General features: G+C 39.6%; 2 protein-coding genes and 3 long non-coding RNA genes across 7 annotated transcripts; 1 reads left to right on the forward strand and 4 right to left on the reverse strand.

Moving 5' to 3' along the window:
• Positions 1-5,106: 5,106 nt before the first annotated feature.
• On the reverse strand, positions 5,107-6,769 carry LOC306984857. Its single transcript, XR_013794667.1, has 3 exons — positions 6,452-6,769; positions 5,403-5,468; positions 5,107-5,325 (listed from the first exon to the last, which is right to left on the reverse strand). It is a non-coding gene; the product is annotated as an uncharacterized lncRNA (long non-coding RNA).
• Positions 6,770-25,997: 19,228 nt separating this feature from the next.
• On the reverse strand, positions 25,998-27,323 carry LOC306984651. Its single transcript, XR_013794590.1, has 4 exons — positions 26,935-27,323; positions 26,393-26,482; positions 26,282-26,313; positions 25,998-26,132 (listed from the first exon to the last, which is right to left on the reverse strand). It is a non-coding gene; the product is annotated as an uncharacterized lncRNA (long non-coding RNA).
• A 9,314-nt stretch (positions 27,324-36,637) lies between these two features.
• Positions 36,638-41,784, reverse strand: LOC306985062. The gene is made up of 5 exons (XR_013794740.1): positions 41,116-41,784; positions 40,170-40,217; positions 37,115-37,204; positions 37,003-37,034; positions 36,638-36,757 (listed from the first exon to the last, which is right to left on the reverse strand). It is a non-coding gene; the product is annotated as an uncharacterized lncRNA (long non-coding RNA).
• Positions 41,785-44,704: 2,920 nt separating this feature from the next.
• Positions 44,705-52,297, reverse strand: ddx52 (DEAD (Asp-Glu-Ala-Asp) box polypeptide 52). Of its 3 annotated transcripts, none has more exons than XM_079586946.1 (15): positions 52,118-52,297; positions 51,528-51,756; positions 51,312-51,442; positions 50,608-50,793; positions 50,371-50,514; positions 50,164-50,275; positions 49,818-49,890; positions 49,487-49,690; positions 47,320-47,410; positions 47,030-47,152; positions 45,651-45,801; positions 45,498-45,573; positions 45,304-45,375; positions 44,985-45,083; positions 44,705-44,848 (listed from the first exon to the last, which is right to left on the reverse strand). In XM_079586946.1, the coding sequence occupies exons 1-15, from the start codon at positions 52,202-52,204 to the stop codon at positions 44,776-44,778; spliced, it is 1,851 nt and encodes a 616-aa protein (XP_079443072.1). In that variant the 5' UTR covers positions 52,205-52,297; the 3' UTR covers positions 44,705-44,775. The 3 variants fall into 3 exon arrangements, with proteins under 3 accessions (XP_079443072.1, XP_079443073.1, XP_079443071.1); XM_079586947.1 differs by having other exon boundaries at positions 51,838-52,297; XM_079586945.1 differs by having other exon boundaries at positions 51,528-51,752; positions 52,114-52,225.
• An 889-nt stretch (positions 52,298-53,186) lies between these two features.
• Positions 53,187-59,843, forward strand: tlr22 (toll-like receptor 22). The gene is made up of 2 exons (XM_079586940.1): positions 53,187-53,321; positions 55,482-59,843. The coding sequence occupies exon 2, from the start codon at positions 55,560-55,562 to the stop codon at positions 58,437-58,439; it is 2,880 nt and encodes a 959-aa protein (XP_079443066.1). The 5' UTR covers positions 53,187-53,321; positions 55,482-55,559; the 3' UTR covers positions 58,440-59,843.
• The last annotated feature ends 1,105 nt before the right edge of the window (positions 59,844-60,948 follow it).

Genomic DNA, 60,948 nt, shown 5'->3' on the forward strand with positions numbered 1-60,948 from the left:
TCTAATCATTTCTTCAGCAGCCTGGCGCTTGGCGAGAGGCAGTCTATGGGGGCGCAAGCGAATGGGGGCAGCGGGGCCAGTGTCAATCTGATGCTGCACCAGAGCTGTTCTGGTACAGTCCTCCTCACGGGCTGCAAAAATGTCCACAAAGTCCCCCAATAGATTCTGTAGCTGCTCCTGCTGCGTCGTGCTCAGATGCTCACTGCTTCGCCGCCCCAACTCCTCAACAGCAACAACAGTTTCCGGTGACGGGGGGGCGGATGGAGCGTGTTTTGGTAGTGGCTGAGATGCAGTGGTCTGAGCTTCAATACTCCCATAGGGCTCCCCCTGAGTCTCTGCCGCTCTCGTGTGGCGGTTGGGGGTCGGAGCTTTTCCATGACGGCTCCGGCCCAATCGGAGCGGCACGGTCTCGTTACCTAAGCATAGGGCGGCCCCAGGCACATCGACACGTGCTCCCCAGTGGGCTAACAAGTCCAAGCCAACAATGCACTCATCTCTGATATCGGCGAGCCAGAACTCGTCGCTTGTCTGGCTCATCCCCACCACCACAGACAACAGTTTCTTTCCCGGCATTACTGTCCTTTCACCCGTGACAGTGAGCAGTTCGGTAATGGTGGGGGTCCAGTCTTCCGGCAGAGGACCGGACGTTCCTGACAACAGTCCTTTTCGCAGCAAGCAAATGGTGGACCCCGTATCTACCAGGGCGCTGCAGGGCTGCCCGTCAACAACACAGTCCAAGTACAGTCCTCCGGCAAACCCGCAGCGCCCCACAGTAGGGCAGCCGTAGTGGAGGGGTGCTGAGTAATGGGGTGAGGGTCCCCTCAATGCCTCACTCCGAGGTCGTTTCCCGGGGGTGACGTTGCCCGGGGCCGGGGGCTCGGGGCAGGGCAGTCCCTGGCGAAATGCCCCGGTTCTCCGCAGCGGTAGCAGCGGTCTAGCCTCGTCCTCCGTCGGGGGGTCTCCACTGGTTGAACCCGGCTGACCTCTTCCTCAGATCGGACCCCATCCACCTCCCGTTCTACGGCTCTTGTCAGATGACGCTGGAGTGGAGATTGACCTGTTGCCGGCCCAGCCTGTAGCACCTCCTCAGCTCTCTCAGCGCCTCACTTAGATCTCGGGGTGACAATAGGCGGACATGTTGGCGGAGCCTCTCAGGTGTAAGACCCCGCAGGAAAGCATGGAGGCTCAGCTCTTCCCTTGCTGCGACCTGGAAGGTAGGGTAGCCCTTCCGGGCGTAGACCCGGATGTCAGCGGCGAAAGCGCCCACACTCTCTCCTTCACGTCGACGTCGGTTAGTTAGCTCCTCCCTGTTCTGTTCTGCGGAGGTTCTCTGCCCGAAGCGGCGGTTGAGAGCAGCAGTGAGGGCCTGGAGATCACGCCGCTCCTCAGGAGACAGATCGATGAGGACCTGGAGTGCGGGGCCCTCCAAGGCGAGGGCCAAGTGAATCGCTGTCTCCTCACAGCTCCACCCATCGTGGAGGGCGGCCAGGTCGACTTGTGCCAGGTAGGGCTCCAGGGTACAACCCGATACAACCCGCTATATCGTGGCAGCTTAGCGGGCGATCGTGTGAGGGAGCCCAGTCGGCCATTAATTTGGAGTGTCGGTGAGACGACCGGAAGTTCGTTCTGCCTGCAACTAGGAGAGCGGTACACAGTCCGGTGAACGCTGGCGCCGTCAGGCTGGTGCGGAGCCCTGCTCCTCCGCGGCGTCTCACTCGTCAGACGCTCTAGCATGATGCTGTTCTCGTGAATGGCACGCTCTAATTCGCCTATACTTCGCTCCATAATGGCGTCTTCTAAACAGCTTTTAGAATCCCACTTCTGACACCACTGTAATAACTTGTAGTTCTTCACTAAAACGTGGGACTAACCGGAGCTAAGCTATGCTATTGCACTTTTACTAGGCTAATTACTAGCACGAGATATGAACACTCGTGTCCCATACACCGCACGACCATGAGTGTTTCAGCAGGTTGAGTATTGTTAAAATAAACCAGCAGGAGGCAGTACTGTTGTCTTTCTCCTCCATTTATTTTAATCAAAGAACGAACACACAGGCAAGGCCCTATCGCCAAGTCGCTCCCTTACACACCTCTCTCCATGACGGTAAGAGACACATTTTACATAAGGCAGTAATGAACCAAGAACACCTGACCTTACTTGAACATAACACACATAACTTTACTATCACAAAAACTCAACGATCTTGCTGTAATAACACATAAATCAACTCCCAACACACAATTACCCATAATGCACCCAGCTGCTAGTGCTGACGGCCGGGTCATTACAATATATTCAAGCCCCTGCATGCCCCTTTTGTCTAAAAATGTATTGTGCCCCTTTCTGATAATTGTAAATAATAATTGTTATTATTATAAATATTATAATAAATAACAATACATTTACACACCATTGCCACTAAAAATAATAATACAAACAAATATTATATTAAAAAAGTTTTTAGCGGAAGCATTTGACGGAGAAGTGGAATAGGCGGAGTTTCCTTTGCAGCGCCTCGTACGCATTTAACGATTCTGGTACGCACTACGCAGCAGTTCGCGGCTTTCGCGCGAGTCTTCAAACTACACGAGCACAGGTAACGTACAAGCTAATACGGAAAATGTACATTTATCCTATGCTACTCTATAAGTTGCGGCAGCATGCGAGTTATACTTAACTATAATAAAAGTATAACTCGATTTCAGACGCATTCAGTCTGACAATGTCATTCGTTTTTATCCAAGGCCATAGCAAGTGTTATTTGCTTGGGGAAATACATCTAGTTAAATTAAATCTTAAGTCCATGTCCAACTCTAAATTGTAAGGAATTTATACCTTTGATTTCATAGTAACACTTTACAATAAGGTTCATTTGTTCATTATTCATGTATGAACTAACCATGAGCAACACATTTGTTACTGTATTTGTTCATCTTATTTGATAATACAACTGTTAGTTTATTCATGGTATGTCACAGTCAGTGCATTAACTAATGATAACAAATACAACTTTTTGATTTTAATGTTTTAGTAAATGCTGAAATTAACAAACTAAGATTAATGCTGTAGAAGTGCAGTTCATTATTAGTTAATGTTAACTAATTTAACTAATGAAACCTTATTGTAAAGTGTTACTGATTCATGATACCAAACACTTTCATACATATAATACATACATTTAAACATCAACAAAACTAAAAATTAATTTTCCATAATTACCTTCTTGATTCTCACTGTTTTGTTTGGTAAAGTAAATCATATAACATAATTTCCCTATTTTCATTTGATGTGTTATGCATTCTAATTGTATCAACATATTTTGGAAAGAAAATAATAAAAACAAAACAAAAATCAAGGAACTCTCTGATGGTAATTTATTTAATACATAATTGCATTTAAATTCTGTAAAAAATTCATTTGATTGTTATTTTTAAGTAAAAAAAATGTTAGTGCCCTTTTTGGTCCCTCCGCCCCTGCCCCTGAGGAGGTCTGTGTACGCCACTGCATTGCAATGTATACATGACTATTATAATATATCAGCATATGAATATACCAGCACATTTCTGCCAAAAAAGTTTGTTTTACTACAGTAGCCTAAATTCATAAGTTGTGGAGTGAAATGTCTTTTAACTGGTTTGTTCTTGGAACAATGTTTCTCATGTTTTTTTGCCTCAATATGTTGAGAATATCAGCGCTGTTTCATCTGGCTTTAAAGGTGCTCTAAGCGATGTCACGCATTTTTTAGGACAAATTTTTTTTTTGTCACATACAGCAAATATCTCCTCACTATCCGCTAGCTGTCTGTCTCCTGAACACACTCTAAAAAAAGTGTGTCTCAGTAGACAGCCCAGGCTCCACAAACAGCAACAAAAACAAACTGGGCTAACCCGCACCAACGCAACATAACAAACAGTGTTCCAGCCAATAACCGACAAGAAGGATTTGGGGCTGGGGTTTGGGGGGTTAGTGCACGGATGAGGAGGAGGGAGGGTCTAGCTAGCCTCCGTTTTGTTTGACAATAGTTCGAACGTCAACAAGAAGTGACGTCACCCAGGATCGCTTAGAGAACCTTTAAACTAGTTTAATTCAGAGTCATATGCGGGTTTATAATAGAGAGAGAATTCTGCACTGAATTCAAATGTTTCTCAGTGGATTGTACAGCTCTAATGTTCGCGTGATCGAGACCAGCACGCACTTAAACGCATCTGCTTTAGGCGCGACCGCTGTTGTCAACCACGTTGGAGATCCCTGCCATAGACAGTGTGGTTCTACCATGGCAACACTGTTGTAAATCAAATGGCAGCGCTGTGGGTGGAAACGTGCAGATTAAGGGGCGGTAATATTATAATAAGATCCCTTCCTTTCCTAGTCAGAAGTGGAGCGAAATCTGATTCTTTTTTTACATGCTTGCAGAGAAAGGCTTACCAAAACAAAGTGACTGAGTGTGTGTGTGTGTGTGTGTGAGTAAGAGGAGGAAGAGTGTGTGTGTGTGTGTGAGTAAGAGAAAGGAAGAATGTGTGTGTGTAAGAAGAGCAAGTGTGTGTGTGTGTGTGTGTGTGTGTGTGTGTGTGTGTAAGAGGATGAAGAGTGTGTAAGAGGATGAGTAAGAGGCGGAAGAGTGTGTGTGTGTGTGTGTGTGTGTGTGTGTGTGTGTGTGTGTGTGTGTGTGTAAGAGGTGGTCTATAAGAAGGATGAGGATGAGGAAGAGCAGGTGTGGAGAATGTTGTCAAGGCTGGATCTGGATCTTTAGGGATTTTCCCTTTGCCTGCAGAGATGTGAATAAAGTCCTCAGTCTGAACTCAACATGAAGACATGATGCTGAAGCAGAATCAATCTCACTGACCTTGATTCTGCAGTTGCACAACTCGTGACTGTAACATGCTTTTACTCACGGATAAAATGGTTTTGAGACGATTGTTTGTTTGAGATCGGTTCTCTGAATGTGGCTTGGGAATTTGGGAAAGTTTTGAGAAAGTGAGTGATGGTTTCAAGAAATGTGTTTTAGCAATTCAGAAAAACTGTAACTGAAAGTATAGCAATGCTGCTGTCTGGGGTCTTATGTCAGTTCTATAGTCTTGAGAACAGAATAAAACGGTTAAAATACAAAAAATAACCACATTTTATTTTTGTTGTTTTTAATTATTCAAAATGTCACGACATTTCCGTGATAAAAAGATTTCTAATTCAGATTAGCAGAGAGCTACTGCTGTTTTTAACTTTAGGAAGATCTACACGGAGGATGTTGACCATGGGAAAGTCTTCCATGTCAAATACCACCATCCCACCTTGACCCTCAGGGTTCTCCTTACATTGGGCCGGAATCTGAAAGATACATGCAGGCATTTTGTAGAGGTTATCTAAAATCCTAAAATAATTCTGTCTCTATATTAATTATATACCTGAGATTGACTCAATAATTCATCAGTCACATCCTCTCCCGTCAAGAAAGTGCAGCAAGTTGTACCCTTATGTAATGAGAAACATTATTACTATTTTAAAAGAAAAGCAGATATATAAAACATGTAATGTTTAACTCAAATCTTTGAATTTTCTTTGGAAAGCACTTGTTAGCACAGTTAGCACTCAATGCTAGTTTTGCCTTACCATTATGTTGACAATCTGAGCCAAGCTGTCTTATAAAAGATGTTGTATAAAAACAATGAATTACTGAAATATTATAATGATGATCTGTTTTTTGTGGATTGTATTTCAACAGTCGTAATCACTGACCAACTGCATATATTTCACTTCCTGGTAACTACCGGTACATGTGAGTAAATCGCGACATTTGCGGATTCGCACACATGTGAAATATACTTGTCAAAAGAATTTGATGATTTAATGTTTCATCAGCTACTCTACCGAACATATAAAAGCATCAACAGCAAAACTAGGATTTATGTAATACCGTTTAATTTCAAATAATATCGAAAGTGCTTTACCCGGGGGAGGGGGTGGGATCATACCAGTCAGTAACAAGTAAATCCTTGTGATACGGAAAAATTATAGTCCTGTTATTGTTAAACTTTAAAAAAGGAGAAATCCACGGTGATATTTCTTTTTAAATCGCAATAATATAAAAATGAACAGAGCTTAGTTTGGGAAGTTTGAGAATTTTACCTTTAGTATCATGAATATCATGTCTGTCCCTGGCTTACTGTACACCTATCTACAACAATAATTTATGTAAACAAATAAATAAACTAAGGCCTGTCTTAAGAATTTCAAACATTTATTTTATTTTCAGTCTTGTTGCTGTTTTCTAAAAAGCTTTTTTCACAGGATTAAATTGCTGTGAAATCATCTTATTAATACACAATTTAAAACACTGATACTGCTCCATATCACTGATACTTCTCCATATCACTGATTAATCAAATCTGCTATTTAATATACAATCATTTGTATGTTCATTTATTTGAAGTGGCAAGAAGAAAAAATAACTTACCTCCAAAAATCACAGCGTATGTTGTACATTAATGGTGTCTTCTCTGAATTTAAAATAGTAGTCCATTTGAGTTCATTTTATATCAAATCCACATGTTCCAGTAGTGAAATTTAGATTTAATTTTTTTTTAAAATATATATACAATCTACAAAACAATCAAAATGAAGTCTACAGGACATTCTTCTACGATGACTGTCTCAAAATAAAAGCATGTAACGGCATACTTATCTTCTGTATAGCATCACGTTCATCATGACTTCTCAGAATCAAGAATCCTCAGAAGTTACATAAGTGATGATTAATTACAGAAGAAGATCTGACCTCCGAAACATGACAAAGGCAGACACAGCAATGATAACAGGAATCAAAAACCACCAATCAAATAACAGGAAAACCTCAACAATAAATGTTGCCAGTTTCACATCACCCAGAAACTAGGTCAACTATCAAAAACCTGAACATACATGACCCGAATCTAGTACTAATCACTACAAATCTTCAAATAATTAGTTTCTCGACAACACAATTGATATAATCATGGTAAAATGTAAAAAATTATATAATCCATATTCCATACGTTATGACAACATATGTTTTTACAATGCTTTAACTCATCAAAATGAGTTAAGCAATTAAACATTTTGTTGTGCTATACAAGATTCAACTAATATTTTTAAGTCAATTTATTGTCATTTGAGTTAAATTTACTTAAATCCAAGTTGATTGTACTTAAAAATTTAAATCAGCAACTTCTTTTACAGGGTAAAAAAAATAATAATGATATGATCAATAAGTTATGACAACATATGTTTTTACATATAATTATAGGCTTACTTTTTAAGTAAGTTTAATGTAACTTAAAGTTGAAATTACTTAAACATCCATTTGGCTTCAGAAGACTTGGAATATGACGCATTAGTCTACTATTTTATGGTAGGCTTATGATGCTTTTTGAAGTTTGAAAGCTTCACTATGAAAAAAAAAACCCCAAAAAAACAGCCATAGTCTTCACTTTTGTTTTTGTGTTCCACTTTATTCAACTTACAGGAAGTGGTCAAGTTTAATATAAACATAACCAAACCATTTAAATGCTCCAATGCAACATAAAAAATAAATTAAAAAAACACAGAGATACAGACAACAGAAGATGTAACACTAGAGCAGTAGAACTTTGATTGGTTCATTTCTGCCTATAGAAGAAGCGTCTCCTCATCACATGTGCACATTTATCCTGTCTGTTGCCACAAGGAGGAGTAATGACTTCATGCAAGCATTGTTTTTTACCATTTATACTGGTACTTATGCATTTGAAGTAATGCATGCTTGCACTATATGCTTTTTTCCATTTTACACTGTCCAGTTTATTTGCAAAGATGCAATCAGGTGCTGATTTTTTGACAGTGCAGCTGTTTTGCACTGGTGTCTCTTTTTTCAGAATGTACAAAGTTCCTGTAATGGCTTTTCAGGTTTTTCCCCTGTGCTGACGTATTGAAACGGTAAATTGAGGCTGAACATATGGAAGGGCTTGTCCCTTTTTAACTAGGCAAGGCAAGGCAAGTTTATTTATATAGCACATTTCATACACAATGGTAATTCAAAGTGCTTTACATAGAATACATTAAAATAATCAAAAGAAATAAGAATAATTAAAACAGTTTAGAATAAAAAAATAAAATAAAATACAGTACAAACAGTCGGACGAACAGTGGCATAGTGCTCATTCATTAAATGCAAAGCTAAACAGATGTGTTTTGAGTCTGGATTTGAATGTGACTACTTAGCACACCTGATCTCTTCTGGAAGCTGGTTCCAGCTGCGGCGGGCATAATAGCTAAAATTATTAGAGTGAACCCTTGGTATTTCTAGTTGATGTGATCCTAATGATCTGAGTGATCTGTTGGGTTTATATTCAGTGAGCATATCTGCAATGTATTGAGGTCCTAATGATTTATATACCAGTAATAATACTTTAAAATCAATCCTAAATGTGACTGGGAGCCAGTGTAAAGACCTGAGGACTGGTGTGATGTGTTCAAATTTTCTGGTTCTGCTCAGAATCCTGGCGGCAGCGTTCTGTACGAGCTGCAACTGTCTTATGGTCTTTTTGGGAAGGCCAGTGAGGAGTCCATTACAATAATCCACCCCGCTGGTGATGAAAGCATGCACAAGTTTCTCTAAGTCTTGACTGGAAACAAAGCATCTAATTCTTGCAATATTTTTCAGATGATAGTATGCTGATTTAGTTATTGCTTTGACATGACTACTGAAGCTAAGGTCTGACTCTAGAGACACACCAAGATTCCTGACTTGATTTTTTGTTGTTTGACCTCTAGAGTGAAGGTATGCATTCACCTTTACCCCTTTTCCACCAAGGCAGAGCTGGTGCTGGTTCGGAGCCTAGTTTCAAATCGGTTCTTTGTTTTTCGACCACCAAAGCACCAGCTCCGAACCAGTAAAAGTGGTTCTTAAGTAGCACCAAAACATTGCTGGGCTAGAGTAAGAACCGCTTGCGTCAGGGGCTGGGGGCGGGGTTACCGTGACCAACAAGACGAAAAAAAACTTGTGACCGCCATTCTTTAAATAGCTGCTAATCGAGCTAATAGCTGCTCGATTGTAATCTCCGTCTATGCAAGTTACGGCGAGCTGCACGAACGCGTTGGATTCACCGTGTTTGGATGCCGATGTAGTTTCGCAAAGCCATGAGCATCAATAGTAACGCAACGAACGCCATTGTTGATGTAAGACTTGTTCGAGATGCATCGGAGCGGCGCGGACCGATCAGAGCTCCGGGAGTATTTGGAGAGCATACGACTCCTTGTGCTTTTGGATCGCTTTCGCAGTGCTTTGATGTCACACGGCGACGGCGATCGGTCTGCGTGAAGCCGAACCATCTCGAACAAGCCTGGTGTGTTTTTGTTTGGCGCTGCCGCGCTAGCGTTGCTGGGCAACATGAGATGTATACACAGTGACGTAAGATCTGGCTCTGTTTTGGCTCTCTAGCCTGTGGAAAGGCAAACCGGTTCTTAGAAGAACCGTCAGTAGAACCAACTCCGAACCGGCTCTAGCTCTAGCTCTAGCTCTAGCTCTGAACCAGCACCTGGTTCTTGTTGGTGGAAAAGGGGTACTTGAGAACTTCATCTTTGTTTAAAAACGCAATGACTTCAGTTTTGTCTTTGTTTAACTGAAGAAAGTTTTGGCACATCCAACTGTTTACTTCATCAGTGCATTGGCAATCGTTAGGCGATAGGGCTAAGTAGATCTGTGTGTCGTCTGCATAGCTGTGGTAAGAGATTTGGTTCTTTCTCATTATTTGGCTCATTGGGAGCATGTACAGGTTGAATAGGAGTGGTGCAAGTATTGAGTCTTGAGGAACTCCACATGTCATGGATGTCCACTCAGACTTATGGTCTCCTATACTCACATAATAACCTCTCGCTTCTAAGTATGACCTGAACCATTTTAGGAATATCCCAGAAAGCCCCACCCAGTTTTCAGCCTGTTAAGAAGTATGTTGTGATCGTCAGTGTCAAATGCAGCACTGAGGTCGAGTAGTACCAGCACTGATAATTTGCCCGTATCAGTATTTAAGCGAATATCGTTTATTATCTTTATCTCTGTGCTGTGATGCGATCGAAACCAGACTGAAAATTGTCAAAGTATCCATTTGAGCTTAAGAATTTGTTCAGGTGATTGAAGACAACTTTTTCATTGATCTTGCCTATGAAAGGAAGATTTGAGATCGGTCTATAGTTGCTTAATATCTTATCCAGATTGCTCTTAATTCCATATTGAAAGCATGGATGGTGTCTTTGTAGATGTTATAATGAACTACAAGTTTTGTCTTCCACCACATGCGCTCTGCTTTTCTGCATTGTCTTTTCATATTTTGCACTGCTGTTGAGTTTCTCCAAGGTGCTTTTTGTCTTGACTTTCACAGGAGTAATATCATCAATTACACTTTTAACTTTTGAGTTAAAATAATCAAGGAGAAAATCAACAGAGTCAGCAGATATGCTTGGTGTTAAAGATATAGCCCTCATAAATAGTACACTAGTGTTCTCATTTAAGCATCTCTTCTTGACAGACACAGATCTAGCTTCAATGGCAGGAGAGATCAATATATCAAAGAAAATACAGAAATGATCAGACAGTGCTACATCCTATCGATGAAATAACAATCGATGAAATGTTTAGACCCTTACTGATAAGTAAATCTAGAGTGTGTCCACGATTGTGTGTGGGTCCATGTACATGCTGAGTCAACAGTTTTGATTTCTTTTGCCATATTGGTATCTGCATTATCTATGTGAATGTTAAAATCTCCAGCAATAGCTAAACAGTCAAACTTTGAGGAAATTGTTGATAACAGTTCTGTAAAGTCCTCAGCAAAGGCTGAAGAGTATCTGAAGAGTATTTTGGAGGCCTGTAAACAATAAGTAAAATGCGTGGAGCACCTTTTAACACAATAGCCAGATATTCGAAAGACGGGTAATGTAACGGAACAGCTGCGGTGATGAAATACTGGCTGTATGTATACTGGCCTAATCCTCCGGTCAGAGAAGACGCAGAAACTTCTTTCCTTTAGATGAATTTATTGGTCCTTTTACAACTCTACAGGGCACTGTAATATTTGTATGTGTGGTTTGTGATGCCTGCAGAAATTAACAACAGTAAAACAATATTAATACTAATTAAAGTTCAGTGGCATCAATGGTAAATAATATGAATTACAACAGATATGAACAGTGTGTAATACTGCAAATCTCCACTAGAGGTCAGTGTAGGATCATTAAACAACACCACAGCTTCGCGCCATAGGTAGGTCACGTGACCAAGCTAAACTGAGAAAGCCGTCAGCTACCAATCTGTAGTTTAACACATTAACGTCAAAATAATAACGGCCTTTAATAAACAAAGCTACACAGCTAAATAAACAGTAGAATAAGGAAATTAAGTGTGAGGTAATTAACTAAATGTCGGGCCGTCTGTTTCACGGGGCTCGGCAACACATGCTAAATAGGAGATTAACAAATAAACATATTACCCCGGTAATATTAATATATCACACCACATTCAAATATATAAACGACATCTACCCATCAGGTAACTTACATCATCACCGACGCACACTGTTGTACAAAGTAATAATGAAGACCACGGACTGTCGGTGGAAAGCAAACTATTGACTACACAGGAAGTTTTCCCGAACACACTGCGCATGCGCAAACAGTCCCTCAGTCTCCGCATGAAGCTGCTTGCTGTGACGTGACCTCCTCACAGCAGGGAATTCACAACAGCCGCCCCCACATTCGTGTATGAATGTGTAGAAGTACAAGTCCCTGCTGTTGTTAAAGGTCCCTGTTGCACACGTGGTCCTCTGGCATTTTGGGGAGAGGTACCAACTTAGTAACCGGACGAGTGTAAACTGCCCCCTTGATTTTGACATCCGCTGAACGAACTGTCCCATCTCCACTGGGATGAACCTTAATGACCTTTCCTATGGGCCAGAATGCCCTGGGAAGCTGGGAATCTACTACCATAACCACTTGGTCTGCAGTAAGGGCAACAGTAGGGGTCCTCCACTTATGGCGGCGCTGAAGGTCAGGAAGGTACTGGCGGGTGAATTGGCTCCAGAACCGGTCTGCCAGGATTTGGCTATGTCTCCAACGACGGCGGCCTAGAAGATCACTAGAACCATATGCAGCCTGTGGAAGCGATGCGTCGTGCCGCCCCATCAGCAGCAAGTTAGGCGTTATAGGATCTGGGTCAGCTAAGTCGGAAGAGGAGTATCCCAAAGGCTTTGAGTTAAGTATGCCCTCTACTTCCACGAGGACAGTCGCCAACACCTCCTCTGATATGACTTGATCCCGCAACACGACTTGAAGGGAAGCTTTCACCGACCTTACTTCCCTCTCCCACGCACCACCGAAATGGGGTGAAAGAGGAGGATTGAATTTGAATGTTATGCTTTGGTCTGCCAACTGTTGCTTCAATGTGGGATCGAGATCTTCCAATGATTCTTTGAGCTCTCTGTCTCCCCCCCGGAAGTTAGTACCTCGGTCACATAAGATCTCATATGGCTTGCCTCGTCTTGAAATGAATCGGCGCAAGGCCAGTAAGAACGAGTCTGTGTCCATGTGTGGCAACAGATCCAAGTGGACACATCTTGAAGTAAGACATTTAAATATAATGCCCCACCGTTTCTCGTGCCTTCTTCCGATTTTCACTGTATAAGGTCCAAAACAGTCGACTCCGGTGGACCAGAACGGGGGTTTGTTAATCCGGAGCCGCGCATCAGGCAGATCAGCCATCTTTGGTGTTACTGGGTTGCTCCGCCACAAACAGCATTCTGCACAGTGTTTCTGGTGTTTCTTAATTACCTGTCGACCACGTAAGATCCAGTAATTTCTCCGGATCTCTGCAAAGGTTCTCTCAGTACCAGCGTGGTGCAGACGGTTGTCGTAATCCTTCACCAAAAGCTGTGTGATAGGATGATCAGGGCTAATTACAACAGGGTGAAGACTGCCTTCAATCAGATTCTCTGCTTTGCGTAGTCGACCACCAACCCGAATGAGGCCTATTGCTTGGTCGTATTCAGGGCTTAGAGCACTTAAACGGCTGCCTGAATGGACTGGTTTGCCCTGTTTAAGTGCCTTTAATTCTTCTGGGAAACTATCGGATTGTATCTTCCTTACCAGAGTAGTCTCCATCTCGATACGGTCGACGGCAGACATAGCTGGAGCAGCCGCCCCGTGAAGGAACTGATATGTAGCCTGCAGCAGTTCAGTCCATGTATCATATTTAACAGGATCGGGTTCATCACTGCTGATAGTAGACAAGTGGCCACAGAAGGTTTGAGCTCTCAACTCATCTGGTTCCACTCTGTGCACTGAGGGGTTCACTGGCCAGTGATCTGAGGACTGATACAAGAATGAAGGCCCCTGACTCCAACAGTTTGGCTGAGACAATTCAAGGAGAGTCTTCCCGCGAGTGATATCATCAGCAGGGTTCAAGTCCGTATTAATGTATCTCCATGACCCAGGCTTGGTAAGGTCAAGTATTTCAGTAACTCTTGTACCAACGAATACTTTGTACTGGTTGGACTCTGACTGTATCCAGCTCAGTACAGTTGTTGAATCTGACCACAGCACTACGGATTGAATGGATAAAGTCAGTTCGGTCTGGAGCACTTTAGCCAGCTGGGCTCCAGTGAGTGCAGCACATAATTCCAGTCGCGGTATTGTCTGTTGTCGTTTAGGTGCGACTCGCGACCTGGCCATAATGAATGACACAGTGATGCGTCCCTCTGGATCCTCCACTCGCAGGTAGGCGACTGATCCGTACGCCTTCTCCGAGGCGTCACAAAAAATGTGAATCTGCCTCACTGATGAATCATTGTCAGCAGCTTCTGGAACATAACAAAGGGGAAGAACTATGTTCTGCAATTGAGGGAGCTCACTTTCCCAGGCCTGCCACGCTGGAAGTAACTCATCTGCAATAGGCTCGTCCCATTGTCTTTCTGTAGCCCACAAAGCCTGAACCAGGACTTTAGCCCGGGTAGTGAAGGGGATTATGTATCCAAGCGGGTCGTATTGTGAGGCAAGTACCCTATATACATTTCTCATGGTGGGCTGTTTAGGCGCCACAGGCTGACATTTATAACCCAGTGTGTCTGTAATGCAATGCCAAACCAGGCCGAGAGTGGACTCCCTCGGGTCATCTCCTTCAGCGGTTAGCCAGAGTTCAGATGTCGTTGATCGTGCCTCAGTTGGGAGGTGAGAGATTACCTCTGCCCTGTTGGACGCCCACTGCCTTATTTCAAATCCACCCTCCGCTAGGAGGGCTCTCAGGCGGTCGAGAAGATCCTTTGCCTGCTGTGGCGTGCGGAGCGATTTCAGGCAGTTATCCACATAAAACGAGGTAATTACCGTCTCCAGCAGGTCTTCATTGCCGCTCTGGTGATCACGAACGTGACACTGCACAGCGTATATAGCGCAGCACGGACTGCAAACTGTGCCAAATGGCAGGACACGCCACTCATAGATATCAGGTGACCTGTCTCTCTCCATGTCGCGCCAGAGGAAGCGGAGGAGTGGGCAGTCCTCAGGAAGGAGTCTGATCTGATGGAACATAGCCTGTATGTCTCCGCTGATAGCGACAGCATGTTCTCGAAACCTGAGCAGAACTCCTAATAATGACGGTCCGAGAGGAGGCCCTGGTAGCAGGTCATCATTCAGAGCACTCTCCTGGTAGCGAAAGGAGCAGTTAAATACCACCCTTGCCTTTCCGTTATGATGCACTAAGTGGTGTGGAATGTACCAGGATTCGGCAGAGCGACTGGCCTCCTCACTGGTGATCCGCTCAGCATATCCCGCCTCCACTAGCTTGTGTATTTCCTGGTTGTAAACTTTAGCAAACTCAGGATTGGTAGATAGACGGCGTTCTGTAGAGCGAAGGAGTGGCATCACGGCAACGGGTGATGAGCAGGGCAGAGCTACCTTTCTCTTCCGAAGGAGGGGCGTTGCGTATCTTAAGATACCATCCACTATTACAGTGGTGCTCTTCTCTTCAAGCATGGTGAGAGCTGCCTGGTCTTGCTTAGATCGCGTCACCTCCCTCTCGCTTTTATATGGCAAAATGTCAAGCTGCCACAAGCGTTGAACATCTTTGTGTAGGTTAGAGCAAGGTGTGTCAACTGACAGATGAAAGAAGGAACCCTCACCGGGTGGATGTTGAAGAAAGTTAGTGGGTCCTTGCACTGCCCAGCCGAGTCGAGTGCAGACTGCTACTGGTGCTCCTATCGGTCCTGCACGTACTGAGTGGATCGGAGTTATTAAATGAGGGTGGTCAGATCCAATCAGTAGCATTGGCTGTACCTTAGTAAATGTGGGTAGGGGGACTCCCCTCAGGTGGTTGTATTTCCTTGCTAATTTGTCATCTGGACATGACTGCTCAGCCAGCTGGAGTTCGGTTGCAGTGAAAGCTTGATTGATGGAGTGATAAGTGCGTGTTTGTGTGTCAGCGGACACCTCAAATGACACTGCCATTCCCTGGAGCTGCAATACATCCTGCCTGATGGTCTTCAATTTGAGTGACTCCACTTCCCCGCTCAATCCAAGGTGTTTGACCGCAGCAGCCAGAATCACAGTGCGCTCAGAGCCGTCATCCAACACTGCATGTGTTTTTAGTGTTCTCTTGCCATAACGGAGCAGCACTGGTACCACTTTCAACATGACACGCCCTGAGTGGCTAGCGTGATCCAGATACACTGCATTTGTTGGGGTACTGACAGTGAGGATGTTTAGTTGCGTGTCTTGGGCCACAACTTCATGAAGTATCAGCAGGTGTTGTTTGTTGCACATTGAGCAGAGTTTCTTTAGGGTGCAGCTCTCTGGAGAGTGTCCACGCCCACATCTCCAACATTTCCCTTTATCCTTTATCCAGGTGGCTTTCTCTTCAGTAGTAATTCTTTCGAACTCTGCGCAGCCGTTGAGGTAATGATCCTGGGTGGTCCTACAATACGGACAATAGGGCTTGAAACGATCCCTCCCTTTGCTTGTGGGCTGATCTTTTTTTGAACCTGACTGGAGGTTGGTCCGTTGTCGCTGTGAAGAGGTCTGCTGATGTTTGACTGTTGTAGAGTCACTGCTGAAGTAAACAGAGGCTGGTTTGACCCACTGTGATTTACTTGCTTTATCCTCTCTCTGTGTGATACGACTGGGATCAGATGTGTTGGATTCTGCAGCACGTCGAGACACCTGGAGTACCTGAACCTTCATATCCAGCCATTCAGCGAGGTCGGGTAAGGTGTATGTTTGGTCGCTCCCGCTGCGGATGATGCCTCTTTTAATACAGAATTCGGCAAAGCTATCCCTGTAGTTACCAGGCAACTTACCAAGGAGGGTGTCTACGTGTGAGCCGCACTGCAGTTCAGACTGAGCAGGACCGTCCATGCGACTTAGCATCCCCACCAGAGTGTTTACAGCTGAAGAAAAATCTTCAAAAGCCTTTACGTCACCAGGTTTCACGGGAGGAGAGCTCAATATGGTCTTTAATTCTCCCTGTACCAACTGTCTTGGCTGCCCATATCGATGCTGCAGAGCGTCCATTGCACTGGAGTATGGTGTGAGGTCATGTATGTATCTCTTTGCCACTTGGTAGGCGCTAGGCAGTTTGAGATGATCAAGTAATACTTGGTATTTATAATCTTCAGTCAAATGTCGGTGTGGACCAAGTAAACTATCCAGTCCCTTTTTCAGCATGATGAAATCACTCTCCCTTCCAGAACTGAAGAAAGGCAGTTTGGGCTTCGGAATACCATATGAGGCTGCAATAGCCATTTCTGTCATGGTGAGTGTTGCAGGATTGTTGTAGGGAGAAATGTATCCTGGTGCTGTAGGTGAGGCAGCCCTTTGAGTAAGCTGTGGGTAGTGTGCAGCTGAATGAAGTCCAGACTGGTATGGCTGTGTTTGAACTTCAGGGAGATATCTGGTCTGTGGAAGTGAATAGGCTGCTCCTAGATCAGTAGGTGGCTGATAAGGAGGGATAGAACGGGGTGGTGTTCTTGTCTCTAGTTGTTTGAGTGAAGCAGGTTGAAATCCAAGCTGTGGTCCAGGTTGAGGAGTGATCTGATGCTGGACATATCGAGGATAAGTCTGCTGTTGTACAGTTGTGAGTAAGGGCTGAGGTATACCTTGAGACTGTGTAGGTGCAGACTGGACTAGCTGAGGTGTATAAAGGGCAGGTGAATATGTCTGCAGGGCTGCAGGCTGGTTTGGCAAATACACTGTCAGGGGTGTCTGTTGAGCTGGTTGGTGCCCTGACTGGATGTACTGACCTGCATACTGGACGGCCAGAGAAGGTGAATATGTTTGGTGAGTAGGTGAGATGAGGTGTACAGACTGAACTGCAGGCAGTTGTGGAAACTCTGGCACTGGTCCAGTTAGAGTAGCTGTTTGACGAGTAGACTCACTGAGGTCTAGTGGTTGTGCTGCTACCTGGACGGATGGCTGCAGAGCTCTGATAGCCTGGGTTGTTGAGCTGAGTTCACCCTGCTGTATGGGCTGTGCTGTAAGTGGGTAAGGTTCACTGTTGTCCAAGAGCTGACAATAACCTTCATTAGCTGATTTCCAAATCATCCGATGATCCATGAGTGGCGATACTCTGGGCCTCATCTCTTCACTGTGGTGAATATGAGGGAGGCTCAAGCTCCGGGGAGGATATGATAATTTGGATGGATGCTGTTGAGGGTGAACTTTACCTTTAACACTGTCCATAGCTGACTGTAGTTGTTTCATCTGCCTAGTTATGTCTTTCATACGGGCTTCCATCCCTTCCAGCATGAGATCTTCTGATCCAGTGTGCAGAATATGGTCTGGAGGCTCTTCCTGGTGCGCTTCTATCATTTGATGTGTGGCATCACGTCTATGTAAATTACCAGGGTTATCAATGACAAAGTCGCGAAGGTGCCTGGGGAGTTGGTGAGACCGGCTGGGACGGGACACAACTGAAGGTTGTTCATCTATTTGGTTGCTGGAAGTTGCCATGGCGCAGTTATACACACAATCCGGCTCGAAGGACCACTTGTAACGGAACAGCTGCGGTGATGAAATACTGGCTGTATGTATACTGGCCTAATCCTCCGGTCAGAGAAGACGCAGAAACTTCTTTCCTTTAGATGAATTTATTGGTCCTTTTACAACTCTACAGGGCACTGTAATATTTGTATGTGTGGTTTGTGATGCCTGCAGAAATTAACAACAGTAAAACAATATTAATACTAATTAAAGTTCAGTGGCATCAATGGTAAATAATATGAATTACAACAGATATGAACAGTGTGTAATACTGCAAATCTCCACTAGAGGTCAGTGTAGGATCATTAAACAACACCACAGCTTCGCGCCATAGGTAGGTCACGTGACCAAGCTAAACTGAGAAAGCCGTCAGCTACCAATCTGTAGTTTAACACATTAACGTCAAAATAATAACGGCCTTTAATAAACAAAGCTACACAGCTAAATAAACAGTAGAATAAGGAAATTAAGTGTGAGGTAATTAACTAAATGTCGGGCCGTCTGTTTCACGGGGCTCGGCAACACATGCTAAATAGGAGATTAACAAATAAACATATTACCCCAGTAATATTAATATATCACACCACATTCAAATATATCAACGACATCTACCCATCAGGTAACTTACATCATCACCGACGCACACTGTTGTACAAAGTAATAATGAAGACCACGGACTGTCGGTGGAAAGCAAACTATTGACTACACAGGAAGTTTTCCCGAACACACTGCGCATGCGCAAACAGTCCCTCAGTCTCCGCATGAAGCTGCTTGCTGTGACGTGACCTCCTCACAGCAGGGAATTCACAACAGGTAATATTACCAAATGATATTTGCTTACATTGATAGACATCTTTAAAAAAAGATGTCTTTGCTTTTGTCACAGCCATGAGTCATGATTTGCTACATCTGTTAGTTAGCAGGTTGTACACTATTTAGCCAAAAATATGTGGTCCTCCCTTTCTAATATGGGTTTAGTTATTGCACTAATTTATACGATGACGATCAATGCAGCATTCAATGAAATGCTAGAGAATGATATGCTAATTAAATAGTTTAAAATGTAACATTTATATTATGCATTTGATGCAATGTACTTATTGTGAAGATACATGTTTTTACATTGTACATTTTACATTACATTGTACCATTGTACAAAAATATTATATAATAATAACACTGTTGACCCTTCCCAACTTAACACACCCTTAACAGATAACCAAACCTGTCCCCAACCTTACTTGTATCCCACCTCATACAAGGGGCTTGCTCGCACTCGATCCAAAAGTTGTTTCAATATCATCGCTCATGTCTATAATCCTTCTATCGTTGGAGAGTGGGATATCTTTTATTTAGCTTGCAGCACTTTCCCATAGTAGCTCACAGCACGTCAACTGCACATGGGATAACTAGCTCTTCACCAATATTAAACCATTTCTTAGCACAGGCGATATGGCCAGCTGCCAGATAACTTGCCTTCAGGGTGCTTTTTGAAGCTGTTGTGAGCAACACAATTCTACTTTGTGGTCTTTTAAGTACAGTAGGTCTCACTTTCGTACAAAGTAATCCACAAGTTGCAAGTACCCACACAAGTTGGATGTTTTTAGTCTGTAGGTGATGTTCAAGTTTGGATGGCTTCATGGACTCCTTTGACCTCAACACACTCAACACACTGGTTTTTCGTCCGACGCAGTAAATCCATATTAAATATAGTCTGGTTTGTACTTGCGTTGTTTACATTTAGCTGTCTTTGAAGTGGAAGGAGTTTCCGAATCTTCTGCTTTTTTTCTTTAAAAAAATGTATGCATTTTGTCAAGCTAACAGGCCGTGACTGCGTACAGTATAATAAGGTCTGGCATAGCAAGTAGGGCTAGTGTGTGTGTGTAACATTACGTAAAGAGAGTAGGACCTTGTCCAATAAGAGCCGTTCGCAGTAATAATAAATTATTGTGATAGGACAATTGAAAAACAGCGTTAGAAAGTTATGATCAATAATGATTAAACGATTAGTTGGAGGATGGGTTTTAAAATACATGATGTGGAGTGTCTGCATACACTTCGCACCACAGGCTAATTTGAGAGTTACAAATCGTCACAAGCCTTCTTCAGCATCTTCCCAAATACTCAGACCAAGGCAGAATCTTTTGGAAGAGTTCACAGTGGGAATTTGCATTAATCACCGTCCCAGACTTACTGGGGACAGAAGTTGATTTACATGGGGGCACCCACAGCAGTTAACAAAATATCTCTAAACTCACCACACCTTATTACCTTTTTGGTTTACTTCTGTGGGAATGAGACCTTTGTACCAATCGCACTGAGACATTTCAAATGATACCAAACATGTATGTAATGTTTAACAATACTGTATGATAATTGTTCATATTAAACCATATCGATTTTTGGGTGAATTCAGCTAGGGATGGGTGAAGGGAATGATGTGTAAATTGTACATGTCAACTCAAGTGTCTCGAATGGGGATGGTAATATAGCAAGAGAGTTCAAATGTTAATTTCATTTGTTTTCTCAGAGAGAAGCCCTCTCTTCCAGTTCTTCCAGTTTCAGTTACACTGGTATTGTGCTGAATTTCGACCCCCTGCCAAATTATTACCCCCCTAGCATTGGTAGGGTTAGGATTAGTCTCACGACCCCCTATAGAATGATCCACTGGTTGAGAAACACTGCGCTAGATTATGCTATTTACTTCTTCAAGCAATATATGTCATGTATAGATCTTGTAGGGCTTTCTTGATATAGCTAGTAAGATCTGATAAATTATGAGAAAAATGTCCAAATTTTTTTTATTTAACTTGCACTAAGGCACAAAGGTGGGCATTTGATGGTACTAGTGTTACGATTTTGGCACATTTTGGCAAAAAAATTCTAGCCGTGTACGTCATCACAGATTGATGAAGCATAACATACATTGAAATCCTCTGCATGTTATACTTTATTGTGAAGTTTAACATGCAATTTTAAGTTTCAACCACAGATGTCGATAGAGAGCTTGAAGTGTATATGTACATGTTTGTCTTTCTACATGTGGCAATGTGTAATTTCCAGGGGGGCAGTGTTCCGAAAAATATTGAAGCCGACCTGGGCGCCGCCATTGGCTAGCGGACCCCCACCTGCTGTTAGCATTCCATTGACTCCCATTCATTTTGGCGTCACTTTGACAGCGAATAACTTTACATCTGAGGCGTTTAAAGACACCGTTTGTCCATTGTTTATTTCTAAAGAAACACGAAAATGTATAAAAGGCTCCATTACCTTGTATCTTACGTTATGGCCCCGTAGAAGCAGTTTTTGTAAAAATAGGCTAACGATTGCGTCATACCCGCGCGACTCTGTCGCACAAGTCGAAAAATTACCGTATGGACAGGCAGAGAAGCTCGCAAGCAATCGGGAGGACGTGGAGGCATAAAGTCAAGGGAGAAGCCCATAGAGAGTGATAAAGTTGCTCCTGTTGCTAGCTCATGTACAGCTAATACCCACGCTCTCCGTCTCTGCGAGATTCGGAAGGGAATGATTCAGATTTCTCTCGGCACAGCTACTAGAAGACCTACAGGTTGCTCACGTCACATCTACGTCGTCAAGCTCAGTTTGAGTCTGCGCAGTTCGCCTTGCGATCAGGAAGTGAGTGCTTCTAATTGACTTCATTTCTCTCCGTTGAAACCTATGGGGTCGCTGTGTCCAGTTTATATACTGTCTATGGTAATTTCCTTTATCTATATCGAATAGACATAAAACAGAGAGAAGTAGCTCCGGCTACAATGCTCTTCCGCAAGACGCATGTAGTTCTGTTTATTAACTCCTAGAGCGCAGATTCATCCAGTAATGAAACAAGTGAAGTCTTTATGAATCAATCATTCAAACCGATTTAAAAAATATTTTGTTTCACCTGTCTGGATCTTACATGCGTGTTCAAGCCTATTCGACCCCTTCTGAGAGGGTATTCTCCACTGCTGGAGATACAATAAGCAATAGGAGAGGTTCCAAATTATCCTAGAGAATGCAGAAATGTTTATTTTCCTTCAGAAAAAATCATAATTTTTGCAAAATCTGCTAAATAATATGTTGAATTTGTTGACATTACCAGTCTGTTAAACTCATTTAACAAGTTAAAGAAATAAACACAAAAAGGATTGTGCATTTTCCCCTTACTACTAGTTTTTTATTAGTTGTTTTAACAATTTGTATTACATGAGAACCAGAACCGAAACCAGAATCGTTTGGCGGAACCGGAAAATTTATTACGATTCCCACCCCTAATGGTAAATGTTCTAAACTGCAGCTTCATCATTACAAATGTGTAATATTTTTTTTTAAAATACATGACATGCAAATTTCAATAGGAATTACATTAAAGTATATTTTTGTTTTCCATAAATGTTTGTCACTTAATTCAACAGTACACTTAAACATATTTCAGACAATAGAAGTAATTAGAAACTAAATATAAAGATGTTATTAAGTCTTATATGTGGGTCAAAAAGCCCCATTAAGTTCAACTAACTGTATTTAATATAAATGTAAACTGAAATTCAGTTTGCACATCAGTTTATTAATTTACAGTCTATTGCTTCTGTAATAAATAGGCTACTCTTTTCACAAGGGTAGAGAGGACTGATAACCCTTTAATGTAAAGTGTCTCATTTTTTGATGTTCTCATTAACTGTAAGCAAACTGTATTCTCGAGTGCTCTGTCAGCTCTAGGCCTGTTTATTGTCATCCTTGCAGCTAGTTATGGATTTCCCAAGGCTTAAAAACAAATGTACTATAGCGTCCCTATTTAGAGTCGGGTAAAGTGTGTTAATGAGGAGTGTAAGGAGTATTACAGCCTCAGGTCTTTTTGAGTATGATGCTACAAGCTTGGCACGCCTATTTGTGGGCAGTTTCTCCCATTCGTCTTTGCAGAACCTCTCAAGCTCCATCAGGTTGGATGGGGAGTGTTGGGCCACAGCCATTTTCAGATCTTTCCAGAGATGTTCAACCGGGTTCAAGTCAGGGTTCTGGCTGGGCCATTCTGAGGTCCAGAGCGCTCTGGAGCAGGCTTTCATCAAGGATGTCTCTGTACATTGCTCCATTCATCTTTGCCTCGATCCTGACTAGTCTCTCAGTTCCTGCCGCTGTAAAACATCCCCACAGCATGATCCTGCCACCACCATGCTTCACTGTAGGGATGGTGTTGGCCAGGTGATGAGCGGTGCCTGGTTTCCTCCAGACATGACGCTTGCCATTCAGGCCAAAGAGTTCAATCTTTGTTTCATCAAACCAGATCATTTTGTTTCTCATGGTCTGAGAGTCCTTCAGGTGTCCTTTGGGAAACTCCAGGCGAGCTGTCATGTACCTTTTACTGAGGAGTGGCTTCCGTCTGGCCACGCTACCATACAGGCCTGATTGGTGCTACAGAGATGGTTGTTCTTCTGGAAGGTTCTTGAGCTCTGTCAGAGTCACCATCGGGTTCTTGGTAGGGATGGCTGACGCGAAACAGTCGTTCCGAAGCTTTGCGAGATCCCGAAGCGCAGATGTTTCGAAACACTGATCCGAAGCGTGATTCAAAACACCCATGTCACGTGACTATGGCCAAACGAAGCCTCGAAGTGTTTCACAAGTGTTTCATCAGGTGTGATCCGCCGAATCAGCGTTTGATTGACACGGTCAGGAACACACCACACAATCGCACATCTGTATAAAAGTGAAATCAACGCATTGGTTTTTGTGAGAGGAGTTTGATTTTGAGATAGTGGATTTTTGGTGATATAGTGACATTTGTAGTGCGATTTGTTTAGTTATATTTAGGCTTACATTTAAATGTACACATTGACTGATAGGCTAAAGACAGACAGAGTACATAGTGACACATTAATAGATGCATAGATATAAATATATATATAGACAGATAGATTAATAGATAGATATATAGATGCATACATAGATTAATAGACATAGGCTTCCTCATTTGTATGTCCTTGCAAAAAAATATCTTTGTATGCCAACAACAAGTGTCCCTTGTGAGAGGATATTTTCAAAGGCTGGAGAAATTATCTGAAGACCTTCCACAGCAGAGAAATTAATATTTTTGAATAAAAATCTTTAAAAAAGTTAGACATTGTGGCTTGATTTCTTTTATTAATATTTATTTTTCATGACCAAAATAACATTATGCACAGTGAGGAGCCCACAGGTTACAAGCTTCACATATTAGTAAAAATACAATAATAAAAAAACAACTCATTTTTTAATGGGTTATTTGTCAAGGTTGTTTCAGATCAACACCTGCAAATGACCACTAGGTGGCACCGTTGAGACGGGTGTCAGATTGTTTTGAAGCCTCGATACAATGGGCCTCATTCATGCAACATTCGTAAATATACGAGTAAATATGTGAGTGATTTGCGCATAAAGAGACCTTCCCGAAAACTCTTCTCCTGATTCACAAATACTTCGTAAACGTCAGATGTGATAGTGAAACGTGTGTGTGTGTGTTATGAATTCCAATCAGTCGTAAATGGGACGCGCGTGCACGCTCATTCTCAATTACCATAAATCCCGCCCATTAAATACGACTGACAACTATATATGGGCATCATATTATGACACCAAACGAAGGATTTCAACATGTCTTCTCAAAAGCGAATGAAAAAGAACAATTTCACAGATGCAGAAATGTAAGTTTTATTATCAGATGTTCATTAAAAACGCCACATTTTATTGTCAAGCGTAGCCTATAGTGGCGTATCAGGTCCTAAAAAAAGGAAGCTTGGCAGCATACAGACGCAGTTACTGGAGCTTCATCTGTTAATCGAACAGTCCCAGAAGTGAAAAGAAAATGGTTCGACATGAAGCGACTGCAAAAAACGAATTAGTTCACTTCGAAAAAATATAGCCCAGCCCTATTGAAAGCAATTAATTATTTTATTAAAGTGTACTGTTTGCAGATGCTATTACTGGCTCTCATAATAAAAGTAAAAAGAAAAACCATATGTATTGCTATATATAATAATATTTTTTCAAAATGCTGTGTGTAAATGTACCCGATTAAGGTGAATTAAAATGCAGCCTTATTAATGAGCAAAACGTTCGGATGTTAAACGCACTATTTACGCGTGGCTGGGAGCAGGTGTAGATTTCTTTCGTACCAACTAACATTTGGAAAATACCTACATTTTAATGAATCCGAAAATTTACGCCAGAACCACTTTACACACGATTTACACAAAAATTCGTTCTGCTCGTGTTTCATGAATGAGACCCAGTATGACACATTTGCTTCAACTGTTTCATTGTTTCACAAAGCCTCGATCTGCCCACCACTAGTTCTTGGTCACCTCCCTGACTAAGGTCCTTCTCCCTCGATCACTCGGTTTGCAGCTCCTGGAAGAGTCCAAACTTCTTCCATTTATGGATGAAGGCCACTGTGCTCATTGGGACCTTCAATGCTGCAGACATTTTTTTTGTACCCTTCCCCAGATCTGTGCCTCGATACAATCCTGTCTTGGAAGTCTACAGACAATTCCTTGGACTTCATGGTTTGTGCTCTGCCATGCACTGTTAACTGTGGGACCTTATAGAGACAGGTGTGTGCCTTTCCAAATCATGTCCAATCAACTGGATTGACCACAGGTGGACTCCAATCAAGTTCTAGAACCATCTCAAGGATGATCAGTGGAAACAGGATGCACCTGTCCTGCGCCCACTTTTGAGTGTCATGGCAAAGGCTGTGAATACTTGTATGCATGTGATTTTTTTCGTTTGTTATTTTTAATACATTTGCAAGGATTTCAAACAAACTTCTTTCACGTTGTCATTATGGAGTATTGTTTGTAGGATTTTGAGGAAAATAATGAATGTAATACATTTTGGAATAAAGCTGTAACATAAAAACATGTGGAAAAAGTAAAGCGCTGTGAATACTTTCCGGATGCACTGACTGTAGAAGACTGACTGTTTTCTGTGGGAAATGTCATTAACAGATGACACAGGTTAGGTGAAAATTAAATGACTTTATTTGAAACATAATGTCGGAGATGTTCTTGTCTCGAAGGGCATTTGTCTTTCTTGTCTTCACTTGCCTTTAAAATGGTCTCACAGAGCTTTTCCCCCTAAGGGAAGATTTGGTTACTAGTACAGTTGTACTATATGATTACAAGACATAAATATTGCAGCAGCAAAATTAAGTATTGCTATTGAGAAAACTGCTGAAATGGCTTTGTCCTATTTAATTATCAAGGAATATAATATAATATCTCACCTAATCAAGGCTCTATGATCAGGAACTGCCATCTGCAGAAGACAAAACAAGTATTTTACTAAGTCGCAAGTCATTCAATAGGAGTAAAAACAGTAAAGCATGTTAACCTACCAAGTCTGGCTTGTTAATGGCGATAGTCTCCAGATCATATAATATCACTCCACCCGTTCCTTTAGGGTTTTCCACACTCTGGACAGGGATCTAAATATACAGTTGTCATGAGAGCATGTCATGAATAAAGGAAGGCTTTGAAAAACTTAAAACATTTACCCCCGGTTTCACAGACAAGGCTTAAGTCTAGTCCCAGACTAAAATTCATATTTGAGCTGGTTTTATTTTAAAAAATGTCAGTGCCATTGTTTTCTCAAAATACATAAAATACAAAGTAATGTTTTTATTTTTATTTTATTTTTTTAATAAAAACTACTTAAATGCCCTAATTGAACTAAGAACTAATCCTGGCTTAATCTAAGCCCCATCTGTGAAACAACGACTAAATGTAATGGACGGTGGCAGAAAACGATTATTTAATTGTGAGTTATTCATTAGGGATAACACAATGCCATAACTCTATAATGAAATGTATGATTTCAGCCATTTTGAAAATATGAACCATTTCACAGACAGACACTATGCTGTAAAAGGACAAATACCTTAATTTTACATACTTTGGATTGAAGGGGGTGACAGCATTTCGACCCCTGAAAACAAATGCAAATGAAGCACAGATGATGAAGTCCAGAGTGGGAATTATAAGAAAATTAAGACTTGAAAACTCATGTTGCTCAAGTAATTAGTAATGGCGATAGCTTTGGGTTTCCAACCTTCAGTTTCCTAACCAGAACTTAAACCATTCCACCACAAGTTTTACATAAAGCATGTTTGATACTCCATGTGCTATAAAGAATATTCAAAATATAATATCAATACTGTAATATTAAGAAGGCCTCGATTTAAGTGGTCAAGGTAGTTTAATGATCTTGATCCGGGGTGCCCAATCCTGCTCCTGCCGATCGACTGTCCTGCTTAGTTCATCTCCAACCCTAATCAAACACACCTGCCTTTCATTTTCAAGTGATCCTGAAGACCTTTATTGGTTGTTTCGGGTGTGTTTGATTAGGGTTGGAGATGAACTAAGGAGGACAGTCGATCGGCAGGAGCAGGATTGGGCACCCCTGATCTTGATGAACAAATGTCAATGAAACGATAAAAAAAAGCCATCAAAAAATGCAACTAAATAATAAAGGCAATTTTTTTTTGCCAGTTTATAGAATCTAAACGCATAACCACACACACAACATGCAGCAGTTTACAAAGCTAATAGCTAATGTAGCAACAGACCGATTTTTTTCAGCCACCTAAACTGCTGTCATTGTCACACAATAAAAGCTTCAGTAATTACTCAATATTATCGATATCTGCTTTATTATTAATACCAGAATAATAAGAACATGGGTTTGATGGAAATATAAAATATTTGAGAAATATTTCTACGTACCATAACGACGGTGCTTTGTGTTCAACAACGGACAACAAGAAAGTGCGCCGTCTAACGAAGGTCCTCCAAAGAAAAGATTAGCAATAAAAAGTCTATACGAATAAAAATATATGACTATAGCAAATTTACATTTTTAAATAATAAATATATATTTTACCTTTATAATTATATGACTATTATTCCTGGATATAATAATTAGGAGCCACAAAGTTTTATTGAAACTAATATTGTTTAATAGTGTAACAACACATTTATTACAGGCATTATAAATGAACAACCATGAAAGCTGATCAAGCAAAAAGTTTAATTGAAATAAACTTATCTGTGACCCGTATTCTGTGTCTATCACTTCCAGTCAGTCCAACCACAGTTTGCTGCTGTTTTCATGTATTTTCTTCTTGAACTCAATGAGGGAAGTTTAGTTGGTCTTCTGAAGGTTCTTCCATTATGTTTGGTCTCAAGATCACCGTGACAAATGTGAACATTGTAAATAATAAGTAATCGACTGGTCCATGAAATGCATCCGTGGTGGTTATGTACCTGTAAATGAAACTTACGAGTCTGCAAAAAAAACAGGATGCTGCAGCACTGATGAGCAAAACCAAAACCAGGACACCAACTCATTGTGTGACATTGAATGACCAAGCAAAAAACATCTGAACAGTTCCATCTCTGATTAGTAACACTAATAACATTTAATACGCTATTGATCGCCTTATAACAACGACTGATTAACTGAAGGTTTATTACAATAATTATTTCATTTAAACAGCTAAGCCAGGGTTGCCCAATCCTGTTCCTGGAGATCTACCTGCAGGGTTCAGATCCAACCCTGATCCCACACACCTGTCTGTAATGATCAAGTGCTCCTGAAGAACTCCATTAGCTCCATTAGCTGCTTCAGTTGTGTTTGATCTGGGTTGGAGCTGAATTTAGCAGGAAGGTAGATCTCCAGGAACAGGGTTAGGCACCCCTGAGCTACGCCCATTTTCAACAGTCGAACATCACGTTTCCAACAAAGGCTAAAACTGAAACTGTGTCATCTTGTATCATTTCTTTGAATTCTGAGTAGATATGACTTTTCGTTTCCTGTTCTGTCATTTATTCCAAAGGCGTCATCATGCTTTTGTAACTTTAATAAGGCCAGGGAATTTGTCCTGGACACTGGGGTTTCACCCCTAATCTTCACGTGAAGTACCATGGGATGACCACAGAGTCAGGACCTTGGTTGAACGTCTCAACCGAAGGACGATGCTTCTTGCAGTATAGTGTCCCAGTCACTTTACTGGGGCGTTAGGACCCACACAGACCACAGGGTGAGCGCCCCCTGCTGGCCTCACTAACACCTCTCAGCAGCAACCTGGTTTTCCCAGGTATTAACTAGGCTCAACCCTGCTTAGCTTCAGTGGGCAACCAGTCTTGGGCTATATGGTGATATGGCTAATAAATACGAAGGAGAAAATTAGCCACTCAGGAATTCTGTCCTGATTCTGCCCCAATACTCAGAGCTGCTGAGTCAAGCTATAATGGATTTGAGTATGAACATGTTTATAACCCATTTTTGCCTTGTTTTAATGTATGTTAAATTCTAATGCAATAAATTCAGCTATAATGCTTGCAACCACGTACGTGGTTTCAAGACATAGCTGTATGTCACAATACCAGCATACAGTCTTGAGTTGCTATACACTCATTAGGGACTCTCCCTAAACCAACGAAATACATATTTTATTGCACAGTTTTTGAGCAAAGACTATTAAAAAGCCAAGACTCTTAAAACAAGATTTAAAGATTAATTTTATTTTTTGTTTGTTTCATTTAGTTTTAAGTTATTTAAATTAAATTAATTTGACTGCCCAAAAACAGTTAAACTAAATATATATATATATATATATATATATATATATATATATATATATATTTAGTTTAACTGTTTTTGGGCAGTCAAATTAATTTAATTAAATCTATTGATATAAATAATGATACTGGTAATTCTCAGATATGTTCTATTAAATTTTATATAATATGTTCAAACTAAATTTCTCATAAATATTTTTATGATTTAAGAAAAAGAGAAGGTTTGGAACAACAGGAGAGTGAAAACATTCATTTTTTTAACCAAATAACAACAAAATCTAAACCATTCAAATGCTTCAATGCAACAGTTACATAAAACACAGAGATACATTACAGACAACTGAAGATGACTATAACACACACCAGTAGTTGGGCTACTGGTTAATTTCAGAAGTGCGTCTCATCATCACATGTGCACATTTATCCCGTCTGTTGCCACAGTAATGACTTCATGCTAAGATTGTTTTCTGCCATTTATATTGGTGCTGATGCATTTGAAGTAATGCATGCTTGCACTATATGCTTTTCTTCTCATCTTGCACTGTCCAGTTTATTTGCAAAGAATTAGGTGCTGATTTTTTGATGGTGCTGCTGTTTAGCACTGTAATGTCTCTGGGGATTCAAGATATGTTAATTCATACACTGCTTCCAATGAATATTGAGCATGCTCGAACAAACCACTTTGAGTTTTGCATTACTTTTTAAGTCCTCGTAGACTTTGGTTAACCTTGTTGGCTTAAAGTGGCTTGACTTCTTGTTCAAAGCTAAGTCCTCATAGACTTTGGTTAACCTTGTTGGCTTAAAGTGGCTTGACTTCTTGTTCAAAGCACCCGTAACCTTCATTGCAGTGATCAGTATATTGGAGTGGTGTCACTGCCAAAAAGATGTACAAGTAATCCAATACAGAAATTAAAATAGTACAATAAAATATTGCTTTATATTTTATTGTACTATTTATTGTACTATTTTTATCTTTTCATCAAAGAAAAACTATTTGTGTTTCCTGTGTCACTGCCTGGAAAAGACGGACAGATTTCAGTTATATCCAAACCTGATGATCTGGAAGCAAACAGGACTCCTCCCAAAGATTCAGTAATTCGTTGGTATGAAATTTATACTTGCTCCAACAAATCAACAATTTCCTTTAGAAAGTTATAAGAACCAAGAAATTGCATGACATCAGTTCAAATGTCCTAGTTTCATCAAGTCATTATGACTTTTTTGTTTTGTTGTCAAACTCCCTCCTTTCATAATTTTGTATGACAGAACAACTTCCTAAGCAACAAACAAGCACAATAAAATTACATTTCCCTTTTTCGAAAGCTATTATGGGAAGCTATTGTAGGTTTGCCACATCATTATGAATCAGTGACTACAGCTGTAAACATTTTCATTGGAGTTTCATCGTAAAATTGTAAATAAATACAAATTCCTGACGTCACGTAATACGCAATTACGTTGAAAAGGTCACGCTTCTATGAAAAGTAAAAAAATTCTGTCCTGACGAAAATTTTCTTTTAGGCTTTTTAATATTACAACACCCAGGATACGCACACGAAATGGGCATTAACGATAAACTGACACAAAGACATTTGAATATGTGTATATGGTCCTCCTTCCGCACATTTGTAAACACTGACTCTGTACTTCCGCCTACGTCAAGCATGACCTTTTCAACGTAATTGCGTATTACGTGACGTCACGAACGTGCATCACAGAACAGAGCAAGGCGAGCATTTGTGCTTATAAAACTTAAACTTTTTTATTTATTTTTGAAATGACCGAACGTTTCGCTAGATAAGACCCTTATTCATCGTCTGGTATCGATTAAAGCCCTTTGAAGCGGCACTGAAACTGTCATTTCATTATTTCATTATTTTTATTTGTAGAGCACATTTAAAAACAACCCATGGTTGACCAAAGTGCTGAACAAGACAGAATAATCGAAACAGGGATAATAAAGTATAATAAAATTGCAAAAACAGATAATGCAGTTTACGAGCAGTGGAATAAATAGTACATTACAAAGAAGAGAAGAGAGACGGTTAAGATTTAAAGAGTGTGTTAAGTATCCACATTAAGAAAGTGGTTTTTAAGCTTCAGTTTAAAAGAGGCAAATGACGATACTGTTCTGATTGATGATGGTAGGCTATTCCATAATTTGGGGCCTGCTATTGCAAAAGCTCGGTCACCTCGATGTTTCAATCTTGATCTGCGTACCGAGAGCAATCCAAGGTTACTAGACCTAAGAGACCTGGGTGGGTTGTGGAAGTGTATAAGGTCAGCCAAGTACCATGGTGCTAGGCCGTGTAGTGATTTAAAATTAAAAACTAAAATTTTAAACTCTATTCTCTGTTTTACTGGTAGCCAGTTTAGGGAAGTTAAAATCGGTGTAATGTGGTCGAACTTTCGACTACCGGTCAACAACCTGGCAGCAGCATTCTGTACTAGTTGGAGGCGCCCGATAGATGATTGATTTGCTCCAAGATAAAGGGAGTTACAATAGTCGATTCGTGTGGTGATAAACGCATGGATGACTATTTCAAAATTTTTTGGGGAAAGAAAAGATTTAATTTTTGCAAGACGTCTTAAATGAAAGAAACATGACTTAACAACAGAGTTGATTTGTTTATCAAACTTAAGGCCTGAATCGAACAAGAAGCCTAGATTTTTAGCAGATGAGGTAACGTGCAGATTTAACTCATCCAGGTCTAAGGTACCGAGGTCAAGGCGATCGTTTGGACCAAACAGTAGTACTTCCGTTTTATTCTCATTTAAAGTTAGAAAATTTTGTTCAAGCCATAGCTTCACTTCCTGAAAGCATGCAAGCAGGACTTTTAATGTGGTAGAGTTATTTTGTTTAAATGGGAAGTACAGTTGGGTGTCGTCGGCGTACAGATGGAATGATACTCCATGTTTAGAAAAAATAGAACCCAATGGTAAAATGTATAAGGAGAATAGTATCGGAGCTAGAATAGAACCCTGCGGTACACCGCAGAACAGATGTGCTGCTGAGGAAGTGCGATTTTCAATGCTAACAGAAAATGTTCTGTTAGTTAAAAAAGACTTAAACCAGTTTAACACGGTGCCGTGAATGCCTAAACTTTTTAGTCGAAAGATAAGAATTGAGTGGTCAACCATGTCGAAAGCAGAGCTAAGATCTAAAAGGACAAGGGCAACAGCACTCCCATTATCTGTAGCCAGCATAATATCATTGGTGACTTTCAGTAAGGCTGATTCGGTGCTGTGTAATTTCCTGAATCCTGATTGGAATTTATCATATAGTGAATTTGTACTCAGAAAAGAATGTAATTGAGTGAGAACAACTTTTTCCAAGATTTTCGAAATAAATGGGAGATTTGAAATTGGCCTGAAATTACTTAAATCAGATGTATCATGATTAGATTTTTTCAGTAGGGGAGTGACTGAAGCATGTTTTAGGCTGTCCGGGACCGTACCAGTATTCAAACAGGTGTTGATAAAAAATAGGAAATCAGGCCCTATTATATTAATAATTAGTTTAAAAAAGTGTGATGGAATGATATCATTTGGGCATGAGGTAGGTTTTAGGTGTTCAACAATCTCTCTGCAAGTGAATAGAGAAATTGGGTCAAACATGCTCCAGGTAGATGAGCACCTCACTTCAGGAAAAACAAGCGAGCTTTGTGTTATGTGTGGTCTTAACCTTTTTGTTTTTGAAACAAAAAAAGATAAAAAGTTTTCACATAGAGAATCAGACACATCAGTAAAAACAGCAACCACAGGGTTTAGGACAAAGTCAATTGTGGAAAATAGAGTTCTAGGTCTATGAGAATTTTTTGAGACAACTTCTGCAAGATATTTTGATTTAGCAGACTTAACAGCTTTCTGGAAAACATGAAGAGATTCTTTTAAAATCTCATACGACACCTGCAGTCGGTCCTTAAACCATTTGCGTTCTGCTCGTCTACAATTTTGTCGGAGTGAACGGATAAAATCATTAATCCACGGTGAAGATTTCTTGATGGACCGTTTAGGTTTTAAGGGAGCAATTTTCTTAACAATGTCCAAGCAGGTACTACTGAAAATATTTAAATATGCATCAGCGTCTGTGTTTTCAGTGATCTGTCTCATGGTTTGTAGTTCGTTAGCTGATTCATAGGCAATGGAAAAGTCATCGCTGGCTGTGGATGAGAAATAACGAACCCAGCGTGCTTGCGCAGGTTTCAGATTTGATCGACATAATTGGGCTGTTGTAAAAGTCACAGATTTATGATCAGAAAACCCATTGTCTCTTATCTCCATATCCATGATGGTAAGTCCATGAGCAAAGACCAAGTCCAGGATATGGCCATGAACATGCGTGGGATATTGTACATGTTGAGAGAAGTTAAGAGAGTCCAATAGATTACAAAACTCTTTGGTTAGCAGCTTACTAGGACAGCAAAAATGAATGTTAAAATCACCAAGCAATAAAATTCGGTCATACATTGTAACTACATTGCCCAGAAAGTCCGCAAACTCATTCAGAAATAAATTATTGAACTGAGGGGGCCGGTACACAACTGCACATAGTATGGGATTTTCCGTGTTCATTAAGGACAATTGAACTTCAAAACTCGCATAAGCGTCAGTCGGAATGAAGCGGCCCTGAAAGGAGTTTTTATAAACAAAGGCCAGACCTCCCCCGCGACCAGAGGATCGGGGAGAGTTATGGAATAAGCAGTTTTGAGGAACCAATTCAGAAAAGGGACTTAAGTCCCCCAATTTAGTCCAGGTTTCTGTCATAAACATGAAATCCAGATTCTGTGAGATAAAAAAGTCATGCAGAATAAAAGTCTTATTTACCACGGATCGCATGTTAAGCAATGCTATCTTAGATCGCTCTCTGATTGAATACCTCTGTTTAGCGGGCGCAGATACTGAGGATGCACTCCACCTCGACGAGCCCGAGGAAGGAGGGACACCATTGATACATCGAGGAAGACAGGAACAATAGGCCGAATCCAGCGGCCCCGGTGAGATATATCTTGTGAAGAGTCGCAGACAGACATATCCACTCTGGCTTTAAGTCTAATAGATGCACCTCCTCGTTTACCGCGTCTTCTACGGCGTTTTTTGCGCAGAAACGTAGAGGTGTGCCGGCACAGGTGCTTTGGAATATCCATCCAGGATGATGAGGAAAACGGGTGAAAACCGCTCCATAATTCCTTGTCAATGTCGATGACTGAGCTTTTCAAGTCTAACAGCATTTGCCGATCATAGATGAAGGTTGTAGGCCACATTTTGATCTCAGAGAAGCAAAGAAAACTAACAATAATCCACAATAGAAGGAGCGACAGACGGCTTGCCAAACACAGCGGCGCCATCTTGAACTTAATAACTCAAGGTCATTTGGACCTTGAACCGGTTGGGGCCCATTGACGTCCATTATTTGGAGAAATGTTTTCATCAAAAACCTTTTCGACTGAAGAAAGAAAGTCATGGACATCTTGGATGACATGGTGAGATTTTAAAAGTGAACTAATCCTTTAAGTGTACTTAAAGAAGTACACTTATTGGCCATAACAAAACATGTAAATCTCATCTAAAATCTCAAAAATAACCAGTAGCGGAGTGCAGCCTTAAGGAGAGACTCAGGAGGTTGCAACTTTTAGCTGCACCTGGACGTTTCTGAATGGTTAGTGGATACATTTATGTAGTTGTTGTGGAGTTACATTGATTCATGTCATCGACTTGCATGAACTGTCATGTTGAACTTTTACACAAGTTGACACAGTTCCCTGAGGTCTTTATAAGACATCTGTGACATTTTATGGTCTGTGCAGCCGACGACAAAACAGTTTGCTTGCTTTGCTCGAACTTTTGCCATTGCGTTAGAACTGCTTAACGTTACACTGTTGTCGCTTCTGAAAACCAAATGGCGGCGCCGTGGGTGGAAACGTGCAGGTTAAGGGCGGTAATATTATAATAAGATCCTCTTCCTACATCAGAAATTAAGCGAAATCTGATCGGCTTATTTTTTTTAAATGCTTGCAGGGAAAGGCTTACCAAAACAAAGTTACTGGGTTACTTTTCACGTTTTCTGTGTTGGTAGATGCACCACCAGGGACCCGATTTTAGTATTTAAACACGGACAAAGTCAACTTTTTATGACATGTCCCCTTTAAGTAACATGACATTTGAATGTCCCTCCACTATTATCCTTACACGGAAGACACCTGTTGAAGTGCTCCAGAAATTGCTCTATTAACCTCATTTCTTAAATTCTTTGGTAAGTAAATTAGATATTTTTATTCACAAATCAACTTTGTCTAACATCATTTTACTGTAAATTGAGAAAATATTGATGTTTTTATATATGGCAACGCTGTACCACTGCGGAAAAATAGGTTTGTTGCCATACGGCTACACTCGACCACAGTGCAATTGCAGTATAGCCTAATGTAGGCTATTTCCCCATTGGGATTTTAAAGATAGCAGCATCAATAATATGATTGCAGTTATTTATTTAAAGTGTTTATTGTAGTATAGTTGTATTTATGTATAAATTACAAAATTATTTATTCCTTTCAGAAAATTAATACAGCAACATTTTACGGAAAGGGCAATAGAGTGCAGATTTAGCTCTTCCATGTGATGAGAGTGAGGATGAGTTGGCCATTTTGAAGGTGAAATGATATAGGGATCTAATTTTTTTTGGTTTGCATGAGTTCCAAGTATACAAATCTATACATTTCTAAAATAAATATGCATTTAAATAGAAAAGAAAATCATAATTTTATAGAAAAACATTTTTTTTTCTCATTGTGGTATATGCCAACGTTTCTATAAGTAGCCCCAGAAGGAATTAGACTTATGTTTATTGTTGTTGTTTCTTTGACTGCACAACGATCTTGCGACCCACTTTTACGTCATGACCCACCAGTTGAGAAAAACTGTTTGGTCACTACCTCCTGAAAGACAAATGTGGACAGTTTAAAGTGTTTCGGTGGGAAATTAATATTAACAGACACAGGTGGAAATGAAATCATTTTATTTGAAGTATAAAGGAAGTGGAGATGTTCATGTCTTGGAAGGCATTTTTCTCACTTGTCTTCACTTGCCTTTAAAACAGACCTGGTTTAAAAGAGCTGTTCTCCCTAAGGGAAGATTTTTTTTATTCATTAGTAAAGTTGTATGATTGTTGTAAGCCGCAAATAGAAGCAAAATGCATATAAAATGTAACATTGTTATTGAGAAAACTGCTGAAAATTATTTTGTCCTAATAAATATATATATATTAAAAAGAGATACGATATATATATATATATATATATATATATATATATATATATATATATATATATATATATTAAAAAGAGATACAATATATATAATATCTCACCTAATCAAGGCTCTATGATCAGGAACTGCCATCTGCAGAAGACAAAACAAGTCTTAATAAGTCACTAGTCATTCAATATTAGGAGTGAAAACAGTAAAGCATGTTAACCTACCAAGTGTGGCTTGTTAATGGTGAATGTCTCTTGATCGTATATTATCATGCCACCAAATCCTTGAGGGTTTTCCACACTTTGGACAGGGGTCTAAATATACAGTTTTATTTGTTAATGTCATGTTAATGTTACACATTAAATATAATGCAAAGTTACAAAACAAATACGATAGAAATCCAAATTATGATTTAATTGTGAGTTATCCTCAGGCCCCTGAACACATAGGGCCCTGAGGCTATAGCAAACCCAAGGGCCCTCTTCATTTTAGCCTATCTTGGTGCCACAACATTTTCTACCACAGGAATAATTGGTATTTAAAAAAAACACTCAAAGCAAACAGGTTTCCAGACACAGCAACAACTTTTGTGCATCCAAGGAGTTTTTATTTTTTATTTTTATAGTTTTATCATTAGTCTTCATGCTGGCCCTATGGTGAATCAGGGCTGAACTGGGGATATATTTCAGCCCATCTGGCTTCCATGTTTCCCCATTAATGTTTTAATAGGTTTAGGCACAGTGGCCGAGAAAGCTCAACGCTCTGCAACTGAAGAAAACACATGCATATAGAAAAAAACACCAGCAAATGAAGAAATTATCTTAAAGGGGTCATGACATGGTTTATTTTATTTTATTATTATGTTCCCTTAGGTGCAAATATAGTATTACTATAGTTTTTTTTTACAAAAAACTTTTAAAATGTAGTGATTTACGACCTTTTCCCACCCTGTTTCTCATCCTCTGATTCAAACAGTCTGTTTTGGGGGTGTTTCCCCTTTAAGAGTTCAGTGTTAACGCCCACTGTTATGATTGGCTAACGTCAGTGCCTATGCATCAATTATTAACGCCCCCAGCCAGAACATTTGCGGATTCAGCGTATTTAAAAAGTAGTTTAAAGTTTTAAACACATTACTTACAGTTTGCGTCGTCGTTGTTGAGCCCAGAATAGTCGGCAAGGACTTATCTTTGAGCAACAGTTTTCTGGCAAAGCCAGCATCATTTTGGGATTTGTTCTCAAAACAGTCATCCTTCAAATGTGTAGAACAAACGCTTAAACTAACACTGCCGTGACTGAGACGTCCGCAAAAAATAAAGTGCATCCATTTTTCCCTGACGACTGGATCTTTCGCAGCGTATTCAAAGATGTTGTTTGTCCACAGCCAGGAAGAGCACATCTGCGTGGCATCGTAATTTCCCTGTACACAGACCCACTCGCTGTCCGTCGACTGAACACTTGTGAGGCGCGCAGCGCGCGGGCGCGACAATGATGCGAAATGAGCGTAGTTGCCTTGCGCTTTAAGCGTAGTTGTCTTGTGCTGGAGGCGGTCATATGCAAACGCTGGTACGTCACTTCGTACCGTGACGTCACTTCTTACCATGAATCCAGAACGAGCTGTATTTAGAGCTTGATTAAATAAATGATTCGTTTATAATGGGGAGGAAGTCTTAAGCTATGAAACTTGCAGGACGTTTTAATGGTACAAAGACCTCTTATATACTAAAAGATCAAGGCAAATTTGGTTTCTCATGTCATGACCCCTTTAATCAGTTTGACAACACATGTGCTGCAAATACTCACAACGCAACCAAATATAGAAACACACTTCAAATACTCACAACTCAACCAAATACAGAAACACACTGCAAATACTCACAACGCAACACAATGTAAAAATTTGCAGCCTGTTCCATATTTGGTTGCGTTGTGAGTATTTGCAGTGTGTTTCTGTATTTGGTTGCGTTGTGAGTATTTGCAGTGTGTTTCTGTATTTGGTTGAGTTGTGAGTATTTGCTGCACGTTTATGTATTTGATTGTGTTTAGGGCTGGGTATCGATTCAGATGTTCCAATTCTATTCGATTTCGATTCGCAAGCTCTCGATTCGATTTCGATTCTCGATTCGATCTGAATGAATATAGATTTAATACAAAATCCTATATTTATAAAAAAAGAACAGTGAACATAAGTTTACAAGTGGTTAATTAATAAAAAGAAATAAAGAGCTACAGACCTGTATATTAAACTCTTCTTATTTTAGGTACACTTGGGTACATTAAAACAGAACCCAACTCTATATTTCAAATGCATACAATGAATAAACAGGATTTTGATACAAGATGACAATTTTATGCTGAAATTTGGACAAGTCAGAACAGTCGCATGCCTTGATCAAACAGGATCAGGTTATTTTATGTTTAAGAGAAAACAAACATAAAATCTCACAGCATTTGCTGTAACGTGGAGGCTGTAAGTTTATGAACTGTAGGAAAACTAATACTGGCTTTTTGGTGTGATAGATATGAAAAAAAAATCGATTCATGGCCTTTGAGAATCGATTTTGAATTGGCCACATTTTAAAAAAACGATTAATCGAAAAATAAAATTTTTTTGCCCAGCCCTAGTTGTGTAGTGACTATTTGCAGAGCGTTTCTGTATTTGGTTGCGTTGTGAGTATTTGCAGGACGTTTCTGTATTTGGTTATTTTCTGAGTATTTGTAAAGCGTTCCTCTATTTATTTGCGTCGTGAGTATTTGCAACGCGTGTTGTCAAACTGATGAAGATGTTTTCTGTTTGCTGGTGTTTTTTCTATTTGCATTTTCTTCAGTTGCAGTGTGTTGAGCTCTCTCGGCCACCACCTTTCAGTTGGAATAAATACTAAATATAATTCAAATAAACTATATTCTTTAATATACTGCAAATGTGTTAAATTATATTAATATTGCAGGCTCTTAATTTCTGAATTAATATTTTACTTTTAGTTTATTACAACTGAACATATCTACAGAGAAGAAAAGGTCATAGCTTCATCCTTAATGAATGGGATCCAGGCTAAAAAGCTTATAAATTCTCCTAGTTCCCCTAATGAAAAGTAACCATAGTTCTTGTATACAATCCAGAGTTTTATGACATTACCTCATTGCCATGGTTTCTATAATAATAACAACATTATTACTAACAAGGGGTGTAACGATTGCCAGATCTGTTATATATTTTGCTGACTTTATATAAAAACATGAACCATTTCACAAACAAACACTATACTGTAAAAGTTCAAGTACCTTAATTTGACGCACTTTGGGTGGATGGGGGTTACTGAATTTCAAACCCTGCAGACAAATGCAAATGAAACATGTTGTAGTTAGCAGGACCCAAATTCAGAGTGAGAACTATAAGGTAGTTATAAGGCAATTAAGACTTAAAAACCCACATTGCTCAAGTAATAATTTTTATAATATTATTTAATTTATCATGTGTGATGGTGATAGCTTGTGACCATAGTTTGTGATGAGAATAGCTTGTGACCATAGCTTGTGATGACCATAGCTTGTGATGAGAATAGCTTGTGATGACCATAGCGTGTGACCATAGCTTGTGATGACCATAGCTTGTGATGAGAATAGCTTGTGATGACCATAGCGTGTGACCATAGCTTGTGATGACCATATTGTGATGACAATAGCGTGTGACCATAGCTTGTGATGACAATAGCTTGTGCATCGGGCCTCGTGGGTTTCCGACCTTTAGTTTTCAGATCAGAACTTAAACCCTTAGGCTACACCACAAGTTAAACAAAAAGCATGTGTGATACTGCATGTGCTATAAAGTAATATTCAAAATAAAATAAAAATCAATCAATACCGTAATATTGAGAGGGCATCACTAGGCCTTGATTTAAGTGGTTAAACCCATTTGATGACCTTGAAGGGTGAACAAGTGTCCAAGACACAATAATAATAATGACAGTACACATACGATTTTGCCACATAACCACACACGCAACATGAAGAAGTGTATAAAAGCCACGAGGCTAATAGTGTAGCAATAGCCAGATAGTGTAGCAATAACCAGTCACCGAAACGTAGCGCTGATGTCATGGTCACATACAACAAAAGCTTCTGTTATTATACTCAATAATATCAATATCTGCTTTATTAGTTAAAATGGAATAATAAAATGGATTTTGATGGACATATGAACTATTTCACGAGCAATATTTATACGTACCATTACAACGGTGCTATGATGGTGCACAAATGACGTCAAGAAAGTGCGCCGCCTACGAAGGTCCTCCAAAGACTAGCAATGAAAGAAAATCTACAGTAATAAAAAATACAGGACTAGCTAATAAAAAATAATCCTTATGCTAATTTTTTAACTATGCAAATATTGTTTAATTATATAATGAATGTATATATCATAGTTATTCCTTAATATAATCATAAACTTTTTAAGCCACAAACCTTTATTGAAACAAGTCTAGTAGTGTAACAACACATTTATTACATGCCTATTACAGGCACAATAAAGAAATGAATAAAAGCGGGACGTTTAATTTAATCAAACTTATCTGTGATCCGTCTTCGGTGTCAATTCCAGTCAGTCCAACCAAAAGTCTTTTCTTCTTGAACTTAATGAGGGAATCCTTTAGTTGGTCTTCAAGGGTATTCTGATTTTTCTTCCATTATTTTTGGTCTCAAGATCACCGTGATAAATGTGAACATTGTAAAAAAATAAATGATATATTGAAGATTTATCTTATTATATATAATAAGATAAATTGGTCCATGAAATGCATCTGTGGTGGTTATCTGGAAATGAAACCGTTATGAGTCTGCAAAGCACAGGATGCTAAACCAAAACCAACAGCACACCCACCAACCACTGTGATTGAACAACATCTGTTCTGAACGCTTCCATCTCTGATTAGTTCCTGTTAAATAACACGTAACATGTTATCGATTAGCTTATAACAGCAAATGGAGGATTAACTGTAGGTTTAATACATTATAATTATTTCAGTTTAACAGCTAAACCCATTTTAAACATTTGAACATTATTGTGTTTGAAAATGATTATATTTTGTACATTTCAAGCAGAGGCTGAAACTGAAATGATTGTATTTTGGGCATCATATCCTTCTGAGAATTGAGTAGATAATTTTTCAATTCTCTATTATATTACATGAGAAAAATGTAATACAAAGGTGCTAAAAGGCCTTTTTAACTTTAATATGACTTTAGAAAATACATTAAGAAAATAAAGAGCCACTCAGGAATTCTGATTTATTGCTAGACTGTTTCTTTCCTGAAACGTTGTGCCTTTCAACAGTCCAACATTGAAGTTAACCTGAAGGTCTGATTCTGCCCCAAGAGTCAATAAGAACATGGTAAAAAAACATTTTTGTTTGAATGTAATATGTTAAATTCGAACATAAATTTTGCTATAACGCTTGCATGTAAACGGTAATTACAGTAACAATGTGGTTTCAAGACAACATTTTTTAGACATAGTAGTGTCTCAATAACGGCATATGGTCTTGCTACACACACAAGTAGGGATTTCCCCTATAACCAATGAAATGCTTATTTTATTGCATAGTGTTTAGTGCAAATGAACCAAAACTATCAAAATAAGATTTAACTTTTTGTTGTTTTTTTAAAGAAGGGGGACCGGAGGGTGTGTTCCAACTATAGGGGGATCACACTTCTCAGCCTCCCTGGGAAAGTCTATGCCAGGGTACTGGAGAGGAGAATACGGCCGATAGTAGAACCTCGGATTCAGGAGGAACAGTGCGGTTTTCGTCCGGGCCGTGGAACACTGGACCAGCTCTATACCCTCTACAGGGTGCTGGAGGGTTCATGGGAGTTCGCCCAACCAATCCACATGTGCTTTGTGGATTTGGAGAAGGCATTCGACTGTGTCCCTCGTGGCGGCCTGTGGAGGGTGCTCCGGGAGTATGGGGTCCGGGGTCCTTTGCTAAGGGCTGTCCGGTCCCTGTACGACCGAAGCAGGAGCTTGGTTCGCATTGCCGGCAGTAAGTCAGACTTCTTCCCGGTGCATGTTGGACTCCGGCAGGGCTGCCCTTTGTCGCCGGTTCTGTTCATAATTTTTATGGACAGAATTTCTAGGCGCAGCCAGGGGCCGGAGGGTGTCTGGTTTGGGAACAACACGATTTCGTCTCTGCTCTTTGCGGATGATGTTGTCGTGTTGGCCCCATCAGACCAGGACCTTCAGCATGCACTGGGACGGTTTGCAGCCGAGTGTGAAGCGGCTGGGATGAGAATCAGCACCTCCAAATCCGAGGCCATGGTCCTCAGTCGGAAAAAGGTGGCTTGCCTACTTCAGGTTGGTGGAGAGTTCCTGCCTCAAGTGGAGGAGTTCAAGTATCTTGGGGTTTTGTTCACGAGTGAGGGAAGGATGGAACGGGAGATTGACAGACGGATCGGTGCAGCTTCTGCAGTAATGCGGTTGATGTACCGGTATGTCGTGGTGAAGAAAGAGCTGAGCCGCAAGGCGAAGCTCTCGATTTACCGGTCAATCTACGTTCCTACTCTCACCTATGGTCATGAGCTTTGGGTCATGACCGAAAGGACAAGATCCCGGATACAGGCGGCCGAAATGAGCTTTCTTCGCAGGGTGGCTGGGCGATCCCTTAGAGATAGGGTGAGGAGCTCGGTCACTCGGGAGGAGCTCAGAGTAGAGCCGCTGCTCCTCCACATCGAGAGGGGTCAGCTGAGGTGGCTCGGGCATCTGTTTCGGATGCCTCCTGGACGCCTCCCCGGGAAGGTGTTCCGGGCACGTCCCACCGGGAGGAGACCCCGGGGGAAGACCTAGGACACGCTGGAGAGACTATGTCTCTCGGCTGGCCTGGGAACGCCTCGGTGTCCCCCCGGAAGAGCTAGAGGAAGTGGCTAGGGAAAGGGAAGTCTGGGCATCTCTGCTTAGACTGCTGTCCCCGCGACCCGGCCCCGGATAAGCGGAAGATGGATGTTTTTTTAAATATCACTTTTCTGGTCCATTTGGTCCAGGCTGTCATCTGAGGATTTACACATGATGCTACTCACTTTTCTTTGTTTTTGAGCAGTCAAATTAATTAAATCCAATGATATCAATGTAATTCTCAGATAGTATGTTCTTACAAATGTGCACATATCTTATAAATTTCAAAAATAATTTAATTAATAAATATTGAAAAACAAAGAGTTTTCATCCAACACTGTTTTTTATTTATTTATTTTTATTAGTAATAAAATAGTAGTAGTAAAAGGGTTATAACACAGTAGGTTACAAATTTTGGAACTTTTGTGCATTCCCCTGTTAATAAAGTTATTAATTAGATACAATATGGTTTTAGTTCAAATGTTTTATGCTTTCATTGAACAGGGTCCTAATGGACACATGAATGCAATGAAAAGTTCACTGTTCTGAATCCCACTCAACGTCTGAGAGATAGACATTAGCCCCCAGTTTCACAGACTAGGCTTAAGTCTAGCCCCAGACTAAAATGCATGTTTGAGCTGTTTTAACTGAAAGCAACTTGCACTGACATATCTTTTGTCTCAAGAGATGTTTATCAAAGCTACTTAAATGTCCTAATTGAACTAAGAACTAATCCTGGCTTAATCTAAGACCTGTCTGTGAAACCAGGCCTATGACTCTGACCTGTTTTTAAGCCCGTCTCATCTGATAAAAACAAATCATTCTGAATGAACCCTCTTCCAGTACCTCGTGGAAATGTTTTATGTGCTGTAAACTGGAAGAGCACCACAGGTTTCAATAAGCTCTGTTCCAACAACAAGATCTTCACACACACTGGTAAACATTCATTTTATTAAAGACAATAAAATGGATAGAAAAAATGAGCGGTCTGTACGGTGTGCCACATCAGCTGTTAGAAACGACTTCTGACGCTTCGCCTTTTGCTTCTGCTTCTTTGTCTGCAACTTTTCTTTTTTTCCTGAAAATGAACCGTGAAAGTAAAAGAACAAAAAACAACATTATAATTAAGCCAATTACATTCTGGTCCTGTTCTTTTCATTCTGTGAGGCTAAAACAAACTCTTTTCGCTATCTGCACGGTGATCCTGAACCAACCTTTTTCCCTTGCCGATCTTTTTCTCAAAGAGCATGCGAGGCGTTGTGCGAATAGTTGACCGTCTGGGTGGTTTTGTCACAAGCTGACGTTTCAATTTGCTGTGGGGTGAAAGATTAGAGGTCTTATAATGTGACATTTGATGGCAACAATAGTGCCCATAAAGCATTTTATGAATCTAAACATGCTAGATGAGCTTTATCTCCAAACCACAGTTATGAATGAGGAACTGATAGTAGACAGATTCTTAAAAAAGTGGTATGCTGTGGTGTAAATAAACTGAAAAACAGTATAGCCTATAATATAACGGCGTAACCCCACCGTTTGATTTTCTTCAACCCGATCATGTAGTCAGGGACGGGACATCCAGCCTTCTTTATGACAGTAGCAATGCTGATCACGAAAAAGAGTGAGCAGAAGTTATTGCAATCATTTGCCATAAGTAAACTGATGCCCCTGAAATGTCAAATGATGATTTAACCTTGCAATAACTAGTTTAACAGTGTTGTTATTACCTGCGAAGGAGAGGCTTGTCATCCTCTGTGAAGAAAGTTATTGCCTTTCCTTTGTGTCCAGCTCTTCCTGTTCGCCCTACAAAGAAAACAAAGCACCAAGCTTAGTATGATAAAGTTCCACAACGTGAATTCATATCCTCTACTCGGACTAACCGATCCGGTGGATGTAGTCCACAGCCGTGGAAGGGAAGTCGTAGTTGACAACCAGGTTGATGCCCTTGAAGTCGATTCCTCGAGCCAGCAGAGCCGTGCAGATCAGCACCCAGATCTTCCCCGAACGGAAACTGCTCACAACATTGTCCCTCTAATGAGAGACACAAGGAAACCTTACTTTTTATGTCATAAGAATGGGCATAAACTAAATGGAAAAATGTAAATGTATATATCATAGGTAAAGTAGAATATGGTTCCATTTGTGAACGCAAGTTAAACTCAATGAAAAATAATTCTAAAGCATTTATTATTCATTTTAGCATTTATTAATACATTACAATCAAAAGTTGTATGACCTGAGCTAACATGAACTAACAGTAACAGTAGGGCTGTCACGATTCCTCGATTCAATTCGAGTGCTCGATTTGACAAAATCCTTGATTGCAATTTACCGCAGATTAACCGGAAGTGCCGCATTCCACAGATAAGAATCCATGAAACGCTTTATTAGACCGCTTTATGAAACTGCACGATATATAAAAAACATTTAAAAATCATAATATAACATTGCTATTGTGAAATTACAAAGGCTGTGATTCAATTAAATAAATGTATGCACTGCGGGTTTCAGAGTGAAGTGCAATGCTTTATTTACGTGTTCCTTCCAGCGTCTCCGTTCACAGTAAATGCTCTCTGTTGTCTCTGCATGTGTTTGGGTTTTCAATAATTTGGAAACGCATATAAAGTCAGTCACGCTCAAGTGTTGCACTGTTACAAGCGTGGAGCAGCTCAGTTAACAAACTCCATGTCTGCATGCTGTGAGTTTGGGTTGCTTATGCCAGCACAGGAGAATACATCAATATGTTTCTAAAATTTTCAAAAAATACTTTTTCAACTCTCAACTTGAAGTTTGAACGTTTTGATGTCCACATACTCTTGCTCAAGAAATTACAGTAGCTGTTGCATTCCTATCATAAAGTGGTCAAATATGAAAGATTACGTGAACGTTTGAATTAAATGTAGTTTAGCCAAAATTAAACAAGGATTTGATCATGTTGTAAAGAGTAACAGCAATTACCAGGCCATTTGCGCCCTCTGCAGGCATTTATCATCATGTGTAAAGTTGATTATGTTTACATGTATATTACATTATGTATGTTATTTTTGATAAAAATAAATCAGATTACTCTATTAATCGTCAAATTAATCGAATACCAAAATAATAGTTAGAGACAGCCCTAGGTAACACTTCATTTTATAGTGTCCCTGTTACATGTACTTCCTATAGTAGTAACAGCAAATTATGCATAATTATTGTTAACATTTTAATGAATGATTAATGCCTTTATTTGAATGAAAATCTGGTTGGGTTTAATCACCTGCTGTTGTGTACGATCCGCATGGACCACGTCCACGTTTATCCCCTCGTACACCAGCTCATGGAAGAGCTCTCGCGCACGGTCAATAGACTGAACAAAGATCAACACTGGCGGCAAAAAACCCTGAAAGGAAATGATGTGAAGTTATGATGATAGTAGTGCTAAAAAAAAACTCCCTTCTCCTTATGATGCGTCTGACTGATGAAATTCAGGATCTTTATTTCTTTTTTGCTATGAGGCAAGACCTGATATTTGCTCATCCAAATAACTGAAGTGAGAACTTCACTGACCTGCTTTATAAGGTTTCTCATGGCAAGTAGCTTTCCATTTTCTGAACCCACAAACAGCAGCTGCTGCTCCACAGTATCAACGGCAGAGTTTCTGTGGACGGAGACAATCAGGTATGTGTTTAATTCAACCCTACTAGAGCAGAGTTTCAATGCAACATGTTGTTTATTGATGTACAGTGCTTAGCATAAGTGTGAACACCCATGCTAAAGTTGACTAAAAAGAGGAATAAAAAAAATCATCTTTTCGAAATTGATCTTAAAGGTTGGAGTTTTCCTCATTTTTTTTATTAAAGCATTAAGGACACCAATTTTCTTTGTGAATGAATGATGTAAATTAAAGTGTGTATGTCAGGTTACATTTTTTTTTTTTTGATTTATTAAATAAGGTTTAGATGTCTGAGTGAAAATGTAATTATCATTAAAATTATTACTGTAACTGCCCTACAATAAGCTTTATAGCCATTTCTGTCAAGATCATATTTTTAAAACACAGCTGAGCTGTGACGTCATATGAGGGAGACGTGCCAACACAGTTCTATTCAAGTATGGAGAGTTTTGAGTCTAAGGAGATGCAAAATCCCCCTCAAACCTACACGATGGCTCACAGCCATACAATTTCGAGCCTCCCAGGCGGGAGACATGAGGAGCCAAACAGAAATGTAAATAATTCCTATCGAAGAAACATAAATATCTGGTGTGAAGAAGAGAACCAGTGGAGAGTTGGTCAGGTGTCTGGTAAGTATAGGCGTAACGGTATATGTATTCGTATTGAATACATATACATTGCATGAATATACACGGAGAATACACGGTATAAAAATAAATAAAACTCACGTGCAAATTAATTAATGCGGAACTACTGTTATACGCTGGTTATTTAGGGACACCTAATCTGTAGCTCCGCCTTAGCTCTGAAGCTCCGTGGCTATAATGAACAGGCTGCGATGTCAATATTGCAATGCTGGAATATGTTGGTTGGTGTGTGTGTGTGTGAGAGAGAGAGAGAGAGAGAGAGAGAGAGAGAGAGAGGGGCGCGGGCGCGATCGACTGCTTCTACTACAGTAGCATACACCGTAGGCACCGCATCAGCTCCCAGTCTCACTCGGGTTTTAAATCCCATTTTATAACTCATGAGATCTCCAACCGCGTAGTCCTTCTCTGTGAAATGGGCGCTGCAAATGACGAGTCTTGGATACCGAAGCAGCACTGAAGTCAGCGCGTTTGGTCAGAACAAAGTTGACCCAGGCACGGAACACAGTGGACTCTGTGACCGGTTTTAACGGTGTTTTTGCACCCAGCACAAACGCAGTAATTAACCATCGTGAAAATATGCCTGCGTATACTAACAACCTAACTTAAATAACTAACTAAATAACTAAATAAATGTCCTAATCACTAATTCTCTCGCTCGGGGAGACGTCTCCCTCATATGAAGGAGGAGCAGTTTTAAGGGAGGACTGAAAATAAGATAACTTTTTCATCTTATATTCTGCCTTTAGGTATCGAAAAACATACAAAACAATACATCAACTTGTCAAACGTGTATTTCCCCTCACTATTTTGTGTTAATCATAATTACAAATTTAACCTGACATACACACTTTAAAATAGCCCCACATCATCACACACCCTTCACCATACCTAGAGATTGGCATGGGGTACTTTCCATAAGATCATCTCTCAATGCAAATCAAACCAGCTATTAGGTGAACTGAAATAAAACCATGCCAATCTCTAGGTATGATGAAGGGTGTGTGATGATGTGCGGCTATTTTAATAAGGCCAAGGGAACTTTATCAGGATGCATAGTATCCTGGATCCATGAAATCTGCCTGCCTCTACGGGAATTTAACACAGGGGTGTCCTGACTTATGCACCCTGTATTTTAAGGAAGAACATTTATTTATTTACGATGATCATTCACAAAGGATTGGTGTCCTTAAAGGTTGGATTTTTCCTCTTTTTTTTAAATTAAGGCATTAAGATCAATTTCCAAAAGATGTTTTTAGTCAACTTTAGCATGGGTGTGTTCAGTTATGCTACGCACTGTATGTTGTCCTATTGCTGTCTTTACAAGCTTCCAACCAAAATAGTTTTAACTTTTACTACAACATAAGCTTTAAAACTTCAGCTCATAACTCAATGCAAATGATATGTGTTTCGATACCTGGGTCCAATGTTGACAGACACGAGGTTGTCTAGGTTGAGTTTGCACCATTTCTCTACGTCTGTGGCAAAGGTTGCGCTGAAGAAAACCCGGCAGATTTTGGGAGAAGAGCAGGCCAAGAAGATGGTGGCAAGCTGCTCTCTGAAACCCCTCTTCCCATCCTCAAAGAGCTTATCAGACTCATCCACCACCAGCCACTCCACACTACAGACAGCAAACACACGTTCATGCTAGAGAGGAAGCTACTGATTCTCATAATACTTTATTAATGTATTTATCTTGAAGAGATATTTACTTATACTAAACTACAGAGCTTTTGCAAATCACTCACCAACTTAAGTTGATCGCAGGAGGGTCTTGATTTAATAAATATATCAATCTGTTAGGAGTCGTCACCAATATATCTGGAAAACAAAATGATAAAAAAAAATCTCAGCTAATGCTGTAAACTATATAGGGAGCACATTCACTTGCAGATGACTATAATAAAAGCTACAATTAACAAAGCCCAACGATTACATTTAATTGTTATTTGTTTTTAGGTATAATAATTATGCAAAGCACTATATAAATAAAGATGACTTGACTTGTCACTTGACTAAACTCTTCCGAGAGTTATAATTATAGAAAAAAAACATAAATATGAGCGTTCATAGAGCCTTTGTGCCAAAACATACCAAATTTCTTAGCTGACTTGGGCCCATATTTTTTCACAGCATCAACTCCTTTATTGATCATGTGAACTCTGAAGCCGACTCCTTCTGACAGTTTGAGCAACTCTCTGTGAGTCTAGAGACACAAAAAGATGCGAGTCTTTATTGCAGTTTAAACAGTCAGTGACATGTAGATTATTTGATGCAATTATTTACTTATTGAACGTTTACCTGAGTGGCGAGCTCTCTGGTGGGGGAGATGATGAGGGCTCTGAAACCCTTGTTGAGGGGCTGGCGGAGGTGGGCCAGCAGGGGCAGACAGAAGGCCATAGTCTTACCAGAGCCTGTAGGAGCACATGCCAGGATCTCCCTTTTCTAAACCAATCAGATCAATGGAATCAAAACACTCAAATTAGGATCAGGAAAAACAAACACATTTATATCTGACCCAACAGACACGTGTCGTACATGCATCATGAGGGGAATGGCCTGCATCTGAATGGGTGTGGGGGTTTGGAAACCCGCGGTCTTGATGTTTTGAACGACTCGTGGGTCCAGATTATACTCCTTCTGCAGCTCCTCAAAAGTGGTAACGGGTTCTGGAATGTCTGTCCCGTGCACGTTAATCCGGTTCTGGTTACGTACCCGATTCACCTAAAACACACACACAGTTTAAAACAATAATGGGTTTTAATGTAATCATGATACGATTGCATTAAATCAGAAGCATAGATCCTATGGGACATCCTCTATTTGAAGGAAAAAAGTCCAATTATACTTTTTATTTATCTAGATTGGCTGGTCTTAATATATATATATATATTTTTTTTTTAATAATTGTGTAAAGAAAATATTTTAAAACTCTACTTTGTGTAATAATAATACCGCCGCATTATTTAAAACAAACTGTTAAATGCAAATATCAAAATGAATATCCATTTTTAATACTGTTGTTCACTATAATGTTGTGATGTCTAAATTCACTTGTATCATTTAAAAATGATTTTATATTTTAGTGTTTTAATTTATTTTGACAGATTATCACTGTCCATATTATGAAAATGTGGTCCATCGGTCAGAATTTTAATCAGCCGTATTAACAAAAATATTCAACTGTGGTTGACCACAGAAGAACGAAACGCAGTGTAAAAAGCAATATTAACACGTTATACCGTCTCCTGATGAAGCTGCTTTAGTCTTTTCAACGAGAGCTTGTCTTTAGACTCTTTCTTGGGGTCTTTCGCGTCTTGCGATGATGACATCCACTGGATCCCCTCTTCCTCGCTCTTTTCAGGTTCTGTGTCTGTTTCACAAAAGTAGGAAGAGAGAACTGTTGGAAAACCATAATAGCACTGCTAGCAATCTGAAGAGATTGAAAGATGACTTGCCTTCGGATTTTCTCTTAGCTCCTTTCTTTTTCTTCCATGCTGCCTTCACTGGCTCATCCACTTCAGTACGTTTCTGTTTACCAGAGGCCTGCTCTTCATCACTCCCTTCTTTCTCTTCTTCACCATCATCTTCACTCAGTCTGGACTCCAAAGACTCTTGTGGCTCTGTGCCAAAAAAGCTGGTTTCAGCAAACTGTTGTGAGCTGTTCTTGCTCTTAGACTTGACTACCTGAGAGGAGAGTTACACAAAAATGAATAGTGATCAAATGAACATGTATTTATCTAGTACTGTAGTACAGTAACAACTTACATTCCTGTTTCTGTTAGCTGTGCAACGCAGTAACAAAACGAATGTTTAAAATGTGGAAAATGTCCATTACTATCTCATACTACTTGTTAAAGCACTCTATTAGCGTTGTTTGGGTTCATTCGGATTAGCATTAGCACTTCCAGAGACATCCAATGGGAAATGGAAACACATGTAAGCCATGTGGCAGCATCTCAAGTCGAAATTCATGTATTTCTTTTGTTTTATAAAACAGCAGCCCAGCATACGTTAACTTTATTATGTACTTTGCATTCAAACCTACCTTAAACCTCTCTGCATCTTTAGCAAACCTTTTCAGATCAAACTTAGCTCCAGACCCAAGCTTTCTAAACAAGTCAACGGCGTCCATTGATACAGTGTAAGACGTGAATAATCGATCTCGATTTTATTAACTAACACGCTCTCGGCGTTCAACTATTACGCCTTTTTCGTTTCTTTTGTCGATCACAAGAGAGCGCTGTTTCTTTTGTAAAAGTTTTTTTTTAAACATTTCTAAACATTATCCTCTATAAATTCCTGACTCTTTATCTCCTACTACTACATCTATTGTGCACTAATATTAAATTTCAATGTAACAGGAACCAGTATCAATAAATAAATAAACAAATGTAGAATATTTAAATATTACAAATAATAATAAATTGACAATATAATACGTGAGTTCTTATTATTATAATAGTAAAAAGATAACATTAACAGTATTAATACAAATGTCTGCGTTTGTTTTACAATTATTTTGGAGTTAACATTTTATGATCTTGTAACAAAATGATTGAAGCATTGAACAGGTGATTTTGTTATTTTATTCTCTTTAGAGATGTTCTTATCTAAAATAGAGCCTAAATATTGACTAATTTAATATTGCTGAGTCACATTCTGTATGTCTACTATATTTAGGCTAAACTTACGTTCCCAGGCACCAAAACAAAATGTGTGTTGCAATACCAAAAGACAATTTTATTGTAATGATCGCCAAGAAGAGTGTGAGCAAAACCTTGTGAGCCAGAGAGAGTTTAAACACAACATTCCAAAGCAATAAATCATTAACTTAAATAAAACTCTTCCTATGACTGGAGGAAATAGAGTAGAGAGAACAACTTCTCATGTGATTGAGATAAGTAATATACTAATTTCACTGCCTATGTGGCTCATTGTTTTGGTCACACCCAAAGGAGAACTAAATCCTCATTTCATGACCACAGAATGACAACATCACGTGATAATACTGTGTGGGGGATCCCATTAGACAACACAGAAGCACACACATGATATTAAACACATGTATGATGTGTTGCATTAAGCGTGCAACAGGTTTTGCTTTAGGGGTGAAGCTAACGTTTTACTTCAGCTTTTTTCCTCCCTCAGATAACTTCACTTCCTGCTTGACAACATTACTCAAGACCAGCCTATGTTGTTTTCCTGGGTTTTAGCAGACAAGAACTCAATGAAGAGGTGAACCTTTGTGAGTGAGTAAGATGTTTTATTTCTGTATATCAGTTAGAGGTATATGTTTGTAAGTTTTCTATTCTATTAACCTTCAATGAATGAAGGCATTGATTTTATAGGATTGTAATGATTTTGGTAAGTAAATGATATTCAATGTGGCTATATATTTATCACACACTGGTGTGTTTTTGATAAAGAACTGTAGTTATTTTGCAGGAAATCTGCAGGAATCTCTTGTGTTTATCAGAGCCGGACAGTAACGGAGTACATTTACTTGAGTACAGTACTTAAGTACAATTTTGAGGGATCTTTACTCGAGTATCATTTTTGGGGAGTACTCATGACTTTACTCAAGTACATTTGAGAGGCAAATATTGTACTCTTTACTCCACTACATTTCTATCCATAACCGTGAGTACTGAGTACCCGTTACTACTTCTAAAAAAAAAGGAAAAAAGAAAAATCTCGGAAACCCTCAATTTGTTGTTTCCCTCTCAAGCGTGACTGAATTGTGCAGGCGTCACTGATTGGGACAGCCTATCGGCAATCAGCTTTCAGGTTCAGAGGTGTGTCAGAACATTGCTATATTGCCTTCTTTGCTGGTTTAGGTTTATTGATTTGATTGATGAAAATACAGAGAAACTCACATGTACACACAATTGTTAGCTGAATTTTCTTTTCTGATATTACACATTAATGTAAGCTGAGCATTTACTTTGATGTTCTTGAGTATGCGGTGTGTTTAACACAGTCAGGTTTAAATGTGGGTGCAAAAAATCCATTAAAACTCTAGCAGAGGTTTGTCAGAGCGTTGCCATTGTGCTATTGCCTTTATTTAATGTTAAATAAAGCAACATGGTAAAAAGATGAAAATGACTTGATTTTACTTTCAATTCCTTTTACATTCTCCAAGGTATTAACATTAACATTTTTCATAACTCCATGTAGGACGTTTCTGTACATAAATGTAAGCACTGTGGCAGTAGTAATGTAATATTTAGAAAATGTACTCTTGTACTCTTGATACTCAAGTACTTTTAAAAACAAGTACTTCAGTACTTTTACTTAAGTAGACATCTGACTGTAGTACTTTTACTTGTACTTGAGTAAAATTTAGCAAGGGGTATCTGTACTTTTACTCAAGTAATGAAGCCGTGTACTCTGTCCGCCTCTGGTGTTTATGCTGATGGAATGAATTATTGCAGGTTGTGTTTCTCTATTATATTTGCGAGAGGTTCAGGTTGTCTCGTCATTTTACAGCAAATATGATAACATCAGCCTTTTGATATATAATTTGATAGATTGAGGTTTATTTACTGATTTACTTCAGTGTAATTTCTCACAATTACCTATGCAAAAGTTAACTTATCTTTCAGTTTTCACTACTGTGTATTACTTGTAAATTTATCATTTATGTAATTTTTTTTAGTGCTGCCAAATTTAATAATTGCAATTAATCGAATCTAACATAAAAGTTTGTGTTTACATAATATATGTGTGTGTGTATACAGTCAAACCCAACATGTATTCAGAGTCAGACACCTTAAACATTTCTCACATTATCAGAGTTTATTCGCTATAGTTTGAAAATGGTAATAAAATATGGCAAGATCTCAGAGTTATCAAATCAGTTGATACTTCACTGGTTTTGGCCATCCTTCTGTTAGTCTCACAAATGAATTAGGTTGAATAGCTGTCAGCTGTTAAATTTAAGTACACACTTAGATAATACCAATTTAGGTCAACAAATTACCAAGCAATGCTTAATTTTGTTCAGTCTGTGTAAAAAGGTCACATTAGCAATTAAAGAAAACACACTTAAGCAAAACATGGTCAGGTCAAAGTGTCTGAATAATTTTTGGTCCCAACTTTGTATACATTTTACTGGTAGTCCACTGTATAAAGAATATTTGGGTATAATATGTCACAGTTTACTGATATCCTCACTTACATGAATGAACTATAGTGTCCTGCGTGTGTGTGTGTGTGTGTGTGTGTGTGTGTGTGTGTGTGTGTGTGTGTGTGTGTGTGTGTGACATATACATAATATAATATATATACACACATATATCTCATATAAAAAACTTTTATGTTGCACTTAATCGATTTGACAGCACCAATTTTTTTATTTTTTTATTTAGTAATTTCAAATAATGAATTTTATTATTTTGTATTTGTAGGAAATTCAAAGCCAAAGACTGCTGCGTGAAGAGCACAGAATAAACACATTTCAAAGAGAAATAATCAAGGCGAATCCAATGTATCTCCTGTTTGACATGAAAAAAGAATCAAGAAAAAACATGGGAACACTAAAACAAATCACATTATATATTACCTTCTGTGGTTTCATTTCCCAATTTAGTGCATTTTCCTTAAAGAACTGCACGATCAGTACTCCCCTTAAAGACACGCAGCCGAAAGTGCTTTGCTACAAAATGGGCTTTTTCAGGATCCCGTGGGTACCAAAAAATACCCGGATTTTAGATATTTCCTTCAATGCTTTTGCACAGATCCAGATTGGAGACTTCAGGCATTTGTCAAACTTACAGGACTTGAACATATCCAACAATAAGATCTCACAAATTCAAGAGGGCGCACTTGACAATCTTTCCAACTTGACCCATCTCAATCTGGCCCGTAACAGACTGAAAGCAGTCTCAAGCGGGATGCTACACGGCCTAAGCAGCCTGCAAGTGCTACGTCTGGATGACAACAATATCAAAGACATTGAAGAGTCAGCTTTCAGCATGCTTCAGAATTTAAAGGTCTTAAACCTAACACAAAACCACCTCCATTACATAGACCGAGTCAAGCCTGTTCTTGCATCACCATGTTTGGAGGAACTCTACATCGGAAGCAACAATTTTGATGTTTTCAACTCGTATGAGATGTCAACAAAGCCCTTGTCGTTAAAAAGGCTTGATTTGTCCAACAACCCTTTGGCTACATTTCAGCTCACTGACAATATATTTCCATCCCTCGATCACCTTGATTTATCCTATTGCGGTCAAAATGGAACCATGACGTGGAATGTTACAGAAAAGACGTACTTGACCTCAGTGCAAACATTATACTTCATGGATGTTCATATGTCAGCCCAGAGTGTTGCTGATGTGCTTCCGAGCTTCAAGAATTCATTGAATAAAATCAGGCTTAATAGAAACGTTGAGCTCAACAAGACCAAGCTTCTGCTGAACGCATGTTCTCCGACGCTAAGAGTTGTACGGCTAAATGCTAACAGAATAAAACACCTCGCCGACCACATGTTTGATCCCTGTTCTAACCTGACGGAATTAGATTTAGGAGAAAATGAAATATCCAAGTTATCGCAGAGAATGTTCAGAGGTTTTACCCAACTAAAAAAACTGCTTCTGCAAATCAATAAACTGACTCGAATAACAAACTCCTTCCAAACTCTCTCCACTCTTGAGTTCCTAGATCTCAGTAGAAACAGCATCAAAGAGCTCACCTGTGATGACTTTGCCAATTTAACACGGGTGAAGACTCTGTACTTGTATAGTAACAAAATTTCGCTCATTGATTCCTGTTTGTTCAAGGACCTCACGAGTCTCGAAGTCCTAAAGCTTGGAACAAACAATCTGTTAAGGATCGGCGATGCTTTCAGCAATGGGCCACATTCCCTGAAGGATCTGCAAATTAATTTTAATAAGCTAAGCAAAATCGAAAAATATACTTTTAGAAATTTGTCACAGTTAACCAGTTTGACCTTACAAGACAATCAGATTTCAGAGATTGAGGGCTATGCTTTTGAAGAACTTAATAACCTGACCTCTCTTTTACTGTCATCAAACAAAATAACAGCTGGAACATTAACCAGACACCTGAATGTGTTCTCAGGCATGCCCAACCTCCAACAATTGGATTTGTACGCCAACAGCATTTCATTTACAGATAATAAATTGAGACACCCTCCTTTTAAGGAGCTGAAGCAACTCAGGGTATTGACCCTTCACAGTCAACGCCGTGGAATCCGCAAAATTCCCTCAAATCTGCTCCAAGGTTTATCCTCCTTGGAAATGTTTTACGCTGGAAACACAAATCTTGGTAATCTAAATCCTGATACATTCAAGTTCAGCCCCCAGCTCTGGTTCTTGGACCTCTCCAAGAACGCACTGTCTGAAGACAACTCCATCCCGGCCGAGACCTTCCACCCCATTTCGAGGCTAACCAAACTCATCCTTTCGAGAACGCAGCTTCGCTCACTGAACTTCCTGTTGAATGCAAATCTCTCCAGACTCTCGACCTTAAGAGCCTGGGGCAATGAGATTGACGTGATCAACAAAACTCTGATTCAGTCACTGCCTCGACTAGAAGTCCTCGACTTGCATAAAAACACGTTCACTTGCGACTGTCACAACGAGTTCTTCATTGAGTGGGCAATGAAAAGTAACTCTACCCAGGTGTTTTATTTCAACAAGTACATGTGTAGCTATCCTCGTTCCTTACGAGGCATGAGCTTGTCCGCTTTCAACATCGAATCTTGCACCTTGAACATCGACTTCATTTGCTTTCTTTGCAGCAGTATTGTGGTCGTTCTCACCCTCGTCTGTTCGTTTGTCTGGCAGTTTCTGCGCTATCAGGTGATTTATGCCTACTACCTCCTCTTAGCCTTCTTTTACGACAGCAAGAAGAAGCAGAACGGTTCAAGGTTCCAGTACGACGCCTTCATTTCCTACAACACCCAAGATGAGCCTTGGGTAATGGAGGAACTCATTCCCAAATTAGAAGGAGAACAGGGCTGGAGTTTGTGCCTTCACCACCGAGACTTTGAACCAGGAAGGCCAATAATAGACAACATCGTTGATGGCATATACAGCAGCCGCAAGACCATCTGCCTGATCACTAGGAACTACCTGAGGAGCAACTGGTGTTCAAGTGAGGTCCAGGTGGCGAGCTTCAGACTCTTCGATGAGCAGAAGGATGTGCTGGTCCTGGTGTTCCTGGAGGATATTCCCGCACATCAGCTCTCTCCGTACCACAGGATGCGGAAGCTGGTGAAGAAACGAACTTACCTCCGCTGGCCCAAACCCGGAGAAGATACTAAGATCTTCTGGCAAAAGCTAAAAATGGCTTTAGAAACCAAAGAGGGTCATAAACCAGAGACTGCAATTTTATAAGGATATTATAACAATATGGTACAGTGCACTATAGTATCACCTTTGAGAAAAATATGGGGATTTTTCAGCAAATGTTTTTTATTCTCCCAAAAGACTCTGTGGAGCGAATTCACTGGAATAACATTTTGTTGTAATTCTTTGAAGTGTAAATGCATCCATTATATGTTAAGGCTTTTAGTAGATAATCGTGCATTTTATTCACAATAGTCTGCTCTATTTGCTTGGTGAAATGAGCAATGCGCCATTACTGACTACAACTGTTCAAAAGTTTGGGGCGGATAAGAATTGTTTATGTTTTTGAAGTCTCTTATGCTCACCAAGGCTACATTTATGTGATCAAAAATACAGTGAAAACAGTAGTATTGTGAAATATACATATATATTAAAATGCAATTTATTCCTGTGATGCATAACTGAATTTTCAGCATCATTACTAAAGTCTTTAGTGTCACATGATCCTTCAGAAATCAGTCTAATATGTTGATTTGCTGCTCAAGAAACATTTTTATTAATATCAATGTTGAAAACAGTTGTGCAGTTGTGTGATTGAACTTTCTAGAAACTTGGGGACCGTATACAGGCTAGGGGAACTCATATTAATGTTAAAAAAACTTCAGAAAGTGAAAATTTCATGTCATGGGACCTTTAATTGTTTATGGATTTTTTTTTTTTTTTTTTTCAGGATTTTTTGATGAATAGAAAGTACACAAGGACAGCATTTGACAAATCTTTTGTAATGTACAATGTGCCTTTACTGTCACTCTTGATCAATTTAATTCATCCTTTAAATTGCCTCCTAAAAAAAAAAAAAAAAAAAACTGCACCAACCTCAAACTTTTGAACCGAGTGTAGCCTATATATGTGTATATATTTCTTGGATTGTGTATGAAAACCATAATATAGATCTTAAAACATTTGATGAATGAACAATATCCCTAGTCAGCATGTTTAAAACTAAGTCAACTCAAGAAGATCTCGGTACGGGGTCACTCTGGACTGATGTTTGGCCCACACGCTGACCTCTGATAGCTGGACACGGGGGTGGAAATGGTCAGGGGATAATGGCCCTTTCTCTAATTTCATCAAGCCAACATCCTATTTGATTCTCGGATGTCCATATAAAGCAGGTAAAGTATGTAACCTTTGCATGACAGGTGCAAAAATAGAGAAAAATACTCTCACAAGAGTTATGTTGGTTATGCATGACCAGAAATATACCACACAGAACACCATTGAAGCCTTACAGCTCAAATAAAACACATTTTTAAACAGAAGAAGCTATATCAGTTTGTCAACAAAAACAGATACTATTTACAATATTTATGCTTTTAAGCCCTCCAGAATGTCTTGCCTCATGTAAATGCATTACTGTAAATAAAATTTAGGCTACAAAAGTGTGCTTCTACAAACTAAGGAATGATTCAAACATTATTTTTTCTGTGGTAATCTGTCGATAAAGCAACTTGTTTTGAATCTGGAACATTCCCTTAACACAAGCTATGGCAGTGTGGGAAGAGAACAGAGGGTTACAGGGGAAAAGTCAGCTTTTCTGTCTCCTGTCTTTCTGACCTTTGACCCCAGCAGTAGCTGACATGAGATCACTTCTGCCGACCTGCTCTGAAAGACGTCTGCACATTCATTGCTCTCCACGCCTCCACGTTTGTCCTCTATTGTCCGCGTCCCAGCATGTGTCCTATGCTGCCTCTGGATTTTAGTATGCTAATCGCTAATCTGTTACAATTACAATACTGTTGATTCTGTCCAGGAACAGACCAGCCCAGAACTTTAGAATAGCTATTTTCAATTAACTTGTTACCAATATGCTTGTTGTTATTGTTAAATGAAGGAGTCAGAACATGAGTGCTTCAGAACATCTGTCTCAACATTTATCTAAACATGTATGGACAGTCATATAATTGTAGGCTTTGTTTTTGTGTTTTTTAGACTTTAATGAGGTAATGTACAATATGTTACTGTTATTTTAATGTAGTGACTGATCCATAACTTAACTTTTACTTGCTATATTCTATTCTCCCCTCACTGTCCTCCATTTGAAATTGGATACTTATATAGAGTAGTTCAAATGTCTGCTCTAGTGAAAATACAGTACATTTGTATTTTTCAAAAAAAATAATATTACAAACTACATAGGAACTTTTGTTTAGAAATTTACGACATTTTTATTTAAAAGTTGAATTAAAAAAGGAAAAACTATTTGATTAGCGGCCTAGCACTGCAGATTTTTTTGTATATATATATATTCATATACAAAATATTAAATAAAAATAATAGAAAATAAAACATATTTCACTATATTACTGTTTTTATTGTATTTTTGATCGAATAAATTCAGCCTTGCAATTTACGAATTTATTCGATCAAAAATACAATAAAAACATTAATATTGTGAAATATTTTTTACAGTTTTAATATAACTCTTTTCTATTTAAATATATTTTAAAATGTAATTTATTCCTGTGATGGTAAAGCTGTTTTTTAGCATCATTAC

Source organism: Phoxinus phoxinus (assembly GCF_949152265.1).
Source record: "Phoxinus phoxinus genome assembly, chromosome: 17".
NCBI classification, from domain to species: Eukaryota; Metazoa; Chordata; class Actinopteri; order Cypriniformes; family Leuciscidae; genus Phoxinus; species Phoxinus phoxinus.

Excerpts from the sequence above, each read along its gene's own strand:
- tlr22 (XM_079586940.1), top strand. The coding sequence starts at position 55,560 with ATGTATCTCCTGTTTGACATGAAAAAAGAATCAAGAAAAAACATGGGA.
- ddx52 (XM_079586946.1), bottom strand. The coding sequence starts at position 52,204 with ATGGACGCCGTTGACTTGTTTAGAAAGCTTGGGTCTGGAGCTAAGTTT. Across the intron at positions 51,757-52,117 it reads AAGATGCAGAGAGGTTTAAG|GTAGTCAAGTCTAAGAGCAA; the intron begins GTAGGTTTGAAT and ends CTCTCCTCTCAG. Across the intron at positions 45,574-45,650 it reads GGACTACATCCACCGGATCG|GGCGAACAGGAAGAGCTGGA; the intron begins GTTAGTCCGAGT and ends TTTTCTTTGTAG.